The sequence below is a fragment of the Pseudomyrmex gracilis genome, unplaced genomic scaffold (assembly GCF_002006095.1).
Source record: "Pseudomyrmex gracilis isolate BER0280 unplaced genomic scaffold, ASM200609v1 scaffold_17, whole genome shotgun sequence".
NCBI classification, from domain to species: Eukaryota; Metazoa; Arthropoda; class Insecta; order Hymenoptera; family Formicidae; genus Pseudomyrmex; species Pseudomyrmex gracilis.
In genome coordinates, this window is record NW_018020601.1 from 1,245,631 (window position 1) to 1,316,144 (window position 70,514).

Genomic DNA, 70,514 nt, shown 5'->3' on the forward strand with positions numbered 1-70,514 from the left:
TGTTTGTCGGCCCTGACAAACGGGGTAGCGGGAGAAACTTCAGGCTGTAACGGCAGGTGCAACTTGCTGCTCGGCTCACAAGTGTAACTTGTTCTTGCTCGAACAGTGTATTATCGGACGTATGAGACGACGTAACACTCTCGTTAGTCTGATCTTTGCGCTGCATTGCCGCACGTTATTGTTTTCTCGTTTGTCTTCTCAGTTTGCCGAAAACACGTCGAATGTCTCCTGAGTTACGGATTTGAGATATTTCTTTGATTAGCAGGCCGCATTGAGAGATCCGCGACGAACAACACGTGAGATGTCGTCCGAGCGATTTCACAAGTGCGTTTTTTTTGTCAGGACCTTTTTTTGTGCGACGCATTTTGAGAGCGCTTTTTTTTTACTTTTACTCTTTTTATTCTTTTCTATTTGTTTTTCTTCTTTTTTTTTTGCACATGCTTCTTTACGAAAAAGAACTACTGGCAGTAATATATTGCGGCAGTAGTATGAAAAGAAAAAATTACTGACATTCTGTGTTATTGCAGTAATATTCTCAGTGATTCCTGTAATACCTAATATTCTTGTGTGATTGTCAGTAATATTTATATTGCTGACTTTTTTATTTATATGTAATCTGCAGTAGTTCTTTTTCATAAGGGCTTTGTTTAGAAAAAAGATCTGATTACACATTTTGTAGTGTTTCGTGAGAATCATATAAAAAAACGGAGAAATGTGAGTGCGAGATAAGGTACTCACCACTCAGTATTGAACAAATTTTCGACTCGATTGCACGCACCGAGATCGCAATTCGATATTCCGAGAATCGCATGTTCGAGAAAATTAATATTTTTAATACGCATTGCAGTTTTGTTTCCCATATATGTACTTCGTTTTACAAAGTAAAAATGTGAATGCAATGACACAACTTCCAAGCCGTAATTGATTATGTGAAAGTCTTTTTCTCTGTTATTGAGCATCATTCATAATTTTAACTTTTTAATCTTCTTATTTCGTAAAAGTACAAAAAATGAAAACTGAGCATGGCAAGAATGTGCATTCTACTAAAGAAATATGTCTTCCGAAAAATTGTATAAGAGATTTGTGCGTAGTCTCTATTACAGAAATGTATAAGTAATAATGTGTGTGTATAAGTACTTACCTATAAATAAATAGTCTAAATTTATTATAGTTCGAAGTTGAGAAACTGTACGTATATATACATTATTAATTACCTGAGAGATCACATTGCTTTCACTCAGCCCGAAGTTTTATAAGCAATTATTTGATCAAGCAATTGATTGATCATTGTACGATTGCTATTTTCAAACAGAAATTCAAAAGCGAGGATCATTCATCTAAATTGATTACTAGTAATTGCTTACAAAGCTGTTTTTTTGCTTGAAAGCAAAAACCGTTACAATAAAATGTGTCACAGAATACGATAATATACCTAGTAAACAAATTCGTTCGGAATTTGCCAGCAAATTGTCAACAATTTTGAGCAAAAATATTCAGCAAATTGGCATCAACTGTGTCCGCATTAGATTTTGTTGCCAAAATTTGTTGACAAAAAGTAACAATAAATTGCTGGCAAAAACCGAGCAAAGTTTGATAACATATTCTGAAATCAAGTTGACGTCAAATATGAAGCAAGATCTGCGCGACATGATATGATAGCAAAATGACATTTACAATAAAAAAAAAAATAATAATAATTTAGGTTTACAATAATTTGTGTTTTCGAGTAAGTTTTCTTGGTTATTCTCTACGTTGTCCTAGTATTACTTAGTAGAAAAAATTTATTGTCAGAAATCATCCCGACTGGACTCGAACCTGGAACTCTCTGATTACCACACAAGCGAGCACTCTATATCAATTCAGCCATTGAAACTTTCAAAATCAATTACTTTAAAACTAATATGTTAATGGCATTCAGTGATATTGTTACTGATTCTCAGTAAAACTATTTGTCACTAAATAAATCAGCAAAATTTTAACTGATTCCTAGTGAAACTAATTTGTCACTGACATCTAACTTTAAAAGACACATTTTTTCACTACGAATCAGTGATTTTTATCACTGATTCTCAGTAAACTTTTTTTTATTACTGAATCAATTCAATCAGTGAAATTTTTTAATTGATTCCACTTAAGAGAGTGCAGTTTGACTGTAATATTTAATCGCTTTTCATATTTGTTTAGGAAAAATCAATTATTTATCAATAAACGATAAATATCGTACGTGCATAAGTTAATTTTTTGATAATATAAAATATTGTAAAATCATTTAAATTAATTTATTGTAAAATTATTTAAAATTAAATATTATACAGACAATTGTAAAAAGTATAAATTCTAAGATATTTTACATAGATGTCATCTTAATATTTATATAATTATTGTCGATTAAATATTCAGATTTCAACAATATTATATATAAAGATTATATATATATATATATATGTATGTATGTATGTACATATGTATATAATTTGTAAAAATAAATTTAGAATATGTGTCAATGATTCTTTATAAATTTAGCTGAACTGCTGCAAGTCTTGCTTGGATTTTGCTCTCATTTTGCTGTCAGATTGTGTCGCACAGATTTTACTTTATATTTGACGTCAATGTGGTCTCAGGTTATATTATTAAACTTTGCTCGGCTTGTGTCAGCAATTTGCTGTTACTTTTTTGTCGACAATCTTGGATATATTTCTGCTAGCAATTTTGCGACATCGGCTTCATAAGCGGCACGTATTTGCATGAGCATTTCGATTTTTCTAATTAAAAGAAGAAAATGAATACGACGTGCTCTTGCACGCAGATATTACAACGCATTTGGCAGATCGAAGAAGATTAATAAGAACACACACGAACTTCTCTTTGTCAAAGGGCCGCGCGAGAAAACGGATTAGACGTTTTGAAGGAAGCCACGAGAAAAGACTGTAACGCGCGAGATGAAGGTGGAATGACCCCGACATTATGGGCAGCCTTCGAAGGCCACATAGATGCTCTGAAACTGCTGGTTGCTAAAGGGTACGCGCACATTTTTTACCTACTTAATATTTTATTAGATTCAGTTGTCACACACGACCAATAGTTTGTCTGCGTGCGATCGGAATGTTATATTTTATGGTTAAAGTTGTTGCGTATTGTGATGAACATGATGAACATAATATATAGATCATACTGTCGTTTGTTTTATAATCAGTATTTACACACAACATACACCAAAGAGGATATTTATATGTACCAGATTTTATACAAACGTGAAATGGTAAAACAATTTATATTAATGTTGAAGAAATTACAATATATAGGAAAATAAATAATACAATATATATATATATATATATATATATAAAATAACTATAATTAAAATAAGAGAGATTAAGATAAGAAGATAATTATTATACAGCCACCTAAATTATATATTTTATCAAAGTACGTTTCTTCTTTTTTGTATTAGTTATTTACACTAAATAATATCGACAAAAACAATATAAAATAAAAATGTATCAATTCGAACAAAATTGTTTCTGAAAATTTCATTTATTGAGCCCTTCGCTCTGCTTTTATGTATCATCATGTATAATCCACGAGCGGAAACGGAAGTATGCGTTGCAGAGATGTCCATCGACTGTATACACAAAATTCGCGGTCGAGCAAACAAGAAACAACAAAGCGCGCGACGACTAGAATTTGTTCATAGTTTTAAATCGAATCAAACTTAATTATATTTTTTATGTTTTTAAGTTCTTCTCTAAAATCTTAAAAAAAATTTTTATTTTGCAATTATCCAAATACATCTCGTACAATCTTTTATTGCAGAGGAGATCCGGACAAGACCGATTATTTCGGCAACACATGCTTGCACCTGGCAGCAGCAAGAGGTCACGAATTTTGCGTAAAATTCCTTGTGAAGTTTGGCTGCAATATTTGGTCACTGGACATTGATCGACATTCTGCCCGAGAGCTCGCAGCCATAAACGGTTGCGAGAAAATCCTGCAGTTTTTAGATCTCGTTCAAACCGATCAAGAGCTGAACAATCGCAAGAAGAGCCGATTACTCCGAGAAAAAGCAGAAAAGGATGCGGAGAAGAGGTGTAGTTGTGCAAACTAGCGGTTTTACTTACAAGACGAAAGAAAATAATATTCGTGGATTATTCAATTACATGTGTATCATCATTTGTTTTCATTATTTTAAATGTATAAAAGTATTGCTAAGAAGCAAAGCCAATAAGAAGTCTCAAGCCTCTTGCACAGCTGCATTCATAATAAACAGTCGTTTACTTTTTCAGATACATTAATCTTTCAGTCCACCTTCCTCATTCATTCTTACTTTCTGACTCAAATGCATTTCTCTGTTATTGTTTCAATTTATTAGTTAAATAAAGTTCTCAGTTGTTTTCTCTAAGAAACACAACAGTTTTTGGCGACGAGAATCATGGATGCAATACATGATGCATTCTTTGAGTTTTTTAATACTAATTATAAAAATATTTCTTTGTTAAGATTAAAGGATTACTTAAAGAAGCAAAAGATGGCTGAAGTCAGAGCGGAAAAAGAACAAAAGAAATTCATAAAGGATCGCACAAAGTCAAGCTTGGACACGATGAATAAATTGAACTCTCAACGATCCGGAATACTGACTTTTAAAAGTCGAATGAAACCTTTACCGACATTCAGCGATATCGTCGGCACTACCACGAAAACTGTGCATGGCAGTACAGTTTGTCGGAAAGCTTTGGCAAAAAAGACCGTCAATAATTTCAAGGTTGTAGAGGTATAAGCTCACATACATTAAGTAAAAAAGAACTAATTTTAAACGCAATCTTTTTATGCAAAAGTTTAAAAAATATAATAGTGATAAAAATCGTTTCCTTTATCATTATTAGTAAAATTAACATAATTTATTGTATATTAAGAAAAAGAAATATGCTCGTAAGAGTTAAAGTAATAAGAACAAAGGCCAATATACAAAGTATTGATGCATGCAGATCCCTTGTATGGGATCTTCATTAATGAAATCATTGAATTACAATAATTAAAATTAGAGTGTCAGTTTCTGACTACCGTGCCTTTTGATCGTATAATATTTATTGTATAATATTTGTTGTTGTCGCTCAGGTTGAGATGAATGGAGAGAAATTCTTTCGAAGTTTGGCTGGTGTCCGACGGGATTCTGAAATTATGTACATGGGCACGTATGACACTCATTCTCAGCATATAGGCAGAAGAAGAAAGATCTCCGACGTGTGGGGCACTTTGAGCAAGTCGCAGAGCACGCCCGATCTCTTAGCAGAAAGAATTTATGACGAGGAACAAGAGGATAAAGAAGAGAAAGATTTGAATGTTGCAAGAGACACTGTGTTCTTTCAGAAATCAGCCAGTATCTTCAACCGGCCGGGTTTCGGTTCCGTGGCTTTCAGAAGAACGGTTAGTCCGTTATTCTTAACTGTTCGAAATCGGTATACATTATTTTTCATTATTTGTTTTACTTAAGTCACATGACCTCAAAATAAAAGCAAAAAATTTGTTCTGCATTTTCCGTTGCGCATGAGAGATATTTATAATTTTCAGTTGAGATAGCTCGTGATAATGTTGAATGTAGGAAAATAGAAAGGCCAATGCGAGCCAATATACAAGATATTCGTGTATTTCAAAACAATTATTTGTGATAGATAAATCCAAACGTTTCAATCCTCACATTAGGATCTTTTTCAGTGGATAACTAGTAATATAAAACAAAATAAAAATAAAAAAAGAGAGGGGTGGGGAAATAAACCAGTACAGTAAAGGCGTATATAAAAAGAAAAAGAAAAACCGATGGTAGTAATAAATAATAATAATAATTTATAATTGTTGTATTCAGATAACATCCACATTGGACAACTTGCCGGTCACGGACACCCAAGTGCAAAGCTGTAATATTTCTGCCAAAAATTCCACAAACGGCTCCGTGAATAGTAACAAATTCAGCCCAAACGGTCACAACGAGGAGATTAGTATAGGAAGTGCCGGCAGTTTAGCGCGCAGGCAAAGCTTGTGGGATGAAGATTTACTTTCGGGTAAGTTAAATCTTTATTACGAACTAAAAAGTGCATATCTTTGCAATAATGTTTCATTTTGTAAACGAAACGGCAATCATTTCAAAACTAATAATATACTGTGTTAAATATATATATATATGTACAAAAAGAAGGCGACGAGACGGACGAAGAATGGACACCCTTGCAAAGATTCTTAGTCGCTAATAACCTCATCTCTGTGCAATCCGTCCTAGAGTCCGAGCAAATCGATCTGGAGGCTCTGATGTTGCTTACCGAAACTGACATAGCAGCTCTCAAGCTTCCGCTCGGTCCCAGACGGAAACTTATTAATGCGATCGCAAATCGAAAGAAAGCACTGAGCACGCCGGAAAGCGTCATAAAAGACAGCAAATTGTGAAAATGACATATATCGTATTAGTGATAGAAAAGTGTAATATCTATTACTGTCGAAATTATCCGTCAAAAACAAACATGACAATCTCTTACTTCCTATTAAACATGACAATATTATGTAATTTTACTCATAAATATACAGGTATGTGCGAATGTGCGCGTCGTGTGTGAAGAGAAAAAAATATGAATACCAAAAACAGCTAAGTAAGATAGTTTCTGCCATAACAAAAGAAACAAAAGAATTCTAATATAAAACTACGCGCTATAAAATTTAGAGGGAGAGTCGCCAACTCAGAGATGACCGACATTTTATAAAATCTAGACCAACAAAATGACAATTTTGCAGTTGATATTAACCCTATTATAGTTGAGCTAATGATGCGCTGCATTACTTAATGAAATGGTTACTGCATCTTCCAAAGTTAAATGATGATTACGACTATTTATGATTAAGAATATACATTTATAGTCACTTCCTAATTTCTGCACTGACCACGTTCTAATATATTATAACCTTGCTGTCGAGTCCAGTCATAGACGTAGAATATATAGACTGCACGTTTGGCTGAAAAGATGTCTTTACGGTTGACAGAGGCAACATACTTTGAACTGTAACTCTCTGTCTATCAATGTCTGTGAGGGCTTACTGTTTCATACCGCTTAACCTGCCATCACTCCTTAATCTCTTTCATTTTTCTTCATCCTCACTATTTTTCCACTACTATTCTATTCATTCCACATATCTATCCATATTCTATTCTACTAATCTTTCAATCAACGAAGACTTCTTTTTCCTCCACTACTTTGCTAGTTAAAGATGAGGCTACAGTTCACCAGCTGTCTCTCTCAACATTGAAGACATTTTCTTAACATGGCAAAGGTAGGGAACGCGCAATCTATATATTCTACGTCTTTGGGTTCAGTGGGCTTAAGATTGCCATCAAGCGTCCGGGAAAAAAGAAAACGGATAACTACCCTACCTCAAGGTAACGCGGGAGAAATAAAGCAAAATATTTAGAAGATTCTCTAAAACACCGGACGGTCATAATCACCGCGGACGTCTTGAGAAAATCGCGGTCCGGACGTCTCCGACACTCTACAAAAAAAAGATAGTATCCGGGGAAAAGAGGAATGGCAACGTTAAGTGGGCCGCTTTTTCCTCTATTCAATCAGAAGTGACCTGTGACGTCACGAGTTGGCGACTCTCCTTGGAGGCTGTCTAATCAAATCTAATCCTAATGATATATTCAATACAAGAATATTAAAGAGAAAGGAGAAACGCGTGATGTTATCTTCGTAATGTACTTATTTACATAATTCCTAAACTCTCATATACTTATTTTAATTATATAATAAAATTTTATATATAAGAGATACATATAATTTTTCTTATTACATCTAATATATTAATTATATTAAATCGTTTACAAAAGATGTACAAAGTAGAATACCATGAGTGCGTGAATGCGCACATATACACATAATTATAAACGGTTTCTGTTTACACAGAATCACTAAAAAATATTTTTTAATGTCTTGAGACAAATAAACAGAGTAAGACAAAAGAACACATCAGGTTTCTTTTCTTATTTATTTGTATATAATTATTTTACAAACAAGAGACGCAAAAATATACAAGCTTCTTATGTTCGCAAGAAAATAACAGCACCATTTCACACTTTGTCATGAACACGTCGTACAAAATCGAATCAAAACGTTTTGCTATTTGTACGAGTCTCATGTCACGATACATTCATTCTCACAAAAATACGCCAATGCAACTTGCAACAATGTGCATTAATGTAGTTACGAAAAGAAAGAGATATTCGTAAAATAAGTTTTTTTTTTTTCATGTTTAAGGTTTTCGTGCTTTTAAATGTTTTTTATGTTTAAGTTATTTTTCGTTTAAATATACACGGTTATACAATTTGTTTTGCATATTTGTACGAACATATGCTATAAAGAAATATAATTTCTCTCTGTGATTTCTCTTTGCCTTCAAAGTTTTAGTTTATAAATACACAATTAACAACGCACATCGCATCTACTTCTTGCTGATTCTCCGTATGTTCTCGAACACGTGCTTCACACTCTTATTTAGAGACGTCAGTTTATGAAGACGTCTGTTGAAATGATTTTTTACCATCTATACAAAGTGTCTAAAAAAGTTTGATACAGCCGAAGTGTGAAGATAAACTGGGTTAATCTGAATAGAAAAGTCATATACCATTTTGCAAAATTCGCAATAATTATTGAGTGATTAATTAATACATGTAAGCCAATGAGCGCATAAAAAGCGATAATAGTCCAGACTCTGTAAGCGTGTATGCTTTTTGTAAAGAAAAATGGCTTATTTCATACAATTTCCTAACAGTAAGAGACGCAGCAACCAACCGAGCAGCGTGTGATACAGCTTCTTGTGCAATCAGATTTTCACAACTGAAAATCGCACATCTAGAGTCCGGACCATCGCTTCCCAGGCGCTCATTGAATCACATGTATTAATTAATCACTCAATAACTATTGCAAATTTTGCAAAATGTTACTTTTTGGTTTAAATTAATCCAATATATTTTTACACTTTGGCTGTATCAAAATTTTTCAGACACCCTGTATATATATTTTTATTTATAAACATATTCATAAATACGTAAAAAGAATTCCAGCCATTTGATATTGTATTTTCATATAGAGATGTACACCACACATTTAACTGGCGAATCCTATACAATATATTACTTACACACAAAAAAACTGCTAAATTTTTATATTCCATTACATTATATATACATATACATTATATCAAATATATGTATATTAATTTGTTAACATAAATAAAAAAATTATATAACATAAATTTAAATTTTGTATCTTAATCAATAAAAGAAAACACTTTTAATTCCACATTTGTGGCTCGACGCACTGCATATTCTTCACAGTTCATGTATACGCACACATACGACCTTACAATGGCCTGCGTAAACTTTTCCGACGCGAACTCTTTCACGAGAGAAAAAAGAGCTTCGCGCATGTGTGGAAAAATTTTTGTCTATACTTCATTCCGCGTGTACAAATAATTGTTACACAATATTGGAAAATGCTAGATATACCGGCGTACGAACAACTTGCTTGCTCGAAAAAGAACATAGAATTGTTTCTCAGTATTCATTTGAGAGTAACTAATCGTGAGGAAAAAGAATAAAAAAATAAAAGAGTGTACAAGAAGCTCTGTCTTTATAGAATAACTCGATGGATGTTTCTCTCAAGTGAGCACTGTAGGTAGCAGTAAAGAAAGAATAGACATTTCCATTGTGCAATCAGGAGACGTATCACATGAAACAGAAATAAAATTTTATCAATCTCTGTAGAATCGTGCGCCTTCGATATACAAGGTTTCTGACAATTAAGTTTAACATCTCTCGTAGGCAAGTAGAACGAGTAAGGGTTGGCTTATAATAGCTGTAACAGTTAACTTATGCCAATGTCGTAAAAGTTGGAAAATAGGAAACTTGTACTCTCGTTCATAATTCAATTATAAACAGTAGTACGAATTTCTTCTTCATCGCACGTAAGACAGCTTGATGCATACGCAATATATATTCGCGAATCTTTGTTAATTAAGATATCTTAGTAATTATTGCGAATCTCGCAAAATGGTATATAAGACTTTTCAATTCAGTTTTACTCCTTCTATCTGCCTACGAGACATGTTAAACCACTTGTCGGACACTCTGTATGTATTATATGTAGTGTAAGTCTACAGATAAGCGCATCATATCGTGCGGCTCTAAGGGAAATATTTCTCGAAAATTTCTCCTCTAGCTGGTCTTACTACCGCGCGCCGTTCTCCTTCGGTCTCTGCCAGCGGACCGCAGTGGTAGGAGCAGCCGGAAGATAATATTCCGAGAAATATTCCCTTGGAACCATATGATATAGTGTACTCCTCTATACATACCTAAGTATATGGCATCTTCACACCCATGATATATCCCGCAGTAATGTGCGTTGTTTTTCTCTGTCTTAGTGACAGAAAGAACGAACATTTACATCGAGGATAGATATAGTTCGAAATGAACAGCAGAAAAGAAACGTGTTAACGATGCAAATGTACAAATTCTTCGAATAATAATTTTTGTTTTTACATCGTTAATGAGAATATCATTCATTTTTCTGACTGTTCGTTTCGCATGTACAGTTGACTTGTAAACGATCTGTTAGTGAAAAATAAATTCTCCACAGTTGTGTGTTCTGACTTGATACGAGACTTTGGGAAAAAAGGGTCGGACTCTAGCACCATCGATCTCGGTCAAAAGAGTGCAATTGATAAAGTAGTCCTTGCATTTTTATTACCTGTCAATCGCACGATAAATATCATTATTAAAGCTATCGTGTAGAAGTCAATACTAGTAGTGATAATATAATGTAAGCGATACTTTTTGTTTCTATATCTATCTATATCGTTATATTATTGTATGATATATTTACAACTGAACAACAGTTTTTCTCCTCTTACGAATGACGCTCGAATCGTCTATGAAGAACCAAATAGAAAAATGTTGAAGAGTTTCTACATGATTTTCAGGAGGAATGATCAAAGCAAGTATCGCAAACGAATAAACAGCGAGAATAAATCTTGCATTTGAATCTACCTTTAATACAAATTTGACAAGTGCAGGTTATAAGTTTTATTACTTGCGATCAAAACATATTTAAAAATTCCAGTAAAAGCAATGTGTCAGACATATTAAGTAGAAACAATGGTAATTATATACAAAGTGTTTCTCCTCACCGATTTCAATGAAATGTTAAGGACGTCATTCTGAACAACTTTTCTCTATACCTAGCAAACAATTTGATTGTGGGATGTCGCGATTTTGTCGCCAACCGCCAGCAACATTTCTAAATCAAATCCATATCTATCTGTACCCTTTAGGATATGGTTTGGTGACCATGTTGCGTCCTTTGTCTCTGTGTGCTAACAGCTTTGGCAGCACCAATGCATGTTTCCGTATTGTAGCGTTTCTGCAAACAGTTTCTGTTGTCAAGGTCTGCGCAGTCAGAAATTGTTTGCTGGGTACATGTTACCGCCGCTCGGCTGTAGTTTTTGAATTATTCACTAAAGAACTTTCATAAATAAAACTTTGTTTTCCAATACTGTGTCAATTTAAGAAGTAAATATTTTGATTGTATAACACGTGTAGGCTGGAAAGGCTTTGCCCCTCCCCCTGCACCCCCCTCCGAAAAAACCGAACTCACGAACGTACGATGCATAATGTACATTACTATGGGCTCACTGTTATGTATTTTAGAACGGTATTTGTGGCGCTACTAATATTGGCAATAAATATCGGAATGCATCCAGGCTGCGTTCGGGCAGCACGCTATCAGCGCTATTGCGTCATTCTATCTTTGTTTTACATCTAATGAGCAATAAAGATAGAATGATGCAACAGCGCTGATAACGCGCTCCCCGAACGCACCCTATATTGCCGAATTCTTGGAAAGGATTTATTTATGAAACTTCTTTTGTGTATAACGAAAAAACTAGAGCCGAGCGGCGGTAACATGTATAGGGAAAAGTTGTTCAGAATGACGTCCTTAACATATTTCAAGATTATTGAAATTGGTGTTCGCCGTCATTCTCCGAGAATGAATAGTTACATATTATCGTTAAGATTTTATCTATAAAATATTTTCTATTAAAAAAATTGTAATAGACATAAACACACGCACGTACACATTGACCACGCTCGGCCGGATGTGCAACTGCAGTGCAACCACATTTGTGATTTTTCTGCTGAACAGTACTATGCGCTCTAATCCACTTACTGTTAGAATCCAACAATTAACTTCCAATAGTCAAGAAACATCACAAGTTTCCAAACGCGGCCATTTCCATATGTGTATAAGACATTTTGTAATCATTGTCGCGAGTATTCTACATAAAAAAAAATAAAAATAAAAAACTCATGTTCTCTTTTTCATACCTAAACATCCAACGGTTTACACCATCAGTTAGAGAAATCTTACTGTATATGCAAAAGTACATAACATATATACGTATGTAAAAAAACATACATACGTACAGAGCACGAGATCGTACGTTCACAGAACAATCGTTTATCTGACAACGTCTACGTTTTACACAAGTTCAATAGATACATACGTGTCACGTCGTTCAGAACACTAGGTTCACAATTTCTCATTCCACAACGTTGACATAGACCTTATCCAAGATGGAGTTTGATACCTTTTTGTTTTGACAGTTTTTATTTACTTTTACTAGTCTATAATATACGAATGAACAAAGTATAAAGTTTATATTATCGTGCGTCATGCTTTTCTTCTGCCAAATACGATATCGAATTATGACTGCGTACATCCGACTGCGTTTTAGTCTGTTCTTCGTTCTGCGTTTCTCTTAATTAAAAAATTTTTTATATTAAACACTGCTTAATCATTTGTTAGTCAAGACTCGAAGCAAGAGATCTCTTTACGGACTATTCATTAGTTCATCATAATTTTTTTTCTTGTTAGCACGTTCTTTATATATACGTGTGGTAGTTTGTATATTTAAAACTTAAATGTTTAAACAAACATCATATTTTTGTATAAGTTTCCTCTTAAGACATCATTATCTTATAATTATAACCACTATAAATGATCTTATAGTGTATAACTTCTAGTGTAATTATAAATTTTTTCCTTTACACATTGTTTGTGAGACAGAAGAAAAAAAGGGAAAAGTAGATCGCACGTTATAATAAAACCACAACAATTTATACAACAATTATACGAATTAATTTCATGACAAAAAAATTTGATACAAAATAATATACAAATCTATAAGTAACGTAAACAATGAATTACACACCCACATACACACACACGTGTGCGTGTGCGTGCGTGTAATTATACATGTACACAAGATGTCTGATAATTGATTTCATCACATCTCTCGTAAGCAGGTAGAAGGAGTAAACTTGAATCGAAAAGTCCTATACCATTTTGCAAAATTCGCAATAGTTACCGAGATCTTAATTAACAAAGATCCCCAACACGTCTAACGCGCATAAGACAGCCCAATGTATGCTTATTCGCGGAGTTCTGTTAATTAAGATCTCGGTAACTATTGCGAATTTTGCAAAATGGTATAGGATTCTTAAACTCAGTTTTACTCTTTCTATCTGGTTATAAGAGATGTTAAACCAATTGACGGACACTCTATACATGTGTTATACAGAAAGATATATTTTTAGATATAAAAAATTTATATACTCAGAAATATTTCAACAAGGAAATTTGACAAATATTTTTTGACAATTAACATACACGAAAAAGTGTAGCTTAAAGTACAATAAAAATAAATTTTTTGCATCGTACTATTATTACTTCCACTTTTTCTTAACAAAATTGTATAAAATAATTTGAGACAATTAAGGAAAATCACACATTAAATCGGAACTTGTTTACACACAATCCCCAATAGAATAAAACCAATATGACATATTATGACAAGTAATAATTTAAATAAATTGTGTTATAAATATTTTACAATTTTTTAACTCTTTCTTCCTGTTTATCTAACATAACGTAATAAGTTATTTAAATTAAGAGGTTTTGAAATAAAAGTCTATCTGTTGTATCAAGAATTTCTCTCATTACGCTGCAACAAATCAAAAACTATCTGACAAGTATCACACACACAAATTATCTTATTAATCGATATACAGATTCGTGTATCGATGTTTTTATAAAAACTTAATAGTTTGAATAATGTTATACACAATCTAGCTAGATTTTATAACTTAGATGTATAACTTGACTTATACAAATCGACAAAACGACAGTCCTGTATACAAATATTTGCACATAAGACCGATCATCATGTGGGCACTTTAAACTGTATTAAAAACACGTTCGTGCGATCTTGCATTTTCTGTAATTTTTGCGTTAAATCTTATATACAAACAAATACAAATATGAGAACTTCTAAAGTATGTCATGTAAGAGCCACATACACAAAGTAGAGATTTTTTTCTAATCCAGATTTTTCAATTTTATGTAACAAAACTAAAACAATTCTAAACGGTATGTAAGTTGAAACTAGCAGTAACTCATAGAGATACACACGAACGTGTTTATTTGGCAGTATATTCCACTACTGTTTCTTGATACAAGTATATACGACTGGGAATTATATTGTAGAAGAGGTCAGCTAATCATTAACCGAGTCGATTAATTAACAGGGAGCAAGGGAGTAAAGCTACCTTACTCATCGCGCGCTGTTACAGTGTGGTGCGCATACGTTTGTGCGTGGGTGATCCCATATCCACGTCATGAGAAGCAGGTCGTTTATGATGTCGAGCCAATTCGTTACTAATAAAAGCCGACAGTTCGGCTTGCCTTCCTCCACGACGAGAAACTGGAGATCCTTAAATAAACGTTTGATTGTGGAAATATAATTAAATATAATTTTAGTCTACATTCAATATATATACGATAACATTGATCTCTTTAAGTAAAACGTGCGAGTTCAAGCAAAAGCATATATAATAAAAATTATTATGATAAATAGTAAATGTATAAGAATCAGTAAGATTTTAAATTTTATAGATAATATTAACCTAATCCTGTAAATCCTGGACATTTATGTCTGATGCAATTTCTTTATTGGTTAAAACGTTACAAAAATTCTGTGAAAATTCATGGGGTTTTATTCAACATTCTATACTAAGGAAATAACATTAGTTTTGATATATTTTGTAATTTTTTAGAAATTTTTCTATTAAGTAGTTAACAAGATTTTCTCATTTTCAAGAATCGCTTGGGTTAATAATTTATAGGAGTCAATATATAAGTACCGGATAATGCAATGGCTTCTCTAAATGTGTGTAACTCAGGATCTGGAGTGCTGCCTGCTGTTGGTGCTGGAGCAATAACCATACTTGGTGCTTGGCTTGGTGACGATGGAGAACCACATACCATCATACGTGGTTTAGGAGAACTTCTATAACATATTTTTTCGCAACATAAACATCCAAAACTTTGATCAAAACATTAAATAGTTCTAAGTGTTAAAATGGTTCAATTATTCAGTTTTTCTTTGCAACTTCAAATCTTATATTTACATTGACAATAATTCAAATTAATAATTAGATTTCTCATTATAAGAAACAAGGAAAAAAAGGACAAACCTATGCGAATGCGACCGAGATGGAGAAGGTTTTCCAGCGAGATACGCAAGAAGATCCTCTCTGCGAATCATACGCCTTTTTTTCCTAGCCCAATTCATAATTTCTTTACTACGTTTTTGTTTGCCCATTTCCACTCCCAGATCACTGCACCGTCTCATACAGTCTACTGAATCTAATTTAACACAAAAAAATTGCGCTATTGTGATTTACACTATTGAAATACTTATATCTTACAATAATTTATGACGCATATGTATACGTCACACTACGATACACTGCGATAATAAAACATGCGTCATATAACGAGTAACTTAACCTAACAAACTTTATATTTTTCTATAGGTTAAACGCATCAATTTTTCTTTTGATTCTTTTTTATCTTCATATACTTCTCTAGGATTTCTATATGTGATATTTTATATAATATTATAACAACATCAGTTTATAAGCTAGTTTGATTATCTTCAACTGAATTAATCAGCTGATTAAATGTCAACCGTGATTGGCCAATTCGACCGATTGACCAATGCGATTGAGCAATCCTAACGGAATAATTGGTTGATTATGCGTGATGGTAAACTTGGTCCTGTACTTTACAACAGCTGACAATCAGCTGATGTAATGACTTGTCAATTTTCTATAACATATTTAACTGATAACAACAGATCCTATAGAGTGACAGAACAACAATTCAGAGCTTAAACAAAATAAAACAGCTGATGGAAAATTAAAAGGAATTTCTATCTCTTTGTGCACTATTGATTAAGAGCTATATGTGTAAAATGAAAATTATAAATCAGTGGCATGTGTTGTGTGACACAAATGAAAAAAAGAAAATGAATAGAAAAAAACGACATATAAAACAACAGCAGAAGGTTTGCACAGAGACACCTGTTGACAATAAAGATCATAAAATAGAGGAATAAACACCTTTGTATAACGACGTGACAGTCCCAGCTGCAGTCTGAAAGGGAACCCATAATGAGGCTCCTAATGTGCGGTCTGTAAAAGATAAAAAAAGCTTAGATGTCGAGTGATCAATATTCCTAAAAAATAGCGATAAAACTATTACGAGTCACATTGTGTAAGGATTGTTCTTAGAATATATTACGACAAAATGGATGCTGCGGCTGATTGCGTATTAACGAAGACAGCTTAGATGTCATCGAAACAGATCGAAGACTGGGTTGTGCGTCGTAAGAAAAAAAACGAAAAAAAAAAAAAGAAAATTACGAACTTGTACATTTCGTCGCTTTAAATATAATCACCTTTGTATAGCTGGGCGATGGCCGACGCAGTGGTTTGGAAGCTCATCCACATCTGCTGCGAGTAGAGTTCTTTTTCATTGTGCAACTTACTCTCGTAATCGGGCTCGGATTCGAGCGCTTCGAAGCACTGCTGTTCCCAATTGCTGTACCAGAAGTCCATTATCGGATCCTCCTCGCTCCTGTCGTCGCTCATCGCTGCCAATCGCACGATTGACGCACCACTGCTCCACTGCTCGCCGTTCGAGCGCACACACGCTCTCTCACACTCACACGAGCTCGCGCAACACACACACACACACACACACAGACACACACACAAATATGACACTTCGCGTTTATATGAATAATCACAAATGATTCTCGCTGTGTGTAGCAACAAGAGCGAAGAGAACACGCCTTACCCATTCACGATATGCACGAATATATATGTATATGTATATATATGTATGTATGTATGTATGTATGTATATATATTTATATATGTATATATATGTTGTATGTATGTATGTAGGTATGTACGTATGTGGGTATGTATGTATGTGGGTATGTATGTTATATGTGTGTGTATGTCGGTATGCACGTATGTACAAGAATAGAGGCTCTATATTCCGTTTTCAAGCAGTTGAAAAGACTACGACGATGACAACATTAATAACAACAACAGTAACATTAATCGCGACTTATGTCAGAACTGTTCCTTTTACACTCGCTTCCGTCTTTATGTTGTTTTGCATAACTCGACGAGTGTTTCTCTTCTTTGCACATCAAGCCATTATCAGTGTTTTTGTTCCACTACACTCCTCGAGCTCGTTTTCCGAGCACGTCGTTATGATCAATTACTGCGAGGTTCCAATCAGTAATGTCGCAGAAATAATATGGAACAATAAATTTTTCTACGCTACTTCATAAAAGACTGCTCCAGATCGCTCTTAACTACTCCCTATGAGCGCCACTAAGGGGCGCTTATTGTTAGATGCAAGTAGAGTCCCTGTAATATGAGTCTGGTCACAGTTGTCTTCTACCTTATTGGTCGTGACAAAATATGGCGAAACCAATAAGATAACTCAAATTTATACTTCGCGCGCAGTACTATTCAATATAAGAATAGAATATTCAATATAAAGCCTCTTGCACAATGCGAGGGAATAGTGATAGCGATAAGCAATAGAATATAAGACAACATAAGAAGATAAATTTGTTTTTAAGTTTTATTTTATATACAAATACAATATAAAACTACAATATAAAAAATACAATATAAAATACAAATATATAATGTAATATATGCAATCATGGTGTAAGTATACAGGTGTGCTCTTGCACATAGTTTCTCAACAGCCAATAAGAAAGTTTCCCTAACATCGTCCATATTGGAGCGATAAAACGAATCGAATGTTTTATAAGCAGTCATAAACTGCATTTATTTTGCAAATAACGAGTAAGAAATAATATTTTATATGTTTTATATGTTTTGTCCAACATTTATTATTTATTACCAAATTTAATAACCGAAATACGTTAACAAAATTAATAACCAAAATACATTAACAAAATTGATAATCAAAATACAAAATTAATTACCGAATATATATATAAGAATTGTGACACACGTGCGGATAAATGATTAGAAGTTATAAATCTTAGACTAATGTATAACGATTATATCGATATTGTATCGATTATCATGTATCGATATATTCAAAAATGGAGGCGCTTGGGAACTGCGCAGAACCGGACGAATTTGTGCTCGAGAACGAGCACATCTGTATACTTACATCATGATATGCAATATAAAAATAGAAATAATATTTATTAAAGGCCGTATTCATAGTGGAAGCTCAAGGTAATGCTTAAGACTGTCTCGGTGAAGATGGTCTTATTTAATTAAAACCATCTCAAGAACGATATAATTCAGTCGGAAGATGTGCTTAAGACAATGCTTATTTATGATTCGGTTATTTCCGTAATATTTTCGTTGGATCCGCCAATAGAATTATTGGTTCACTTTTGTAAAGTAGTTATACTATCTAGTTTAATATTATTAGTCGTGACTAATATTGAACGATCTTGGCTGCGTTCCAATATTCACTGTATGTACTTCCGATACTCACTATACTCACAACCAGAGATCTATAGTAAGCAGAAACACTAACTTCATAGGTTCACTTTTTTTTAGAAAACGAATGCCAGAGTTTTATTTATTATTAAATAAAATAGATCAAACTAGCTTTTTATCCACTGATAGTAATTAAAATAAAAATCAGCTTTATTCTTGGAACATTTCGCGAACGTTGTTTATTAATTTCCGATCATCATCAGCCACTAAATTAGCAAAGAATTAATTACCAGTATAAAACAAGTAAAACTTAAGTTAACACAGTAGGATAGGATAAAAATCAAAAGTTTATACGCACTTTCAAAACAATTGCACGCTTACGCATTGACGTGTCTGGATGTATCCTGTGTGCAACCTGTGCAACAGACTATAAAAACTATTATAAATAAATGTTATGAAATAAGTGTTGTGTATCACAAAAAAGAAGTAATAGTGTACCGTCACCACTTTTTGAACTAAACTCTCCCTCCTGTTTCTTTTTACTCAATGCGAATACTATATACAATATGTAGTTCTTTATGTTTGAATAGATGGCGTTAAAATGTCTTTCATTAAATAGAGGGTTTGATTTGTAGATATTTTTATGTCGTCACATTTTACTTTTGCTTTTTTTTATTGCTTTCTTCAGTTGTGTGAAAAAGAACATATCTCTCTCATCAAAATGGAAATTTACAAACTTAGTAAAAAAAGGTTTAGTTTTTTCAGTCATAACTAAGAGAATACAGACTGCAAAAAAATAGTCGTTATATACTCTTACGGAAAAAACGTTTAACTATTGACCGTAACGTACGAAATCATTTTCAACTTAACTCTAAAAGCTCAAAATTGAACGTATAACGCCGAATATTGAAAGTTTACGGTCAAGTTTAACGTGATTTCGTACGTTATGGTCAATAGTTGAACGTTTTTTCTGTAAGAGTATGTAATAAATAACAATTAAATTAGTCTACATGATATATATATATATAATATTTTTTAAATCAAACATATATATATATAATTAATAATAAATAATAGAATTTACATTTCTCTTTCATTATATTTTTTTTTATATATTGCTTCTTTATTATATATTTATTTTTTTAGAAATATATAAAAAAAATAACACGTGTAATTATGTATTACACTTTTTTAAAACTAAAACTATATTTACAAGAAATATTATATATGCAAGCATTGTATTGCTGGAGCAATCTCAAGGTTAAATTTTGGTTTATTCGCTTTACCTCTTTCTTTCGTTTCAGCTCTCTTTCTCTCTTTCATTATCTCGTCTCTCTCTCTCTCTCTATATATATATATACATACATCTCCTCTCTCCTCATTTTCTCTTTCTCTACAGTAGACCGAACCCGTTTTTCTCCTTCCCTCCTTTCGCCGCGCGCGTGCGTGCGTGTGTGGGTGCGTGTGGATCGGCAGCGAATTGGTGAATGCACCAACTCGTACTCATCGTTCTTCTTCAGTGCGTGCCTTATGCGGACACCATAAAACACGTCTTTCTCGTAGAGCGGTTACGTGACATGTGCTCGGTGCAAACAAAATCCAGAAAGAGATAAAGAAACTTAACACATATGTAAAAAAAAGAGTTACTTAAAATAAGAAAGAAAAACTGCCAGGAAGAGAAAGATAAAACAAATTGATAGAAGAACAAATGGGAAAAAAGAGACAAACAGCATGAGGTAGAAAAAGAGAGTGAAAGAGAGAAGAAAAGGAAACAAGACGATCGTGTTCTAAGCAAATTGTCCGCAAAGGGAGCGAGTATTTTACGTACACGTCTCGCGCGAGTGCGTAGCGTTTCGAATTTTGTGTTGCAGTTTAATTATTCATAAGAAGAATAAAAAAGTTAATTGTGGTTATTGTTTCTGCAAGAAAATTATCTTTGAATCGTCTCATTTCACTTGGACTAGCTTGACTCTGTCATTGTTAACTCGAGGCTTAATTTCACTTAACTCAAAGTCATTATCGATTCTGATATCGATCAGTGTCTCCTCTTTTTGACTTGCGCAGCTGATATGTACAATACACATAGTACATACAGCATCTCATAAAACAACTTGAAGAAATAACATCCTAGAGATTCACGAGCATACATGTAGCAAAACCTTGATTGACGCCGTTTGTCCGGTTGAGTCACGCCATTGCAACTCGTCGGTTATGTTACTGAAGTGAACATAGCCGAAGTAAACGTTGAACGCGCGTGTCAAAAATCAAAAGCAAGATGCGAACAAGAATGCCTATCCTGCGGAATCAATGAGCGCGCATCGATCGTGTGTCGCATTTTCGTTAATCATCAACACAAATTTGTCAGTAAACTCAATGGTGTGTCAGAAATACCGCGCGGGATTCGACAAGAACGCGTATCAAAGCTAATTGTTTAAAAGTCGCCGCGAGACTTCAAACGTGAAAACTCGAATCGCCTGAACTAGTTCTCGAAAGAAGCTTCGCTGCCGCGGACTGTGTCTCGCCGGTTGTAATATTTTTAGACGTATACGTGCGCGTCGAATGGCGCGCCACACTGGTTGGTGTGTGACACTCATCGAGAAGAGAGAAATTTGATTTATAAGAAGAAAACAAATTCCTGACGTTTGAATAGGAATTTTTTTCCGATAAGATAACAAACAAGATAAAAAAGAAGAAAAGGACATTGATAACGTGTCTTTTGTTTCCGAGTCGGAAATTTCAATTATTTCAATTATTCAAAAGTAAAATGTTAGAAGGAATTAAGCGAAGGCACAGTGTATAATTAGTGTTACGGTGGACATACTCGTCGGGGTGCTTTTATGCATATGTATATATAATACTTTATCGCTGTACTTTTTGCATGGCGCCTGAACAAGGTCGCAAGCTGTAAAACGACTGTGAGATTGAATAAATTCTTGTGTATTGGTGGCTCTCGTGTGAGTGCCTGTTTTGGAAAGAGAAAAACACGGAAGATGAGACGTTGTTCTTTTTTGCAAATATCAGACATACTACCTGCTGGCCTTTCAGAAACCTTTCTTCAGTAGCGTTGCTACGCCGATTGACTGAGTTTTTCTGAACGGAATGTCTTTGGCGTTACGTTAAAGTGACAAAAGTGAGTATAAAAGTATGTGTGTGTATATGTGTGTATGAGTGTATATAATAAATTATTATACATGTTAATTCTTTTTATGTAAATTTCTTCATTTTAAAATATTACTAGACACATATATATAATTTACGCGAATCTTACAAAAAACAGAGTCAATCCAATTTGTATAATTAATTTAATTTTAAATTACTCTGTATCTTTCATTGAAGACTTACATTTGGATCTCAATATCATTGTAACAACTAAAATACTATTATTTCAGATGACAAGACAATTTATACTGTACAAAAGTATATGCAGAAATATAGAAAAAATTCTTTTGCTGTAGATTTATAGTTCAACTACACTTTATTTTGAAAAGAATTGTATCTATATAAAACAATCTACTTATATACATTCTTACTTTTGAACGTGTTTGTAAACATATAAAACTTTGTAAGTTGTTTATATGTTGTAAAATAGAAACTATTCTAAATCAATAGAAAGTTTAAAATATTGTATGACCACTGCACTTTTTATATAAAGCACTCATTGATGTAAGAAATGACTTCGCTTTGCGTGGAAAATCTTAAACTATGTCGAATCATACATATAGATTTCGATTTGTGTGAAATGTCAAAAACTCATGTGGAATGTTTCAAAATAAAAACTATTTAATGTAAAAAAACTTAGCGCGACTGCACCGAAAACTAAAGACAGAGTGACACAACATAACAAAACAAATTAAAAACTGATCATAGTTAGCAGAATTACTGTCTGCTACTACATACGCACGTCGGTGCATAGTAAGACTCGTTTAGCATCACGCCGTTAATCGCCGCCAACAATTACGAACGATTATGATATGAAGTATCACGTTCTTCCTGTTCAATCGCGTTTTAGTCACTCTTGATGCGAGGTTCGTAAACAATATCTCACGCATAGATACTGTAAATGTGACGCGCAAAGTTTCAGCGACATGGCAAACATATTATTGCACGGTCTTCTACAATACGTACGAAAAGGTGAGCTATCAGGAAGACAAAATCTTTTATTACAAATTTAACCGAGACGATTGTAGAATAGCTCGGGAAGGGCACGCGCACGCGCTAGCCGACAATTTCTGAGATTTCTTATCTTGAGATGAGTTAAGAGAATCTGTGACAAATACATATGGTTCAACAAAAATCTCTTGACATGCTTTATCTAGTCACATAATCTGATCATGTTAGAGGAAGCTAGTAAATTACAATAATACAATTACTAGCTGCATGCGGTCATTTTCCGCTTCATATCGTATTGCGTGATTATTACATTGGTAAAATTTATCAATAAAAATTATCGCAAAATTAAATTTTTATTATATTATATTTGTTTTAATGTTATTAAATATAGACTGAATAATATAAAGTTTTTCTTTTTTTTCTCTTATTTTGCGCAGTAAATTAGCTAATTTGTTTAATCGCGAATTAAGAGTTTTATTATCACCGTAGGTATAAATCGGCGCAAAATGGCGTCCAATGAGGATGGTGATTTGATCGATCTAAGAAACGATGCGTGCGTGCCTCGTGTTATTATTGGCGACTCGACATCCGAAGAACAGGAACATCTGCTCGATGTGTGTCCGCCAAAACTCGAACAAACGCTCTCGTTAACCAGGCGACAAGAGCAAGTGTCGAACAGCAACGACAAAGGTAACATTCTGGTGACACTGGGTCATGATCAAGTGATGCCAATTCGCAAGCGAATTGACGTTGTTTCGTCTGACACGATCAAACGCGTTCGCGACATTACTCGAAATCTAGAGCCGGTGATACCCTATTCGGATATCAACGAGGAAACGCAGCAAAACACGGTAGATCACGCGACTGCCTCAAGCTGTGAATTAACTCAGAGGAAGAATGGAAACGAAAACGAAACGTACGAGGCGCAGGAGATAAGCAATGCCTTCAATTTTCTTGCCGAGCACGACGACGAGGACCAGATGAACACGGGTTTTGATCACGCGAGAAATAACAACATTGATTCGATATCTTTTGTGCGTTCCTCCATCGAGGAGAACGAGAAGGAAGACATGGCCAATTACTTATCCGAGTCGTCCAAGTCTTTGAACGGGGAAACGATCGACAGAAACGACGAGGAAAAGAAGAACAACTTGAATGTTATATCCAATGACGTATATTTGGACAATCCGGCTTTCGAGTTCTCGCCGAACTCATTCTGCGAGGACAGCCCGATAACAAGCAGATCCATTTCCGTCGACTTGGAGTCGCACGCGAGAATTGTGTTTAAGAGAAGCGGTCGGAGTAACGTCGCCTTCGAACGCAAAAACAAAAGACGTTCCCTCCAACATTCTGATTGTAAATCATGGACGGAAAGAACGAGCTTAAACTTGAATCTCAAAGACGGACTTCCTGGTATCGATAGATACAGTAGTCTCATGGAATATCGCGGTACATCATCCACTTCCGACGTCAAATGCGGAGCAGTTAGTTTTCTTATGAGGTACAATTTCCTTTATTCTATTTTTCTGTCAAATTTGTTCATATATTAAAATTAAGAGAGACGAACTCAGCGCTAGGCTCCCAGTTGTTACGCTGGTCGTAAAGTAACGCCCTCTAATCATCTCAGAGAGAGAAAAACCAACGTCTATATGTCTCCTTGTCTTGTTTGTCCGTCTTCTTTTTAGAGTGGTAAGCTAATCATTGTTTCTCGAGCTCATCCGTCTCTTGTTGTATGAGACGGCTGAATATTATAAGAATACTATCTCATGGCACATATTTCTCGCGTAACGCGTAAAACCTATGATTACTTTTAATTATATATATATATATATATATATATGAGCTTGTTCACGAATTTTCGGTAAATCCGTGCGGACGATGTCGTCCATTTTGCTCGCCAATTTTTTCCTTCAAAGTAACCGATAAATGAAGATGTTTTCCAAAGTTTCAGCCCTTAAGATAATAACTCTAGATCGTGACAATTTTTTTAAAGTCAAAATTTTGACAGTTTTTGCTCATTTTAAAAACTATATATCTCGATCCTATTAGTAACGTTTAGAGCGTACAAGATCTCATTTTTTTTGTTTTCGATCAAAGTTTTTGGAGACATTTTTTTTTATTAGGTTCCTTAGAGCCAAAGGATAGTCTCCGATACACACAAAAAGTACGTGAAAAATGATCTATTTTCAAACACGTGCTAAATCGCTCCGTTCCCATCAGAAATAGTTTAGTCTCGGTTATGCTAGTAGACACAATCGGTAGACACAATTCGGAAATTATTGGAGAGAAAAGAACAGCCTGAGTGAGTCTGGATGGAGTTCAAAAATCAATTATAAAAGTCGCAAAAAAACTTCCAAGGGCTTTGTTTACAAGATTGAAATTGGATTTTTAGAAAAAAAATCGGTGATTTCGACAAAAATCACGATTTCTGACAAAAGATGAAAAAAATCTGACTTTATGATCGAATTGTACAGGAAAAATACATGTAAACCTGTTCTAAAAATTGCAAAAATCGCTGCTAATGATACGCGCCAGTAAGCAAATTATCGCTAATATAATAACCAAAATAAGCAATATTGAAAAATCCACAGAGCAGACTAGAAACAATAACAAAGAAAAACCTTTTGTGGAGCGATAAAACATAAGTAGATCTATAATTGCCCAAAGTTTCAGCCATTGGGGGATCTGGAGATCCCAGAGTCGACTTTTGGCCGAGGTGTTTTTTCGCAATATTTTAAAACTAGTTAAGGAGATATACGGAGTTCGCTTATATACGTGATGCAAATATAGCATCCTACATGAATTTAAGAATTGAAATTTCAATTCAAAACTCACCTGTAAAATTTACACGTAAATGTAATAAATTACATATATATGTATATATATATATATTTCCGCAACAAACCTCCAGCGTACGGCTCTTATTACCGTTTATATATTTTGCGTTTAAAATTTCAGAGCCTAAGATTTTTTACTAAAAAATACATTTAAATTATTGTATCATTCATTATTGTATCATTATATTGGCATACAAGAGAAAAAAGAATCATTTTAACAACATTCTGTTAATGGGTTTGCGATTGTCTCACGGAAGCTGACGGAGATTAAACCCGCATATTTGCTTTGCAGGCAGCCGGCGGAAACGGATCAGGCAACGTCGGGCAACATCGAGGACGGTTGCTCCGAAAGTTCTGAAGTGGATTGGTCGTGGGTCGAGGAAGTGGAGTGTCCGCGAGCCTCGGAGTCACTCGTAGCCAACGGCGGTGAACGTGCGGAACGCGAAGAAGAAAGGAGTGCTTCCCCCACTGATGAGAACACGGGGCGCAAGCGCGACTGCGAACATCGCGAAACAGTGGTGAGCCGCAGTGTCGCGATGTCCGTCACTGCGACGGCAAAGTCTCTAGTTGATGTTTCGCTGTGTTCACCTCTCGGCAACGCGCTTCTCGACAATCAAAACTACAGCAACAGTTGCCGTCAACATCGCCGACTACGTAATGATAACAGCAACAATAACGATGACAACGATGACGAGGAAACCATCACGCGCTGCAACGCCACCAACGAGACCGTCGATCGCGAAAATCGCGATCACGGTACGGCGGTCACGACGACAACAGCTACAATTATCACCAGTTCTGTTACGGCAAATTCGTGGATGCGCGCGTCTATGCGGCGTCTACGTCACTTGCGGCTACCTGATGGCACGCAACGCGATGGCAGTAACGACACAACGAATAATAATCGACGAACCGCGCCCGTCTCGGCACCGAATTCCCTGCCAGACATCGCATTAATTGCACCCGAGGTTCTTGCAGCGCAGACCAACAGCAGCGGCACTTCCGGGCCACTGCTGCGACCTTCAAGCGCACCCGCCAGGAACACGGTTATTACCATTAGTGCGGGTACAACGACGCCGCGTCGAACCGGCCGGCAGCTGGCCGGTAGGTTAAGAGGCGCGCGAAATCAAGAAGCATCTTCAAGGCAAGGCAGTCTCGGCTCCACGACTACAGTGAGTGATATCACTGCGTCCGGCACTACCACCTGCTCCAGCTCGTTTGACGGTGGTTCAATTAGTCCAACATTCAGCACGACGATCAGTCCGCGACGTGCTGCATCGAGGAGGTAAGTACAAAATATATATAAACACTTTATAGAGAATTAATTAATTATTTAATTTATTATTAGTATTTCGATTATTATTATTATTGTTGTTGTTGTTGTTGTTATTAGCATTATTTATTATCTATTCTATTATATTTGATTTTATATACATGCAATATATTTCATAAATATAAATTTATTTATTTATTATGAATGAGAGTAAATCTCTTTATAAGCAATCAAAGCAAGAGATTATAAGTAATAATGATAAAATAAATGCTACAATAATTAACCCTGCTCTTAAAATCAAATTAAACGAAAAGAGGAAACTTTAAATGGAACAATTAATTTCTGAAAAGACAAAGTTTTCTTATTTTTGAAGAAAGTGTAAAAATAAACATGCGGCAATGAGAATAAATAAGGAAACAAAGTTTTTTCCATTAAAAAAACGTACATTCTTTGTACATCATTTTATCGTAGTAAAATAAAAAGTGTTAAAGATTAGAGTTTACACTTTAATTTTGTTTGTGAACAAGTTTTCCACGATAAATTGTTTCTGAATTACAAATTTTACAAGAAAAAGTTGCTTATTTTTTTTAAACGGTATAACTTCGTTTAAAAAAATCGTAGAAAAATGTTTCAAATACGGATTTGTTTGGAAAGAAATGAGTTTCACAACTCATACAATTTTGTACCAGGCAATCGATTCCTCTGACCAATGCAACAGTTTAAAGTTGAAACAATGATGATATTTCGAAACCTATAACAGTTGACAATTGGGCACAACAATGCAGTTTTAATACAGATAAAATAACAGTGACTATCAGTAGACGTCGACGATGTGCGATGATCGGTTGCGTCTCTATGACGTTCGTGCAGTAAAATTAGTCTAAAGTAAGTTTTCATAATATTTTTTGGAATGTAGTATCTGTAGTTTGTTTATATATGTTATCTAGTTTGACTTTGATATTTTTGTAGTTTAATAATTTAAATTTTTGTTAAATTAGTTTTTTTTCAAATTTATTAATTTTGTAGGGAGTATTTGTGAGAAATTTTTCAAAGATTAAATTTATATGATCAAGGTAGATTGACACTTCTTGTTTCAACTCACGTCGATTTTAGGTTATTGTCATGCTTCAATTTGTTATGATATAATTTGCATGGAAATTATTTATTATTGTTACACAGAGAGAACGGTTTCTTTAGATTTAACAAATTTTGTTAACTCCAAACAAATTATTTTATAGGAATAGTCCAAACAATCTTGATTTTGAACTAAACAATTCCGATTGTTTGAATTTCAAACAAAGTATCTTGTTAAGTTAAATAAATCTAAAACTTCAATACAACAAACTTTTTCGCGGCTTGCGCCCTCACACAACTTTGAGATTTTACTCGAAGTAATCTTTGGAGGCCTCGATTATTAGCTTACCAATCAACCGATAAACTCCATTGAAAGAGACTGGATCTGAAAAAATCCTAAGGTGATAGCGAGATTCGAACTCGAGACGTATTTCGCAGTCTCTGCACTCAGTCCGCAAGACTACTTGTTCCTTACTAAAAAATGTGATTATTTTTATCTACTTATTTCCAAGCTATCCTATACGCATTTCATTTATTATTTCTTTAAATTATTATTTTATTAAAAATATTGCAGTGCAATGTATCTGCAACAATGGATAAAAATATTTCTTTTATTATTATTAAGTATTTATTATTCTTATAATTTAAAGTACATCTTTACAACGCGAAATTTTTTGTCTCAAACAATGCTATATTTAAATCAAATATATTTTANGTTATATTTATGTTACAAAATGATTTTTTTCATTAAATAATGCTTATTAAAACCAAATAAAATATTATTTTGTTGGAATANATTACTTCAAACATTTGTATTGTTTCCGTCAAATAAGTTGATTTATTTTAACATAACAATATAATTTTCATTCAACAAAATTGTTGTTTGGTATAAAATTATGTTGTTTGAATGCAACAAATATGAGTCAAACAAATCGGATTATTAAATTTAAAGAAACCGTTCTCTCTGTAGTTATGATAGAAAATGTAAAAATTGTTTCAATCCAACTCAGTCTTCCCTATTCGCAATACGACTGTGTTCTGGTACTGTGTTCCAAGACAACAGTTATATTATGCGGGAGAGGTCGATGCACTTAATTCTTTATGCATATATACTTGTTTTTCCCACGCCATCTCTTTACGGCTAGTAGTCCTATTGATCATGACGGCAAACTTGGCTTTTTGCCGCGCGTATAAGCTCATAAATTCAAATTCATCTTAATCTGTGTATAGCAGGTTGCTGATTTTGATTTATATGCGCGCATAAATTTGTGTATATCTCAAAATGTAGATTATATATACATATATTTCTTTTAGTGCGTTCAACTGTCGCATTTAATCGGCTTAAAAATTGAGGTGTAATTAAAATGAGAAGGAGATCTTTCCGAAAACTCTCCGCGAGCTCGTTGATGCGGAAAATAACGTTTTATCGGAGAACTTCAATGATGCTAGTCACATACGTATTCTGACGATCAAAGAAAAGGATGAAATTATCCTCGGGAGAATATCATTAATCCGAGAGAAGATAAAAAATCACATCTCCTTTTTTGTGCGGAGAATCTTCTTATCGTGCGGAAGACGAGAAAAGCGATCTCTACTTCCGCGCTGACATCTTTCGCTTTTTGTTGTTTATGTGCACGGAACGTAAATCTTTTGCTGCCTTTGCACAATCCAATTCAGCCATTTTCGCGTCCTTTGTTTTTCGAAGAGCACCGTGTGTTATATTCGCGTTTTCACACTGTTATATCGACGATCATAAATTTTGGTTGCTTTACCGTGTCAAAAATGCCGACATTATTATTATTATGTCGTTTTTATTCGGCAAAGCTCAGTGCAACTAACGACTTCTAAATGCCCATTGATGACTTCAAAGTGCACGTTTTTCATTCGGATGTCCGAAATGAGTGAAATTCTCTTTCTTTTGTTAATTAATTGGAAGTTTCTTGGAAATTATTTAGATTAGGGGCTTCCTCATCGATTTTAATGAGCTTGAAATATGTTGTTATAAGGACGTTATTCTGAACAACTTTTCCCTACACATGTTACCGCCGCTCGGCTCTAGTTTTCGAGTTTTTTCCAAAAAAAGTTTCACAAATTAATTCTTCGTTTTTTAACATCGTGTCGATTTCTGAAGTAAATATGTTGTTTGTATAACACGTGTAGGCAGGAGGAGAGGCTCCACTCCTCCCGCTGCTCCCTTCTCGAGGAAAAATAGAAAACGACTTCCGATTGCATGTTGCTTCATGTCGATAGTATGTACGTGGTTTTTAGCGTATACGATAAGTTTAATTACGTATTAGATAAAGTTTAATGTTAACAAATATATATATTTATTCTATTAATATTCTAAAACCTTTTTATTACTGTTAGATGTCATATTAATAATTTATACAAATATGTAATGTACATATTTTATTAGTATGAATAAATATCATGTCTTGTTACAAAATTACATGGCTGCATTTCGATATTCACTGCCAGTACTAAAAATCTACTTCACGTCACATGTGCTATAGATTTCCAGTACGGGCAGTAAATATCGAAACGCTGCCTAACATCGAAAAGCGTTGCCATACGTAACAAGCGCGTTACGTACGTTGCCTCGTAGCCGACTTAGTGGAAAGGAGACGGAACATATTATGTCTGCACTCTTCCATGAGCTGAGCGTGACGTCACGCACACGGACGCGGCTCTCGCTTGTATGCGTACGAGAGCATCGAGAGAGTGAGCTTCCACCAGCCCCCACTACTTTGATGCTCTCGTTGCTGTCCTGCACGATCTGGCATCTGACCAGTGATCAAAGATCGAGCCGGCTAGCACCGAGAGCACCGAGAGCACCGAGGTAGTGGGAACCACTGGGAACACGCACACAAGCGAGAACGCCGCTGTGTGCGTGACGTCACGCGGTAGAGAAGGTAATTTACTATTGGTGGGAGGAGTACGACGCGAGTCGTACTTCTCTACTTCTTTATATAGAACAAAAATAGTAATATTGTTCCGAAACTTTGAATTGCCATATCTCCTAAACCAAGGCCGCCCTCGCGAAATTTTTTTAGATAATTACTCAGTATGACTTGCCCTACATACTTAAAACACATCGAAATCGGTGATGCGTGACCTAATGCATATTTATCGTATTTTATTTCTACCTTTGATTCAAAGATTTCTACGTTAATTCTAACCTTAATACGTTTTAATAGTTTAAAAGTCCCACTTTTTAGTCATCGTCGCGGGGCCTAAGTTGCATATATGTTGGATACAGTTTTCTATCAGCGTGAAGGTAGCTACTAGCAATCCATACTTATATAATCAAAGATATATAATATGTATGGAGAGTTAAAAATCATAGTGATTGTAAGTCACAATGTAGCTATTATGAGTAAACTGATATTTTGCGTCTGTTGTTTAAAAAACTTCTAGAGACATATATAAAGTTTCAAAAACATATCTACTCATCAAACAATTTCTGACTACGCAGACCTTGGCAACAGAAACTATGTGCAGAATCGCTACAATACGGAAACATGCTTTCGTGCTGCCAAAACTGTTAGCACATAGAGACAAAAAACGCAACAACTCTATTGGCAAATACATGAGAGTATTGCGGCCAAAACGCTTCCATATATGTTAGTGAAATTGACAACAAATAGATAGTCGATAGTGTTGTGCAGCAATTTTAAGATAGAATTAAGTAGTAAGGCCATTGAGCAATGTGATGAGACATCACTGTCATTGCTCAATGACCTGGTTAGGTTGCGGGGCAACAGCAGTTCTAGGAAGAACTGCTGGTTGCCACAGGGTGCGACACATCGCCGCATTGTCCGAAATGCAACTAATTTAAAAAAAATTTTTTTTAAATTATTATTACGGATCCTTCATATATGGGATGCAAAATTAGCATCCTATATAATTTAAAGAATTGTAATTTCAATTCTAAGAACTCACGTGAAAAAAATATTACACGTGAATACATATACATATATATGCATTCACATATATATATACTCACATTTCCGCACAACACCCTGCGAACGGCTCTGCATGAGCTCTTATATTCATATATTAGTTTAAAAACTATAGAGCCCGAGAGTAATCTCTATTAATCACTATTGTTAAATTTTACTCTAACAATCTAGTAATAATTTCCGAACACTTAAAGATAAAAGATACAGTACAAAACGTTTCCTCTTCTGTCTTACAAACATTTATATTTTAGTCCCCGTATGCTCTAAATTTAGCTTAGAATAAAATAAATAACATAATCTTCTGATACAAGATTTGAAGATTAAATCCAGAGTAGTCATTTGCTAATAAAATTTCAATGGCAGTTTTTAAATTATCTTAGTGAAAGTTTAGATGAGATAATAAGATTGCTCTGTCTACAATACTATAAATAATCTTTACTGATAAATCATCAAAGTTTTTTAAATCGATAAAATATTAATAAACTTTTCTCGTATAATTTTCTTTGTAATGAATTACAGAATATTTTATATCTCTCGCGCGTAAAAGTTTTAAAATTTAGTTTACAATTTAATCCTTCGTGGACTGACATAGTCTCTCAGACTTATTCAAAAATTGCGCATCGGTGTCTCTAGTAAAAATTAGTTTTTTTTCAATTTGGTTTTTTTATCGACTCAGAATTGTTTAAACTTTCAATTTAAAAACAAAAACCTAGTAGACATTTTTGAAAGTCAGTTTACGAAAGGTTAATGTGTCAAATATAGATAATTGCTGTGAAATCTATAAAACTGATTTTTCATAATTGCGCATCTTTTCTCTGTGTTCCAAGAACATGCGAAAGGCAAAGAGACGTTGGTAGGCACAACAACAGGAACGAGGATGACGACGAGGACGATAATCCTCTGGGAAAGTGGCCGCACGCTCTCAGCTCGAGCTTCGCGTGTCTCGGGTGTACCCTGGGACTCTTCAACATCAGTAGATTTGCTATTCTTAGTATACAGTTTGGAGGTAAGCTCGTCGACCGTGAAAGCAGTCGTGAAAATAAAACCGTCCAAGTTCAAGTAAAGTTTTTCCTTTGTGCCTCGCTCAGCGAGAAAAGTTTATTAATATTTTGTCGAATATAAAGCAAAAGATCAAGAAAACTTCGACGCGCATACATACATCAGATCTTGCATCCGTAATTCTCTCGAAACAGGAGGCTGAAAACAGCCTCTTCTTTCAGCGGGATCAGATTTTAGTGTGTTTTCAGCACGCAAGAGCACGACCTTTTGCTGTACGACTGACAAAGTTTTATCCATATCTGATATTCGAAAGTGCAAAGCCAATTCGACGAGGGAATTTCATTTTCACATAATTGCAGATTTCTCTTGCCGTAATAAAACACAAAGAAATAAATTTTGTTGCAGTAGGCCGATATAATGATTTATGCTTGTTGATGATAATGACATCGAAATACCGCTATGTGCACATTTTACAAGAAGCCAATAATTATATAGTTTAACGTTATTTCTGAGAGACAATAATTAATTTCTGTCGGAGAAATGTCTGATTAGTCACGTTCGACGAGATGATGACGTTCTTACAATCACAAACAATCCCGAGCACTTTCTTTGTCTTATACCGCGAGTTACTTTATTTAATGCGTGTTTGTTTTTTTTTTTTACAGCAAATTTTATCGTACAGTTTCTGATGTTGTCTGTCATACTGGGCATCCCGTTATTAACGTTGCAAGTATGCCTTGGACAAAGACTAGCCGCGGGCTCTGTAGATATGTGGAGAATATCGCCTCTCTTTCAAGGTGTCGGGATAACTCTACTCACCGCACAGGCTTTCATCGGCATCTATAGTATAGTCGGTGTTTCGTGGATGTTTGTATATTTCAGGTACACTATTCAATGTTGTCTCTCTAAAAATAATGGATATATTTATACGTTTATTTAAATCTAAGGAAATGATTTACACAGAAAAACTGATAGTTGTGATTGGCTGTAGAAAATCGCTTAACTGATGACAACAGTTTTTATTGCAAATATTTTTAAACAAACTGAGTTTTATTAAAAAATTAGAACATTGAAAATTGTTCGTATTAATAGATTTAATTTATTCTTTTTCTGCACTAAGACAAAAAAGTTGAATATCTGTCTCGAATAATTTAGAGGAAAAATTATATTATAATTTATATTTTTAGTGGTGATGATAGTGGTATGTGTGTGTGTGTGTGTGTGTGTCTTGACTCGTTCCATCATACATAACGGAATAACGTCATACCATGTTGATCAAGTGGAACAAAACGCGTGGTATCGTTGATTGCAGAGATTCATTCATAACGAAGCAGGATAAGTATCGATGGGCGGAGCCATTTCTTCTATATCGAGACGACAATCGTCCCACGCACAACTCTACCACTTTTTACAAATTGCACGAAACTGTTCCGGATTACTTCAACGGTGCTGTACTACAAAGACATCATTTAAACGAGACCGATCCGAGTGTTATTACGTTGAAGTTTCAAGTGGCCTTCAATCTAGCCGTTGTCTGGATGATCGTCTTTGTTTCACTTAGTAAAGGTAAATTTTTCAAGAAGAGAGATATATTATACCCAGCAAACATTTTGGTTACAAAACCATATCTGTCTGTGTCCTCAGTAGGATACGGTTTGTTAACCATGTCTGTCAACATGTGAAATGTCAAAATGCGACCAAAATGATAACAGAGTCTGCCACAAGCAAAGCGAAGCCAAATTATCGCCAAAGTAAAGCTAAAATCCGGAATAGGTTTGGTCATTGTCTGTTGGCGCCAAATTGCAAACAGTCCGCACGTATATACGAACAGACCTGCTTGGCGTTTGGTGGCAATCTGTCGTCAACGCGTTTAACAGATCGACCCGACTTTTATTGGAAACAGATTTCTGGTTCACAATTTTGCGAACTGTTTGGTCACAGTATTGCTAAAAGCAGATCTGCTTGCAATCGACCATCTATTTGTTATTAATTTCACTGACATATATGGAATCGTTTTGGCTGCAATACTCTCATGTATTTATCAACAGAGTTGTTGCGTTTTTTCTTTCCGTATGCTAACAATTTTGGCAGTGTTTCCGTATTGTAACATTTCTGCAAACAGTTTCTGTTACCAAGGTCTGCGCCGAAATTGTCAAAAACAGAAATTGTTTGCTGGGTATATGTATACACAGGGTGTCTAACAACGAACTATAAAGCCGGCGTGTGTAGGTAAATCGAGTTATTCTGAACAGAAAAGTTATTTACCGTTTTGCAAACTTTGCAGTAGTTATTAAAATATGAATTAATAAATGTGAGCCAATGAGAGCGCGGGAAGTGATGATCGGACTCTATAGGCGTGCACAATTATCAGCTCTACTCCTCGCTCGCCGCTGCTCGCTGCGTACTGCCGAATAGCGTCCGATCGCAAGAAACTGAATCGTGCCGTGCTTGTTTGTTTACTCCGCCTCTCGTTACTAAGACTTTACATGAGAGAAGCCATTTTTCTTTTCATTTGATAATCCTGCACGCCTATAGAGTCCGATCATCGCTCTCTCATTGGCTCACATTTATTAATTCATATTTCAATAACTATTGCGATTTTTTCAAAATGGTAAATAACTTTTCTGTTCAGAATAACTCGATCTACCTACACACGTTGGCTTTATAGTTCGTTGTTAGACACCTTGTGTATACATATATACCCAGCAAACAATTGTTTATTTCTTCTTATAATTTCTTCGAGCCGTTGCTATAATATTGACTTAATTTAATTAATTTTATTTGTTAATTTATTGTTTTTTTAACAAACTTGTCAGTCTTTTGTAAATACTTCACCATATTTGTTGATGTAATAGAATTTAACTGAAGAGGACTTGAATTACAAGTCGAAACGTTTTGATAAAAACACACGTAGTTTAATTATTGCCAAATACCCTGTCATTGATTCCAATCAGCCGTCAATATACGATATTAAATTTGGAGATATATAGTTTTACATGATAATTAATAATTATTTAATTTTTTTGTACTCATAAAAAATTTACTTTTCAAATTTATTGTTTTTTTTGTTAGAGTTTATATCAAAACCTTTAACTTCTATTGTTGTTGTTTGTTTACACCAAGGGCTAAGATCTTATGGAAAGGTTGTGTACGTTTTTACATTGGTGCCTGTATTCGGCATGTTAGTCCTCTGTACAAAACTGCTCTGGCTCACCCCGTCGGATTCGATAAACCAACTTTTCCCCGCCACTGTCTGGGGCGAATTCTTCATAAACGGGAATTCATGGGTAGCCGCCTCAAATGAAGTGTTCCTCACATGGGGCTTGCTCGGTGCGGCCGTTATGCAGGTATTTTTTATTAACAAGATAATAAAGTAACAATTGTTGTTTTATGACGATATGATTCATTTAGCAGAATAGTCGTAATGATAATATAATTAGCGTATATTTTAATATTGTTTTGTTGAGTTTAGTAACATTGAAATAACATTAAAATACGTAGCGACTTATTAAAGTATGGCCATTTTCAGATAGCGGCTCATAACAAGCACAAACATCTTCTGCAACGAGACACTTGTCTCGTGGTGATTCTAACATTCGTGGTTCTCGTTCTCGCAGCCTTCTTAGCGAACACTTGCGTACAGATCCTCAGGCATCATGGTTACATCTACACTATTAGTTCGTTCGGTAAAATATAGTTTTATATATCATCTCGAGCGCAAAACAGATGAGTAACAATATTGTATCCGCGTACATGATCATGTTTTTTTGGAACGCAGAGAGAATATCAGGATATACATTCATGAGACTTGCCAACCAACCAGTACCGGGCAGCTATAGTACACCGGAGAGATTCATGTCCCACGCGTCGTTCCTCCTCGGCGAGCGTGTAACTCGACCAGGCGTGGACACGAGCACTGAGTCCGGATACCAGGTGTTACGGCTAGCCACTGAATTGGTCCCCGCGACGCTGGCATTGTTGGGTACCGAACAGGTGTCTCCGTTTTGGGCAGTCCTGTTTTATTTCATTCTCATCTTATTTGGGATTGCGCAGCAGGTATACAGGTTTCTTGCTATCTAGCAAATGAAAAACTATGAATGGTTGTTTGATATACAGAATGTCCGACAATTACTTTAACATCTCTCGTAGGCAGATAGGAGTAAAACTGAATTGAAAAGTCCCATTTTGCGAGATTCGCAATAATTACTGAGATCTTAATTAACAAAGATCAGCGAATAAGCATGCATCGGGCTGTCTTACGCGCGTAAGATAGCCCAGCGCGCTTCGCGCGGTTATCCTTTATTATGTATATGTTATAGTATACGGTGTTATATTAGCTCTTCCCATACGTTGCTACGGGTAACACCGTAAGCGCGCGAAGCGGGCTGTCTTACGCGCGTAAGAAGCGACAGTTCAAAGCATGCTTAAATCTTTGTTAATTAAGATCTCGGTAACTATTGCAAATCTTGTAAAATAATATAGGACTTTTTGACTCAGTTTTACTCCTACTTGCCTACGAGAGATGTTAAAGTAATTGTCGGACACCCTGTATAAATATACTCAAAAAAAGTAAAACAAAGTATTAATTACAAGTCAAAATGTTTGAAGAAAAACACTGTAATCACGGATTATGTTTGTTTACAGTTTACTTTATAACTCTAATTAGCGTCTTTTTTTTAATTGAAGAAGAATATTTATATGTTCGAGTTTCGATGTGGTTCCAGTTGGCGATCTGGCATTGTGTTATAACCGGTATAATGGCGATCAATACGAAGATGATGAAACTCTGGGAAACTACTATCACGTTTTTTAGCTGTGCTTGTGCCTACATATTCGGACTGCCGATGGCTACAGAAGTATGTACTGAATTCTTTGTGTTTTAAATAAAAAACAACGATATGCATGATAAATAATGTTTAATAATATTTATATTGTTAATTATGTATACGCAATGAGAGATTACCGCGTCTTAATATTTTTTTCGCATTTTACTACTACATATTATTATTAAGTAATGTGGATACATATCTGTCCTGTTGTCTCTGCCATTGTGTATTAGTCTCTAATCGTTCTTATCAGATAGAGACCTCGTTCTTGTTTATCGAGAACCGTCATCGCGTTATCAGCGTGAGTATTAGTTTGCGCTGTTTTACACAAAGTTACACAGTATCACAAGTGCAGTTGTATCATAAAAGAAGATGAGTAACGTTCACGCGATAGTACGTCGTAGCGTGCCCTGTTATTTTTGCAATGAATTTTTGGAGGAAAAGTATTTAACAGATCACGTGACGCATTGCGCAGCAGTGCTGGAGGAATGTCCCAACAAATGCGGGGTTTACGTGCCCCGTGGAAATTTGAACGGACATCAGAAATCGTGCGACAACACAACGTCGTCAAAGAGAAACGATCAGCTGAGGAATATCCAAGATTCGGTGTGGAAAGAAAAAGTGTTTTCGGTTTTAACGTTGTTGCGCTTAGCGATTGATCAGGCGGATAAAGATCGGATTCGCTTGCAGGACGATCTGTCCAGAAACTTAAGTTTGTTACACTCTCAGCAAGAATCGCTCGTTGCGTTGCGAGCGAGCTTCGCGGAAGCGATCGAGGAATCGCGCAGTAAAAACGTGGCGCTGAGTCAGAGATTGACCGACGTGGAGATGATAACTGACAACATACAGCATTGCACCACTTTGAGTCTTCAGCAGATCTCTGAACAGCTGAAGTTGCTCGAGACGGAAATGGCTGACGAACAAAGCGACTACAAACATGAACCGGGCGACTGGTACAAGGAGTTGAAAGATTTGAAAACCTTTGTCGCTAAGGAGAGCGTACGTGCGAGCGATATATGGCAAGAACACACGCAGCGTATCAATGATTTGAAATTAGAGTTAGAGATGAGATGCAAGAATTCGAAGGAAGTGACGTTGAAGCACGACACACTGTCGGAAAAGGTGGACAGTTTGTCAGAAGAGATTCGCAAGCATTCCAAAAACTTGACTAGACAGAAATCGGACATAAAAGGTCTAAAATTCCAAATAAAAGAGAATCTGAAGTATATCGAGGAATTAATCGCAGAGAATTACAAATCGGAACCCTTATCCAATTTGTACTCTCACGAAAGCGCGGAAATCGTCTCGACGAACGGTCGCATTATATGGCGAATCGACCGTTACCGGGAAAAAATGAGCGACGCGAAAGAAAACAATTGCGTGCTTTACGGTCCGGTATTTTGCAACAAGGAATACGGTTACACTTTGAGAATGGAGTTGTTTCTGAACGGCAAGGGCCAGTGGAAAAACCGCCACGTTATCGGGTGCTTGCGCGTGGAAAACGGCAAATGGGACCCTCTGTTGGACTGGCCGTGCGTGCTCCAAGCCGCTGTGATTCTTCGAGATCAAGACAATCCTGCAAACGACATTAGAAAATTCGTAAAGACCATAAGACGAGACAAGAATAATTCAAACGAACCTGATAAGGAATCTGGCTTATATATGTTTATTCCTCATACTACACTGACCAGATACTCTGGTTATACGAAAAATAACATTATATTTTTGGATATACAAGTGAGGGACGTGAGAACGAGCGCCTCGACGGCGTCATTAGTAGCTTGATGAACGATCGCATTTTTGATGTTAACGACAAATTCGATGACAATAACAAATAGTAATAATTTTATTACCAAAAATAATATTAGTAATATAATCATTTGTTTATGATGCTAATATGTTGCGAAAACTTCTCCATTTTTTTAAACGTAATTATTGTATAGTAATTAATTTAATGATTCTAATGCGAATATTGATATTTCTAATAATACTCGCTATTCTTAAGTGTGACACAATAGTTTTTTTAATATAAAAATATAAGTTATTATATTTTAAAAATATGAGTTATTATATTTTAATTTTTGCTGTGCTTTCAGTTAGGAATTTATGTTGTATACTATTTGGACTACACTATTGGAGGTGTATGGTGGATAATCGTCCTGTATCTCGTGCAAATTGGCGCTGTGTTTGCGGTCCGCGGACGTCCGCACACCGGTGAAGCGGTCGTCGCCGAATTGTTCCCACCGACCGGTCGGTATCTCAGATACTGGGCTGCTCCTCTGTTATCATTCATTTGGAACGTCGTTCTCCCAGTCACTTTATTTGTAAGCGAAAATTATTTACAACTTAGACGCTATGAGTTCTCGCAACGAATTACACCGCCACGCGGAGCATACGTCATCGTTAATGCATGTTCCGTAGGTTCTCAGTATCATAATATTCAAGGGCAGTGGCTTTCGAGAGCTATATTCTTATCGTCGCACAAGCAAAGATTATTGGGCTGTGTGGGCGAGGCAACTTGGAGCGGCGATTCAGCTGATACCGATTCTTATGATACCGGCAGTGGCTATCGTACAGACATGTCGATACTTGAACAACGGACCGCCCGATATATTCGACGTAAGTGTTGTTCGTTTATCAAAAACTGAACTTTCCTCTCTTTAAAGCATTTTAAAAATGAACTGCAATAACAAACTTGGGCGCGTAAATAAAATCAACCACAAAAATATCTAATCTAAAACTAACTTGTCAAATGATAATGAGATAACTCTAGATTGTTATTTTTAATCATTACATACTTTCTGTATATCTCTTTATTGACACAATCCTACGTGGCACAGATTACTTTGTAAGTTCTTGTAACACACGTTATTAATCACTAAATAAATTCATTTTTTACACTTTCTGTTCTTGCTGACAACAGAATGAACAGATGGAAGTAACAGTTAATCACTGCGAACAGTGTAACGGCGTAAGTTTCCATAAATCATTAATTAATTAGCGACACTATACACTGCGTCAAAAACGACAAGCTCGAGTGTGTATATACTGTATGTGTGTGTGAGTGTGTGTGTTTGCCTAATTTCCACTGTGGAAATAATAATAGGTATATGGTAATAATAATACGTAAGGATAATATGCCATATGGTATTCGTAACAATCTGTTTTTTTGCAGAGAATTCAGTTGCTTTATCGGCCTCCGCTAGAGCCGGATGATTCTCGGGATGCGCAGACTCAAATCGGTAACGACATCAACGCCAGCTTGCACGGCAACGGAATCCTTCCCACCGCGACTACGGAAATACCGTTCGAAGATCCGCCGCCGAAGTACACTCCACCACCGAGCTATACCACGGCAACCGGTGTGAGAATTGCGAAGATGTTGCGGCAGAGCTTCCGACGTAGTGTGCGGAGGATCGCGAACGTGTTGGGAGAGAGTAGCGCGCCACGACCGAGACCGGCGTTACAGCCGCCGCCGCCAGATTACGCAACAGTGCTAGTAGAGATGAACCAAAGTGGCGGTGTGTCGCGCGATCATGTCGCTATTCACGTGTCGCCGGCCGAGTCGCGGCCGGACGTGACAAACACCGGTAGCAATAGACAGAGATCAGCGGACATATCGGCCGAGCGTCGACATCATCGTCCAAATACTATTGATCGCACTAGCAGGATCGGCATTGAGGAAAGATCGCGCGCAATCGAGCGCACATACTCGACCCTCGATCGTAGTCGTCGATTGTACGCAAACACTGCGAATCTGACGGCCGCTGACGTGGCGAATTTGCTTCGCAGCAGTATACGCAGAGGCACTGTGAGAACACAGCAATCTCTGTGCCAGAGCTTCTGCCACGAGGAATCGACCACAGCGGCGTCCGTCGAGAATCTAGTCGAAGCCGCTGCGCCCATCGGCGAAGACTCCCTGATCCTGTCGAAGGACGCGTCTCTAGTCTCCGGCAAACAGGTCAACGACCGTCACCCTTTTGACGGCGACGACGACAAGAACGGCGATGAGAAGAAGACTGCAAGCGAAATGGAGAGTTCCGTTTCTGTGATATAGATTGCATATACCTGGCATTTTGCGGTCATCAGCTACAACTTCGGTCTAATGATTTTGCTATTCTAAACTTATGTAATTTTAATTATTAGATTATGTTTTCGAGAAAACAATTTTTGCTCCCGAAAAAAGTTTTTGTTGCCCGGAGTTGCACCTAATTGCGATGTCATTGCAATTTGCTCAACAATGCTCCAAAACGCTTGGATCTTTTCAACATTGGGACATTAATTGGTTCTACTATGAGCCTGAGTAATTGCGCTTATTACTATATTAGTACACTTGTGTTCTTTCGCGTGGTTTTAATATTTATTTTTTACAATATATATTCCCGAGAAAAAATTGATTAGATCTAATTTAAATCTAACGAGATAAAAAAATGGAAAAATAGATCTAATTAGATCTCAATTAAATCTAAATAGATGTAAAGTAGATCTAAATAAATAAAAAATAAATCTAAATAGATATAAGTAAATCTATGGAAATTTACACTTTTATTTATTATTAGATCTACTCTTGATCTACTCAGATCTATTCAGATCTGCTCAAATCTAAGTAAATCTGAGTAGTTTTAATATAGTATAGATCTGAGTAGATCTAAAGTAGATTTAATAATATATAAAAGTGTAAATTTAATAGATCTACTTATATTTAATTTGGATCTAATTAGATCTATTTTTCCATTTTTTTATCTCGTTAAATTTAAGTTAGATCTAATCCATTTTTTCCCGGGTTTCTGCTTACAATAGAGAAAATGAATTTTTTTCATTTTAAAGTAAAGTTTCTTTTTGCATGTAGTCTAATGCATTTTGATGAAAATATTTTTAATCTTCGAACATATAAATATTACTTTCGGGACTATCATAAGTTTTATTTTTTTGAATCCCAACGCGATATTTTTTTTTAATAAACAAATAAACTTACAGGGTCGTAAACGAACGACATGTGCAGTTGATATCGAAAGTACACATGAAATTGCATCAATAAATCTTAAACAATTGGCCGCGTTTGGCAAAATTCAGCGCATTCAGTGCTTAGTGTCTGTGAATTGGTCTATTCTTCTGTTGCAAGTATATGCCAACGATAAGTAATAATCACAAATCGCTTATCAATAAGGATGCGTTTGATTTGAGCGTTTTCTCGCTTTAAGCGCTTAAAAGCAGTGCTCTTATCTTTCTAACTTTAGCGTTATAGGGCGCTTTCCAGCTATGTACACAGGCGACACTATGTAACACAGTGTCCATTAGAGTGTGAGAAAGAGCGTATCAGTGTGTCTCACTCACACTAGTGGACATGGTGTTACATAGGCTATGTTTCAAATAATCTACTGCCATCGCTGGCAGCACTTGCAAACATCGTTCTAAAATGTGTAATAGCACGCTATGGCAGTGCTGCAAAAGCATAATGACGTCATTAATATTTTCGTCACTTCCTGCTGCGACTACAGAGGTGAAGCAGCTAAAGCATTAAAGATGGCGACTACCATGGAACAATTGACGCTAATTGATGTGGAAAATAATATCAAATACAATTTAGCCATATTAGCAGAAGACGCTGAGAAAGAGTCACATCCCAGCAAACACAAAGTAACAGTTACGTAACATTAATGTTATAATTTCTCACTCAACAATGTAACTGCTACGTACAAGGCATGTTACATTGCAGTTACATCATTGAGTGGGAAATTATAACATTAATGTTACGTTACTGTTACTTTGTGTTTGCTAGGATATTTCTTTAATGTGATTTTCAAATTCATTCTTTTCTTTTATTCATCCTTTTGCATATTGTTTTCCATATTTTTGGGTTAGATTATATCTATTTTGTGTTTACTTTCTCTGCTACTGGCATTGAAACTCACTAAAATATCGTTCCAATTTGAAACCTATATTTGTGCTGATAGCGTGCTTAGCAAAATTGAAACGATGTTGGTTAGCTTGCTTTCATGACGATATACTTGCAGCGCTTGCAATAAATTTGGAACACAGCCATAGTGTACGTAGCTTGTGTACGTAGCTGGAAAGCACCCATAATCGCTCATGAAGAGCAAACTGACGTCATCAATTACGTCATACTTCTCGCTTATAATCGCTTATTCTATCGAGATAAAGCAATTAAAGCGTCAGCGCTTTGTTTAAAAAAAAAAATACTCTTAGTTATCACCACGGAGAAGCGGTTAATCAATTGTTCTCACATCTGCTCACATTCACATCGCCAAAACAAACGATTTATGTAAGCGCTAGTGAGCGTTCAAATGTCAAAGAAAATAAGTGCACAAAGCGCTCATAAGCGTCAGCGCTTAAAGCGAGAAAGCGCCCAAATCGAACGCATCCTAAGCGCTCGGTTCTGGTGAACGCGATCAATAAAAAAAGCATTGTCTGCAATTTCATGAGCTAAGATACTTACAGTATACTGATTGTATCTAAGTGCACACAGATTAAATAGTCCACAAATATAATAATTTAAATACGGACTAAATATATTTGTGTCTTTTTCATTAATATTTAAGAAGAACAAATATTATTATAATTAATAAAACAAACATTTATAATAATCATGAATTGCAGAAAACATATCAATCTCGTTTTCTAAAACTTTACACGGAAAAAGTAAGCACAGGATTAATTAATTAATTAAAGAAACAAAAAAGCAATAGACAGGCGAAATATATCGTAAAGGTCTTGTGTGTTTTTGTTTGTGAAAGTTTAAATCTAGTTTTCTAAAATTCAAAGAGCGTTTATTCATATGTTTGTAAATCATTTACATCGATTGCAACATTATATATTCTCACTATATATTCGAGTATTGTGCAGCAATATTCACGTATAATATTTGTGTACAAATAATTGTGTACACAACTTGTTCATATTGTGATTAGTTTATCTTGTAAATATGTGTAGCGTTTTAACAAAGTTTAAAAGTACGTTAAACATATGAATCAATTTTTAACTCGCTAAATATTTCTTTTTTATCGATATTATAGTTAATATGAAATTCATTGTGTAGCATAACACCAGTCAAGCATAAGTGTGTATAGTCCGTCCATTGTTCGATATTGTTTTGTATACTTTTTCTCTTAATAGCTTCCGTGAAAACTTACCGTAATTGTCGCGATAAAATAGATCGATATTCGTTTTGTGTATCTTACGTTCAATTCAAAGCGTGCATTCCATTCAGATAATAGGTATGAGACAGAAAAAAATATATATACATATGATACTTGTAAACATAATTTTGCGTATTAGTGTAAACATTCTAGACGTATTGATCCTTCGCATAATATGTAACGGCTATACCTGATATTATGGACCATAATAAACTTTTTATGTTCTTTTTATAGGTCACATTATTTAATACTGTTATTTCTCACTCTTTGTGCTAAGAAACCGAAGAACTCGCAATGTTTGAGTGAATTTTATACATTTTTTTTTTTTTTGACATTATTTTATTATTTTGTAAGAATAACTGCATATTATATTATAATGCATGAGAATCACGAGTATTAATGTAAAAACAAACACACTTCCGTTGAAATTGTTATTGATACGGAAATTATATACATAATTATTATAAAACTTAAGAGGCATGCCTTTATATAAGCGAAATTCGAGTATTTAAAAAGAGAGAAGATTTTCATGGAACAAAATGTCACTACCAACTGAACCGATTATTTTCAGAATAAAACATTAAAAAAAAATATTGCGTTCTTTTCGTTTTTGTCTTCTAATCGGAAATATTTGATAAAGTTTTGACAGTGAGAAATTCACGTTTTCAGAAACGTCATAATCGTCGTTAGACCAAAATTTGTGCATGTTTGTATGCTCGCTAACAGATGGCATACATGTCCAGACGCGTTGAAAGAAGAAAAAGATAGAAAGACAGAAAGTGTGAGTTGGAGAGAGAAAGAAAGAATCAAGAGACACGGGTAGTGCTTCCCGTCAAGTTTATGAGCAACAAAGGGTGATTTCCAGCTACGTACACAGGCGACACTGTATAACATACTTATACAGCACAAAAAGATTGCAAACATATTGCAATATTGTAATGTTGCACAGTAATTGTGCAATGTAGATGCAATATGAATGCAATGTCAAAGTAACATAAAAATGTCCGTCTTTAGCAAGATTGCACTGCAGCGCAATATACTTTCAACAATAACTACAAATTTTTTTCTTCTTATTATTAAGTATAACCCCGATAGCCAAATGATAGCAGTATGCCAGCAGTATGCACGCAGATTTAATCAGCACTTTACAGCAGATTCCACTCAGCTGTGTCATTATAGTGAATGAACTATGTAGGCACAATATGTAAAGAAAACAACACAGCAAAAATAGAGAAATAAATGAAGAATGAAATGTGACAATAGCACGTTATGCTTCAAATTTGCTACATTTTTTGAGCAAGTTCTGCTTGATTGATGCAATAATATTTCCATCACGGCATGACACATTTATATTCTCTTTTTTTTATGTTTTTCTGTTGACACTAATTGAAATAAGACAGATTGTGTTTGAATGCTGGCTACATTGTAGTCGGCATTGCCAAAGCGCTTCATACGCATTGACAAAACGGAACGATTTTAAAGCGCCGCACAGCAGTAATGCACTCTATGCATTTCATGCGTAACTTGGAACGCACTCTAAGCCATCTTTTTTTACAGCTGACAAGCGTATACGCCTACAGAGTTCGGACTATCTCTTCTCGCGCGCTCATTGGGTCACATTTATTAATTAACTACTCAATAACTATTACAAACTTTGCAAAATGTATACAACTTTTCTATTCAGCTTGACGTAATCTATCTTCATTAGTCAATCTACTTCGACTTGGTCAAAATGTTTGGGACATCTTGTATACTGCATTACGGAATAATTAAACGCGAATCTCGGGCTCGTGTTATAGACTAGTTAGTCAAACTGCAATGTGTGGCAAAGTGCCACTTGAAAAATATGAAATATTTAAATTCGATTTTGTAATTAAACTCGGCAAAGAAGCATGCAACATGAATACAAATAATGTTTTACACAACCTTTGGATTTACGCATAAGACCGATTTAATTTTATCTACTCACGCTTTAAAAAAACATGCATTTTAACAAGTAACCGAATAGATCTAAAAAAGAATTTTCTCTTTCAGTGTTCTCGGCTAACAAATGGAAAGTATACTCGACAATAGTTTCTCGATTTGATATCTTATCTTCCTCCTCTCCACATTTCGACTCTCGGACTTGGCCTTACTCACTTTAGTGTTTTTCGTGAACATTAAAAGAAGTTATTAAAAAGTGAAGTTCTTATCTCCTTGTCCGCTATCGTGGAATGGGCATGAACTGAAATACATAAAATAAAACGAGGCTAGTTGGGCCACTTTTTATTCAAACAATTTAATAAACATCTAATAATTTTACAAACTACCGCTTGTGTTCACTCGTTGACGGTTGGACTACGCAGACGACGTATGCAGCGTAGTAGTCTCCGCGCTTTCTTATGCAAGCATCAACATGTCTTTATACATTTTAATTATTAAAATATTTGCAACTCCCAACTTGTCTCTTGACCCCACTTGCCCTTACTACACTTGAAAACCGTCAAATAGCTTCACAAGAAAAAAGAAATATAATAATATAAATAAAATATAATAATCTGTAATAAATGTAATGACTCCAATAAAATATGTAGAAAATTTTGAATACATATGTGTAGAAATTGTAGAGATGACCATGATAACACTCGATCAAAAAATCTAATCTTGGAAGATAAAATTCGCTATAACACATTGCAACCGTTTTTAACAAAACCAAATTCAGATTATATCATAACAAAACATATTTGTTATACAATATTTTCATTTGCAAAAAATATATTGTACTTGATTATTGGAATTGCGTCAATGCGCTGCGCTCGAGCTACCTAGTACTCGTTATGTTTCAATTGTGACTTATTATTGTCCTGTGATATTTTCCATTTAGTAACCACGTTTGTGACTCGTGCGCGTTTTCCACTCTTTTTATTACTTCACATCCTAAACAATACACATCTGGCTACCTTTATCAATCTTCTCCGTTCGTAGCGTGGACCAACGACGGATTAATCTCTTGCGGTGATTCGTTCTTCGACTTCTTGGCCTTGCGTTCGACGTAACAAAAAGTCCCCGTACCCAGGAATATAGTTATAAGCAGCACAAGTAGTTGCACGTGCAGTCCGACTTTGGTACTGTACGAGAAGCTGACGGCAGCGGCGACTGATTGGCAGAACTTGAAGAGAGCGAAAGCTGGCGCGCTCTCCTTGACGAACAGCACGCCCAGTAAGGAATAGACCTGTGTATTAAAGCAGGCGTCGCCCAAACCGAGAGCGAGACTGCCTGCCATTGCGAGGATCGGCGAAGGAGGGTTAATGTAGCTTATGGTGTCTGTATCCCCGAACAATGCCAGATTCGGCAGATTCAGAAAGATGCTGATAAAGGCGAACAGATGTACGTGCAGACCGGTGATCACTACCGCCCAGCTGCCGCAATTGCCAAATATCTTGGGCATGAAGATACCGAAGATCGCACCACCAACGACCTCACCGATTCCAATAAAAATACCGGATAATCCCACAAGCCTCTTCCTGTTGTCGCCTATTTTCTCAGTAAAGCCAACACTGCTCGAGTACACGCCGGAATAGAAGGTAAGCTCGAGACCAGTATAAATAAACGTCAAAGAGAGCAGCAGCATGTCTGGCGTGAGGAAGAGTTTGATCGCATCTACAAAGGCGCACCAGGCAGCCTGCAGAGGTTTCTGGCGCGTCGGTTCCGGCATACGCAGCTCTTTGTCTGCGCTGGAGACGCCTTCGGCCTCACCGAGCGTCAGCCTCTGCGGCGATTTTTTCAGCGTTAACAGCACGCCGATGCCGATCACAGCTACACCAGTCAGCACGCTGAAAACGATCATTCGTTGTTGGCTGTCGATATTGGACTTCGTGAACATAAAGAAGACGAACAGGTTGCCGGCGAACTGCGACATCTGGAAGATCGCCCAGAATACACCAGCGTTACGCGACATAGTCTCGTCCTCGCTGTTCTCCGTCAGGTATTGGCCGTGTCCGGTCCAGATGAAGGCGGCGCCGACTCCAACCACGGCTGACATGACATACAGCAGAACGTCGTGCGGATAGAAGAACGAAGCAATGAACAGAACGTAGCTTAAGGCGCCAGTAAGAATCGCTACGCGTGGACCCAGTACCGAGATGTACGACGGCGCCAGCCAATTAAAGCTTGCGAATAGGCCGTAAATTATTGCCAAACTAAAATAAGCGTCACCGGTGAAACTCTTGTCCTCCTCATGGATGCTGCTTAGGACAGTTTTCTGCGGACAAACAGGATTTATGCGAGAAAATAAATCAACATTTGTTCAACTCGTTTCATTATACCGTCACAAACTCAATTTTAGATCGGTTGTTAAAAAAGTATTATAGTAAGATTTAGACCAAGAATTGCTGGATAGGTTTGTAGTTTTCTAAGTTTTTTTTATAGAACGTAGGTCTCAAATGTGTTATAAATATTTACGAAAGAAATCTCATTTACAAAATAGATTACAGAGCAAACGAAAAAATTGTAAAAAAAAGAAAAGAAAAAAAACCATTAGTGCATTAGCAACGAAATTAATAATTAGTAACTTCCAATTAATTTTTTTTCTTTGTGAGATTTTTCCCCTTAAATATTTTCTTTGTGAGATTTCCCCCGTAAATATTTATAACACAGAGACTCACGGAACGAGGAACGAAAAAATTTTGAGGCACTATTGTATGTCGATAACTTTTGTTAAGATCCTAAATATATATTTATGTCGATAACTTTTGATAAAATCCAAAATATATATTTCTGTTGATAACGTATGATAAGATCCGAGCTTTGCAATATCGTAAAAGATTAGAAATAATTCTTTACACCGGCCTCAAAATAATCTTGTGCACACACGCAGAGATATTCGAAAAGATATTATCGATCGACAAGAAAGAAATGTGAAACAATAATCGTTTGTATTTTTTGCCAGAAACTTTGAATTGCTTGTATGAAGCGAAAATCTTGAATACGAAGCATGAAAAGTGAGTAAAAAAATTGACAGAACTTGTAACGTTTAATTAATAAGAATTTCTATATAACGGTTTTTTTTATTGCTCGCAAGCTGTTTTTTGTTACAGAATTCTGATTCTTTGGTTATTTATAGTTGCAACTATGTGGCGAAGTGCAAAACATACGAAATACATTTAGCGGTATCCAGTTGCCCGGTGTTGATTTAGACAAGTTTTAACAGATACAATTATCGTCAACGTCTAAGATGCTTCATTTCACACGAACTTTCTCCTTCGTATTTTCTCCTGCACCATTCTTTCGCCGGACATCGCGAATTATAAGTCGAACGGAACCCAATTAGAATAACTCGCCGACACCGCGTCATTGCTCCAATTTCTTTATCTCAATAATGACCTGATTGCGATCTGACAGAGGGCACGTTACGTATAATTATACGAGAGCACTAGTATAATTAACGTTTCTAATTAATGCAACAAAATGTAATTTAAAAAAATGTAATTAAATAAAATTAAATGTAATTAAATAAAAGTGTAAGAAATCTCTTTTTTTCTGGAAAAAAGAACATCGTCGAGGATTTAAAAAAAAACAGACAACTATATAAGTACAATGTAAGAAAGAAAACTCTGGAACGTTAATGAATCGAGTCATTAGCATCCGAGACGCTAATGACGCGACAGAAAATAATTCAAATATTCTACAATCTGCGATATCTTCAGCCAGCAAATCAAAACGCGCGAATGTAAGCGCCCATGAATTCTCGTGCGAGCAAGAATTACGGTCAATTTTATTTGTCGTGTGTTAGTTAAAAAAAGAACAAATAATAAATCGCGTTTAAGAATATCGAAAGATATTATATATCTTACAGATATATATATATATATATATATATATATATATATATATATATTATTTATATTTATATTATATATCTTACAGATAACAGCGGTTGTTGGAATGGAGGGCACTTGAATCTCTTTCGTAAATCATTCTCATGATAGCCGGCATATAAATGTTATGTAAGTCTCTTTAAAAATAAGCAACAGTGTGATGTAAAACAAACGACGCCCGAAATATTATTTACATACAAGATGTGATCGAATGAAAAAGATTCGCACCTTAATGGCAGGAGATAAAAATTGAAATTAAGATATAATAAAATAATAAATAATGAAAATCGGGCAATATTAGAAAAGAATGCAAAACGAGACAATTTGTTTTTATTATACCAAAGTATTATTACAAACAAAAAGATTAGATTTTGTAATACGTCACATATAAATGATTATTGCACGCCCATATCATGTGTTTTATAAATCGATTGTTTTGCATTGCCGAAAGCGATGTCGATAACGATATCGTGTGTAATTTAGAGGCGTTTCACTTCCGGTCTCCAAGTATTAGCGAACATTTATTGTTCTTTGGGTCAACTTTCTAAATCGCAATACTTAAACGCGTTTGATCGCTTGTTTCCAAAAATTATATAAGTAAAGTGTTTTGTTACAGGTGTAAAACTTATAGAATTAGAGAATTATATAAATAAAATTATAGAATTAAATATTGTAGCTTCAAAATCTCTCTTAGCAAATTGTATTTTTGTTTACTTATTCGAGAGTATTTTATGTTTATATGCTTCTTTAAACATTTATTTTCAAAATATCAGATAATGTGTGATCAGTTTGTGTGTATATGAAAAAGAAAGTACATACTAAGCCTAATCTAAGCAGACCGTGTGCTTTATAACTGGAAGATGAAATAGAACTTTCAATGTTATGTACTTTTATAAAAACGCTAAAAAGAGAATTGCCTTACATTATCCGCTCAGACTTTAAAACGACGGTGCTTGAGCACAAACAAGAAAGTTATAAATATTAACCCTCAAACTGCAAACCAAGATCATTCTTGTCCTCGCAAAATCTACTTGCGTTTACAACTTACAGACGAGGGAAGAGAGAGAAATCCGACCCCGTCTTAAAAAGAGATTTATAAGAGGGAAGCGTAACGGCCAAATTTCAGATCTCCAGTACAACTTCGATAGCCACAATGACAAAACAAAATTTAAAAAAACAAAAAACAAAAAATCCAAATATTTAATAAAATAAATTAGCACAATTTTTTATGAAAGCTGTAACCTTCAATTATCTTCAATTGAGTACTTTTTTTAAATTCAGTCAATTTCTTGGAAAGTTACGATTTTTTAAACAACACTACATTTCGTGTTACTACACTCGAGTATAACTTCATTTATACTAAAACATTATTTAAACAAATTAATTTTTTAAATTATTTTACAGATCAATTAAACTGTTTTAATTGATTTGTAAAGTAGAAGGTTTAAAGATAATACATAAATTTTTTCAGAATTTTTCTATAAATTTAATATAGAGGAAGATACGGTAAGACATAAACGATCCTAGTTTGCGGATAGAAGATGCCAAGAAAAAACAGTTTGCAGTTTAAGGATTAATCTTTCTACACACGAACTATATGCGTCTTATTAATTATGACACATACACACACTTTATATTATTTTATACTTTAGTATATACTGTAGGGAGTACCATATTGTGCGGCTCAGGGGAAGTATTTCCCGGAAATTTCTTCTCTAGCTGCTTTTAGTACTGCGCGCTGTTTTTCAATCTCGGGCCGCTGGCGGAGACCAAAGAAGAACGACGCGCGATAGCAGAAGCATCCAAAGGAGAAATTCCCGAAAAATACTTCCCCTGAAGCACAATATGGTGCTCGCTACTGTACTTAATATTAATTTCGTGACGTTTTTAAGGATATCGTTGTGCAACTCTGCGTTTCACATACATCTCGACTAAGCAAATACAATTTGTATGTCAAATAATGCGGAAGAGACAAGATAATAGAGAAAGATAGAAAAATAGTGATAAAAACGGTTATATCGCGAACGACAATGATGATAGCAATAATCACAGAAATGTGCGTACGACATTCTCAAGTAGTCACTTGTCATGCTCATATTTGTCACACACTCACCTCTATGTTGCTCATTGTTTGAAACGCTGTAAAAACAAACATAAATCCCAGGCTGAGAGTCAGCACATTGATGAAGCCTCGATTTACCGTCATAATTGCAGAGCGATTTCGCGTACTCGTTTACATGTACGTAAAAACAGAAAGACCGTGTCATATGGTTCGCGTTTCCGCGTGAGTTTTCCGTGCGTAGCTGTTGCGATCAACTTCGCGTTGACAGACGGTTGTCGTGTGAGCAAATAAAAAAATGCACCACACTGCATTGTGGTGGAACATCAAGTGAACGTCAGCACATGATGTAAAGACAAGGGTATGGGCAGAGAGAAGCCTGAGAGCGGCCACGGCCATAAGAGTTTCTGTCATAGCTTTTCTCTGGACATGATTCTATTCCGTGCTGAGTTTGTGGACATGGTTCTATTCCGTGCTATGAAAACACCGACGTGGTGGGGATACGCACACAAGCGAGAACCGTCGTCATACATCAACATAATATGTCTGCACACTTCCACGAGCGCACACGGACAACGGTCTCGCTTGTGCGCGTATCCCCACCACGTCGGTGTTCTCATAGCACGGAATAGAACCATGTCCACAAACTTAGCACGGAATAGAACCATATCCACGAAAAGCTATGACAGAAACTCTTAAGCCTATGTCACACTACGGATTAGGATTGAGATTGGATTGCAATTTGGCCAATCAGAGAGAAGATCACTAAACTTAGGATTGGTTTTCTTTTTTCTAATTGGTCAAATTTAAATCTAATCTCAATCCCAATCCGTAGTGTGACATAGGCTTTATGGCCGTGGCCGCTCTCAGGCTTCTCTCTGGTATGGGCTATCGCACACAAAAGGTTTGTTGCCCCAACATGCTCCTACTCGCCTCAACGCGCTCTAAAGCCCGTTCTACATTGATCGCAAGCGCAAACGCAAGGTATAGATCTCGTAGAATTGACCAATCACGCTGGTCAATTGGCTGATTTGATCAATATGATTAAGGTACCTTTTCATAAAGCAGCACGCTGCGGCAGCAAAACATCACGTGACTCGAATTTTCTAGGACTGCTTCCGGTAGGTATATTTGCTGCTCTTTATTTACCTAACTTTCACTCGATGTCATTGGGTGCGTTCAGACAACTCTACAGTTGCACAACAGTTGAGAGATAATCACTTCTGATTGGATCATACTTTTGGAACCGCAGCAGATTTTGAAGAATAGTCCTATTATAAGTGATGATCTCTTCACCGTTGAGTTGTCTGAACGCACCCATTCTTTGCAAAGTTTAAACGAATAAAAAGCAGCAAAACCGAGAAAATTTTATTGTTGATACTTATGCAATAACTATATAATTTCATCAACACAAAGAATGGCATCGAATAAGGGTTAGGTAAGAGCAGTAAATATACCTAGCGGAAGCAGTCCTAGAAAATATAAGTCACGTGACGTTTTGCTGCCGCAGCGTGCTGCTGTATGAAAAGATACCTTTAGTCAATTCTACCGGACCTGTTCCTTGCGTTTGCGCTTGCGATCAATGTAGAACAGGCTATACATCCGTCTAAGATTTATAACCTTCTAATCATTTATCCGCATGTGTGTCACAATTCTTATATATATACTCGGTTATTAATTTTGTTAATGTATTTCGATTATTAATTGTGTTAATGTATTTTGATTATTAATTATTCGTTTTACCGCTCCAATATGGACGATGTTGGAGGGACAACTTTCCTATTGGCTGTTGAGAAACAATGCGTAAATGCACACCTGTATACTTACACCATGGTCGCCCCTTTATCGCTTGGTGCTCCTCTATCGCCCTCACTACGCTAGTTTTCATTCCTACTACTTTTCTTGTCCGCCAATCACCGCGTCACTAAACAAGGATAGAGACACGAGTGAAAGCATTTATCTTTGTCTGAGGTTGGACCATTCTTTCTCCACAGAGAAGATAGGGAACGCGCAGTCTATTTCTTATATGTCTATGCTTAAAAAGCTCGAGCGGATTTTTATTGTGTGACGTAAGAGTGTCACGACTTGCACTACGGTTTCTATGTTGGCCGGCTTTAGTTTCAGTTGAGAGCTGATGTTAGTGTTTGTTCTAAAGTAAAACAGGGAGAAAAGAAGTGCGAGAGAGAAAAAGAAAAAAAGAGGAGACGACAAGGTGCAAAAAATTGGATTCACTTAACCCAAATCTTTCAATACAACCGGACGAAAGATTGCTTGACCGAATATCATTGTTAACCTTTATCAATGCGAGAACTTTATCGGTGTGCGAGAATAGATTGACCGCAAACATTTTGATCACCAGCGCCGGCTGTGAGATCATCGTACAAACATGAATTATGACAGACGCTCACTCTTGCCGTAACACGAAGGATTTTCTAGTTCCATTCGTTTTTTCGGGTTATCGCACGCACGAGCTGTTGAGAATGCACGGGCGTGAACGTGCAACAACAAAAAGTGTCGATGTGTAAAAACAGTTGTGGACCATCGTCGATTAGGACGATTTTGCCGGAGTGTCAACAGTTCAGTTAACCATGAAGAAACAGTTTTTCCGAGTAAAGCAGCTCGCCGATCAGACCTTCTCTAGGTAGTTAATTTAGCATAAATTATCAGCTATGTAATAATTCTTTCTGCCTTCTATCACAAACAGCGATATTAGTATTGTCTGCTATAGCAAGTGTCTTCGACTATTTTGTTTTTCTGTCTAACTATATATTCATATACATTTGATTAAATATTTCTATACAGCAATAATTTCGGTGAAAAAAAAAAGACGTAACTTCTCACTTGATTTTATTTTGCATTAATATTGTGTATTATACCTTATATAAGAAAAATTATTCACAGTAGATGTGTCTTTTCTTATCAAATGTCTTATCAAATGTTTTCTTTCATGTTGAATATCAGATTTTATTGTGTGTACTTGTAACATATATTATATATAATAGTAAATCTGATTCTCCATCTAAAAACTTGGTCAAAGTCTTTCAAACTGAATTGGTTTTGTACAGCTGTTACATTGAATAGATTAGAAGTGATAAAACAGGATATACCAAAGATAAAAGATAAGATTTTCTTGCAATCTAGTATATAGTGTATATTGGTGTAAAATTTTGTTCCTCTTTGGTTTTAGAGCTGGAAAAACTGAGGTATTAACAGATGATTTGGTAGCTGCAGACAAACATGTAGAACAGATCAGAGCAGCTCTCACTGGTCTCAGCAAAAGATTTGGAAATATACAGAACCAAGCTAATACACAGGATCACGCCATTAAGGAAAAACGTTTGGTAAATAGACAAGTTCATATACTTAAAGACTCAGATAGTTATTACTAAGCTTAAACATTGGAATACTCATGTATTACAATCTTTTTTATTTAGAAAAAATGCCCTGAATATGTGCTTGGACAAACTATGATGGAAAATGCTGGCGAAGAGGGTCTTATGAGTTTTGCATTGGTGGAATGTGGACGAGTACAAATGTCATTGGCTAATGAAACTGTAGAGCATGAAGCAAAAGTTGAGCAGTATGTTGCTGCTCCATTACAACATATTTTAGATACCGATGTGCCGAGTATAGTGAAACATAAGAGAAATCTGGCGCGTCTTATTTTGGACATGGATAGTGCTAGAACAAGATATTTTCAGGCACTTAAGCACAGTACTGGTAATTATTTAGCAATATTTCTAATTCTTTAAAATTTGGGAAAGTTTTCAACAATTTATTTAAGTATCATTATTATATAAACATTTGTTTTCTTAATAAAGTTTAATATTTTACATAGGTGCGGGTGCAACAAAAATAGACAATCTAAAGGAAGAATTGGAAGATGCCGAGACAAAAGTTGAGCAGTGCAGAGATCAACTGGCTGCAGAAATGTTTCAGCTTATGTCACGGGAAACTGAATTAGCTCAAACAATTATTCAATATGTAAAACTTCAGCGAGCATATCACGAAAGCGCATTGCATTGTCTCGAAGATCTAATACCTGGACTAGAGAGTTATATTAGTAAGTTTATTTTTTAAAATAAATAATGTACTACAGAAATGCTTCGGGTATGAAAAAACTTGATTATAATTAGTAATAAGTTGATAAATCAATTGTCAGCAAGATAACAATTAAAACTAAGACACTAATGCTATATAATAAATTTATAGATGATAACGAGATGAAGCCGGTCTATGGATATCCTCTTGAGGAACATCTTAGAGTAACAAATAGAAAAATCGCACTACCTATACAACTATGTGTGTCTGCGCTTTTACGTCTGGGTATAGAAGAAGAGGGTCTTTTCAGAATAGCCGGCGCTGCTTCGAAGTCGCGACGAATTAAGTTGAGCTTAGATGCTTGTTGCCTCACTTTAGGAACTGCTCTCGAGTATAAAGATCCTCATGTTATTGCTGGCGCGTTAAAATCATATTTGCGAGAATTACCAGAGCCTCTGTTAACATACAAGTATTGATTTTTTTTTATTCACGACACAATTGATAGATATTGTAACTATACACACATGACATTGTTTGTGATTTAGACTGTATCCCGAATGGATGGCTGCGGCAAAAATTTCCAATAGTGATACCAGATTGCGAGCTCTCTGGGAAGTATTGTACAAGTTACCACCGGCAAATTTGGAAAATTTGCGATTTTTAATTAAATTTTTAGCTGTACTCACGAAGAATCAAGATATAAATAAAATGACGCCGCAAAACATTGCCATAGTCATCGCGCCAAATCTGATTTGGAGTCCGCAAGAGAATTCAAATACGATAGTGTAAGCATATTTTTTATATATTTCTCTTTGTTGTATACACATTATATTTCAATACAAGAATAATGTTTCTATTTAAATACTTGTGTTTCTGTAATTACAGAATGAACATGAGTACTGCAAATAACTCTAGTCTTATAGTAGATCAGTTAATTACATACGCGGATTGGTTCTTCCCCGGCGAAATAGATTTCGATCGCGATCTAGACATCATGAACGACACGGAGAATCAGACTGTAGATATGCGACGTTGCATATCTAACAGCAGTCTCAGTGATTACGAGAGTCCGACGCAAGGCAGTCCGAAACCAGCAGCTCGTCGGAAGAATAAACCGGCGCCAACGCCGCCGAGTGGAACGACTCCGGATAGACAAGACAAAAAGGAAGACAAACTGCCTCCGACACCAGATAAACCACCGAGAGCTTTAACGTCCACTCTAAATCGGTCGACGTATAAAACTCAGAAACACGAAGCAAACACGGACTTGATACGACATGAGAGCAACGTGAAGAAGCACGAGAAGCCGTCGGAGTCAGATAAAAGGTCTCAATTGACCTCGGAATTGATTTTGTTTGATGCTAATCCTATCAATAATCCAGAAGAGTTTGGCGCTCACCAAGGTGGTGTCTTCATTTTGACGGAAGCGGAGAAAGATACCCAAGATCTGCAAAGATACGACACCAAGACAAACGTACTAAGTGCGAAAGAAAAATCAAATGGAGACTCGTCCGACAACATTACTAAAACAATCGCGGACATCGAGCATAGTGATAATGCAGCTCAAAAGCCAAAACCAATACCTACGGAGAAACCGTCTACGTTAGAAAGAAGAAGACCAGTCGCAGCACCAAGAAATATAACAAATATCGCACATACCACAGGTGAACTATTCTTTACATCTTAGTCTCTCATACTATTGTAGTATATATATTTATACAGATTATCCCACCTAACTTGAGCATTTTAAATATTTACTCGTTTATTTTCTATGATACGAAAAAATATCAGAAAAAAACATTATTCGGTTCGAAGAGGCAAATATTCTGATAAGCAAAAACTTTTTCTCAAGGTCATATTTTTCGAGATTTCAAGGTTACCGAAATTTTTTAAAATAGGATTACATATTTTTATCGTAGCCACGTTATAACTGTGGTCAAGATGAATCAAACGACCTATAATACTATGATCTTTACGTGACTTTGAATACGAAAAATTCATAAAAGTTGGACAGTTGAGACGATCAAATAATATGAAAAGATTAATGAAGAGGAAAATTGAAGATAAAGTTAGAGACTTCCTGTATAGTAACTTACTATTATATATTTGTATATTAATTTACTATTATTATATATTTATACATTAACTTTCATTTTATCTTAATATTAATATAAATATGTGTGTAATGTTTAATTCTCTCACAGAAGAAGGAGTTGAATTACGTAAAAAGTCAGATAACAATATCACAAACGTGCATGTATCTCCGAATGAGAGAAGTGGTAAACCGGCAATTCCTGAACGTCCACCTGGTTTGGTTCGTCCGTCGAGTCTCATCAGGCAACAACCGCGTCCCACTAACGAGAATCCAGAAGCCGATTCAGGAGTGAGTAAAGAAAACGCAAGAAAGATTTCTTTCGGATGTATATGAAATACGATAATCGTGACACTTATTCTTACTTTGAAATCTGAACGTCTCAAGAGTCATTTATATTTATTTATTTGTAATAAGTTTAGTTCGAAGTGGACGACACAAATAACACTTCGCCTGGATTTCACATTTTAAAATAACGTAAGGCCTTATGTAAACTAAAAGTTCTATACGCAAAGTTTACTCACGCTTGCATATTTGTTCTTGATTAGTCAATTTTTTTATTATTCTAACGTACCGTAATAATATACGAAACTAAGTGTTCCTGTTAAATCGTCTACAGCTTTTAACACTTGAACGGGCTCACGTGTATTCCGTGGACAAACAGCAGGTCAGTATAATACAAGTGCGTGGAGGTAACAACGCCAACCCCGGCGAAAGCATTGGCAACACGGCAACTTCGAACTTGCAGAGAAGCCCAAGCGTAGGTAGCAGACCATCTTCGATATCGTTGTATGGTGCCGAACGTCTGGAGATGTCGGAAAGGCCGGACGAGACGTCGTCGCACGAGCAGGCAAAGGCGCACGCGCGAACAAGATCGGAAGGTAACATCGTTGACGTACAGACGCAGACCAACACGATAGTGACGATTCTCAAGTCGCCGCAGCAGAAACCAGCCTCACCGAGAGTCCTTCAGCGACCGCCAAGGCCGCAACCGCCGCCACCACCGCCGCCTATTGCACGACCTAAGTCAGAACAAGAGAGCACCAATCTCTAACGAAAGTTAATACGAAAAAAGTGTGAAAGACAAAACATCGTGACTTCCAGAACATTCTTAAACATTCGCCCTTATATCTTTATTGTTGAAGATGCCGTTTTATGCATGACAATACGTGTGATTAAGTAGAGTCTACATATTATGCAAGAGTAATGATTACTTACAAAATTGTTGAAAAATCTGTAAAACCGCGACCGCGGTTGTATTTACATGGAAGAACATCGACAATCAGTTCGTCGAGAAGAGAAGTGCGTATATGTAGATTTTATAATATTCGGACATAGTTATTTCTCTATTTTTTCTTTATTTTTTTCATGATCTCTATACACGGCTTTTTATATAGAACTTATCGTGTTTGAGCGAATAGTTGAAAAGAACGTTTCAAATTGCCATTGTGCGGAAATATAGAGAGGGAGGAGAGGTTTGAGTGTCCATTCGGATGTTAAGTTTCCTCTATTCGGCAGTACGCCGTGTGTTATTTCCAAATTGTCTTAGGTATACATATGTACATTATATTTGCATTGATAAACGATTATTATTAATATTAATATCGACTTTTATACCTTTATCGGTGAAATCATATTATACTGAAATGCTCAAAATGGCCGCAATTGAGAAAAGGCTACAGGTTTATGTATGCTTTTGTCTTTCCCTTTTTAGTGAATTTTGATTCGCCACTTTCTCTGGCGTGTTTTTTTAATTTTTCAAATAAAAACTAGATAAAAATTTAGAGATACAGACAGCTCTTTTGCTGTCTTACTCTCCTAACTCTGACAGTTCGATTGAAGTAAACAGTCCAGTAGTATAGCATACGGTTCACTGATTTTTACTATCGCAAAAGGAAAAATACAAGCTCAAAATATTGACAAGCTAATATTATTCTGAAAGTATGTATCTACTGAAAGTAAGCTTTAATTGAACTTTTTCATTGTGAGACATTAAAGCGTACAAAACTCTACGTGCTTGATATGCGGTGAATTAAAAGAATCGACTCTATCTCGTAAGACATAACGTCATCTGCATTTGAAATTGATTTTTATTTGTATGATATATATCCAGAAAGCAGAAAAAAATTAGAATTGACGTTTGAAAACAAATTGCAGGATCTCTATATTGGAATTGATTCAACGGGTGATATTCGTTAATGCGAAGAGAGATCATTTATTAATATTATTATATAAAATACCAAAAAACACGTATCAGCGATTTTAGTGAGACACTAAAAATATAATATTTAATATTATTTAAAAAACTGACAACACACATTAAACAGTTTTAGTTATACGCTTAAATAATGATTAAAGCGCGTGATGACGAAATTTAATTGAACGCTTATATCGCACTCGGAACGAATTTCTCGAGCGCTATAAGCATCAATAGCAATGAAAAGAGAGTTAACATACATAATTGAACACATATTTTTACAAAGTTAAAATTTTTAATCGCGGAATATCTAACAATAAACTCGTGATTCTGTAATTGAATTATCAAATTAAGATAATCACACTGAAAAGTTGAACATATATATATATATATTCATTGTACATATGTTATATGCATATCTCTCTCTATATACGCATCTACAAAAGAATGTTATCAATTATATAATATGATTATAACTTAGTGCAATTATATAAATTTTGTTATTAACTTTGTTACTTTTCAGAAAACTATAATTATTTTATATTTTATCATGTAAATATACACGAAACGAATATTATGTAATTTTTTTTTAATCGATTGTCTGTTAGAGTTTTCCGCAGGTTAGTTTTAAGCAAAGTTTTATAGTGTGTCACGCAAAAAATAAGATCTTGAGTTTGTTGTACTATCGAGAATGCTAGATTTGTAACGTTAAAAACTTTAAAGCATTTCGAGGAATTATGTATCACTTACAATTTAGATGTGTAGCTTGATGTTAAAATTTATCTACTATCTACAATTGGCTGTATATTCTAATAATGTTGAATTTAAAAAAATATTTCGAGATACAAAATTATTTTGATCGACATTGAAATGTTATATGTGCAATAAAAGCAATCTGGCATAAAAAGACGCGTTATTTGAATTAAAAATTTTACTGGACATCCACTCAGTTTTTGCGGATAGATACGATATGTTACGTCACATGGTCGTAAGAAAGTGTAAAACATTTATCTCAGAGTAAATCGCACATTACTGCATGAATGTATATTGACTAAACAAATCTCAAATTGTACACACATGTTAAAAAGATGCCGATACTGTTTTTTCTCGTTATTTCTAAGATTTTATACTACCAATAATTAACAAACCTTGCATTCTCCGCGAATTTTCTGTGCACTTGGTGTATGGAAAAAACTATCATTATGTAATAATTGGTATCATTCGTAAGATTAATTAAGCAGTGTATGAATGACAAAAATTTAGCCAATGAAAAATGTTGCATTTATCCAAGGTGTGCTTAGGCTGTGAATGTAATGAACTATTAGAAGAGTTATTTATATATATAAATAAAGATTTACTCTATTAGAGATGAATGGATTAAATCGTGATTTCCACACATAAATCGTCGAACACAGTTTTATTCATATTTATTAATGTTTACGTTATAACAATTGTAGTAATAGAACATGCGTGCGCATGTGTGCACGCCGAGTGTACATCGTTTTTGTTAAAATAGAGCTACCAGTTGCTCGTCGGCAATATCTTTGGGTGTCATACCATCGTTATCCGCAATAGACTGAGCTCCGATCGAAAGCAAATACTCGACCGCTTTTGCATGACCGCAACTTGCTGCGTAGTGAAGAGGTGTTTGACCGTCCCGATCTTGAGAATTTACGTTCGCGCCATTGCCGATCAAGTATTCCATTATTCCGACGTGACCCCGATCCGCTGCCCAATGCAGGGGTAACAAGCCATCTTCGTCCAACGTGTTGACAAGTGTGAGATCGTTGTTCAACAATTCTCGCACCTTCTCCTCGTTACCCTCCTTGATCCAGTCCAGAAATGTCTTGTCCGCATCCGTCAGTTCTTCATCTGTTTTTGGTAACTTGCTAACAGATGTCCATCCCGGAGTTTCGGTTTTTGCTTCTTCCTCCCAAGATGGATTAAGCTTGGTGATGGCTTGCACGTAGTTTGTCATTGCGATTTTTCGGCTCATGTCTCCGAGATTCTTCCATGCCTCCCACTTATGCTTGGCTTGCACTTGATACCAGTTGGGTCGAGGAATGTCACATGGACCTACGGTGGCTTGTTTATACAGAGCGTAATATCCAAGCAGTTGCTTCGTATCTAATTCGAACGCCACTGTTTGCAGATACTTGGCTGCTAGGTCAAACATTTCTTCAAGATCCGTGTCAGTCATATCGTTCTCAGCCATTGTATAGTAAAAGTTATAATGTCTTCAGTTAATCTTGCTCGAATTTTCTTGCTCGAACGGATACGCTTAATTTTTTTCCCTCAAGAGTGTGTTTTTGGCTCAGTACTTTAGATACATGATTCGTCTTTAAAAAAGTTATATTTCCGTAACGCTGATGGATACCTGTTTGTTTATCAAATGATACAAAAGAATCTTGCACATGACCGAATCGAGAAAAATACAGGGCGAGTTCGTGACGACTCACTGTCCAGGGAATATTCGTGACTTGGAGTATGTGTTTTGCGTAAACAGCACCAGCCATGACAGTTAAAGATTGACCAGCTTTTATTCTATCCGTTGTATATCGAGTAGATGTATCGTGTGATCCTGCATCAAGTCATAAACATCAATATTGGAACTCGCATCTAGATCGTTCAATGCTATATGTATGCACGAAAGTCCCCACTTATTCAATAAGTGCTCTATAGACCAATCTGCACTACGCTCTTGATACGTACACAAGAACTTTGCACGTGGATTTCTCTCTAATAGAAAGGCTACAATAACCACTATATCCTCAAATATCTCGGGCTCGTAGAAACAATCTGAGCCAATGATCAAGTCCAATTGCCCAAGCGTGAATAAACTGGACAAAAAGAATCCCCAGGTAATGCCAACAACACGAACGCGATCTGTGACTCCGTTCAATTCGCAACACCGTTTTATATGCTGTAGAGTTTTCGGTTGACTCGCTGAATCACTTAGAGTTACAACAGCCCCGCATTTACTGGCGAGAATCCCAGGTAGCGAAGTGCCAGCGCCAATTTCCAAAATCCGTTTGCCGGCTAGATTCTCTCTCTGCTCCCAAAGATACCAGGCGAGCACAGGTGCACAAGGCCAGGTATAAAAACTATAATTAGCCTCCAGTAACTGCAATTAATAATATGAAATTTTGCTTCTCTCCAATTTTGAGTTAAGCTCTGTGCACAACAGACAAAATATTAGAAATAAGAATAAATATTAAATATTAGAAATAAGAAAATAAAATCATTTCTTTACAAAACAAGAAAATAAAATAAATTAATGCATCATAAATTAAAAAATAAGAATAAAAATTTAAAACAATGTGGAATAATTAATCTATTCAGTTCTTTTGTTTAATGTGTAACATTATTTCAAAATCTTTCATCCAGTATTTAATATTTACTCCTATTCCTATAATATTTTCTCTATTGTGCGCAGGCCTTTATATAATAACAATAACAATAATAGCTGTTTGCACAATTACATATAACTTATATGATATTGACATTGACTATATAAGATATGGACTGCTAGTAGCCAACTTCACTCTGGTACAAAACTATATCAAATATATGTGCAACTTGGGCTCCGCACCAGAGATGCCAAATCGTGCAGGATAGCATCGAGAGTATCGAAGCGAGGTATCCCTACCTCCTCGAAGTTCTCGTACGCATACAAGCGAGAACAGCACACAAATTAATTTAAAATATTGCGAAAAATACTCCTCAGCCAGGAGTCGAACCTGGAATCTCCGGCTTTCCGGGCCGTCGCCTTCCCTGTTAGGCTACCGAGGCACTTGAAGTTTGTCTCGCAATATTCTGTACATCTATTAAAGATGTTCCGATACTGCAATACCACCCTTTCGACAGCGTGAATTTAACAATATTCATTGATTAGTTTAAAGACTTAGAGCCCGAGATGGTTATCGGTTTGTTGCTACTTTTTTATGTTCTTTTTATTTGTGTTATAAGCGTGTGGGTAAAGCTTCGCCTCTCCTCTTGCACTCCTCTCCACTTCCGAAAAAACCACGTATACACTTTCGACATAAAGCAACATTTAATCGACATGTAATGAAGAAATAAGAAAAAAAATAAAGAAACGACTTCCGATTAAATGTCGTTTCATCTCGAAAGTGGTTGTTTCAAGGGAAATACAGGAGGGTAAAGTCTCCCATGATTACACGCTTACATACCAACATAAAAAACATAAACTAGTCTTTGTGAGAAACTTTAAATTGCCATAATATAATATCTCCTAAATCATAGCCATCCTTCACCAAATTTTTGTACACAAAAAATAGACTTTTATAAAAATGTATTTATCTGTGAAAAAAAATGTACTTATTATATATTATAAATAATTTCTCTCTCCCTGTCAGTACGACTTGTCCTACAACATATCTAAAGCGCAATGAAATCGGTGAAGTGTGACCTAAAATGCATATTAACCGAAAAACAAAACAAAACTGTGCAGCGCGCAAAAAAACTTACTAATTGTTGCAGGACTTATCGCTTTGTGACGACATTTGTCGAACAAGAAGCGACCTAACCTTAAACAGCACGTAACACCGGTAGCTTGCATTTGATAAAAATTGCTCGATCATCGAGTATGTGTCTTCATGTTTTCTTGCAACTTCTTTTCTCACCTCAGGAATGAGGATTTCCAAACGTTCCTTGTTATCGTCTTTTGTGTCGTCTGGTGCTCTCTGTGACGTGAAAATAAATTTTTTCACTTTCTCGTTCACAGTACGATCTCCATCGGACATTAGGGCGCGTCTAGATGGTACACTCGTGTCGTGCGTAATTCTTTCTTCTAGACCAGGCATCACTGACTCATCATCCGCTATTCGCACCTAGACCGCGGTCCAGTAGTCTCGCAGTCTGAGTGTAAGGAGACTGCGAGCATGGAGGTCCTGAGTTCCAATCCGCTCAACACCTTAAGATTTTTTCAGGCCGATTTTTTTCAATCCAATTGATCGATTAAAAAGGTAAACTGAATTAAGCCTCTCCAACAATTATGTCGAGTGTAATCTCAAATTCATTTTCCTCCCAAAAACGGTCTCAGTCACGTCATTTGAGCACGAGCCCGACACAGATGAAGACGCCCACTGTGAAAGACGGCCGTATACCGAATAGTAATAATAAAAAAAAAACTCAGAGAGAAGACTAAGGGCCGGGGTTGTGTTCCACCTTCCGATAAATCTCAGCTTATTCGACAAGTTATTGTCTATAGAAGAGGAACTTAACTAGCAAATCTCCCACTGTTTTTTCTATTTCTACATACTTATCTGTTAGATACAACTTACGGTACCGAGAGTGCTATAGGTCTGTTCTTTTTACCTGAACTTGCTACACTAGTTCAGAGTTTATCTTTTTTCTTCCAATGGGGAGTGAAAAAGATGAACTTTGAACTAGTGCGATCAGTTCAGGTAAAAAGAACAGACCTTATGTAGGCTGTATTTCAAAATTCACTGCCAGCGCTAAATATCTATAGTTTGCGTCACATATATTATACAATTTTAGCACTGGCAGCGTGCTAGCAGCAATTCTGGAACACAGCTGTAATTTATCTTTTGGTTTCTGATCATTTAACAGGACTGCGTTCACTAACATTACCCTAGTTGAAATTTCATGGAACTAGAGTGGAGATGTAGGCTGGAGAAATATTAGATTAATTTGTTTATTTGCAATTGATTTATTTTCATAAATCTTCTAATCAGAGTTATTTATTATAAATTTTCTATTCTGATTTTTCGATCTGCATCACCATTATTATCCATTACTTTCTGGCTACAGTAAAACAGTGCACAATCATATCACTTCGTAAAATCGACATTCTCTTATTTTCTAACGTTTACTATAAAGTTATAAAATAGTATAAAAATATTAAGAACATTTTACAAGTTATTAAAATCTTTTTACATACATACATATATATACATGCGTACAAACATACGACATATATGTAATATATATCATTTTTTAACAGTATATACACTATTTGTTATATACATGCTAATTCTAATTTAAAAAATTAAGAATATATTAGAATATTTACAAACAAATGTTTATGTCGCAGTTGTTGGGACAAAAACGTTATTTTATTACTTATAATTCAGAATTTCTTGTAAAAAATTAGAATTATTAAAATTCCAAAATTGTGATATTATTAACTAAAACAAGGTATGTATAACTAACTTTGACACTGATAAAAGTGCGCAGAAGTTTTAACGCATATATCACCTTAAAAATACAAAAACGTACAATTATTTATTTTTTAATGTACGCTAAAGCCATTTATATACGCAGTTATAATTACAAATACGGGCATACACACGAGTATATATGCCTGTTGTTATTAAAATACAGGATTGTTTTTTAGCAAAAGAAAGTTTCAGGAAATATACACAGTAATATATATATATATATATCGGGGAAAGAGAGAGAGTATATATAGTTTCAACTACAACTTACATATTTTTTGTGCGTAGCCAAACAAAAAGTGCAAACTTGTGGCCTTGTTGTACAAACATTACCGTTCTCTAGAAGACGCGAACAAGGTTGATCCGCAACACCTGCGATAAGTATAGCATCCAAATGACTAATGTAACTGCTGGCTAACTTCAAGGTCTCTATTTTTGACAGCTTCCGGTTAGCCGGCTCGGTTGGAATAAGGGTTCTCAGTGTGCTAAAAGCTGTATTCACGCTGCGGAATGAAAAATAAATTTCTTTAGTTATGCATCTTCATTTCGAACACTACTGTATGTCATATATATTTCTTCAGTTATTTTATTTCTGTTAAAAAAAATAAAATTATTTTGCAAATAAACTGTCCAAAAAAGTGTTATATGCATAAAAATGCGCACTAATTTAAATTATTTTTTCACGTAACGTAAAATTGATATTTTGTATCCTTAAGTAAAGACGATTTTTGTATCATGCACAATCGTATTTCTACGCGTCTTTTTTTAGATAACTTAATGAAAATGTAAAACTGCAAACGCAATTAGCTCTTCACCTATGAGTGCGATCCCTTTCCCGAGCATTTGCTTGATATCTCTGTCTTATCGGCTGTTCCTTGTCGTGCGCTGCCATCCTATAAACTTTGGAATAGGCACTTTGCCAGCCGTTCACAACGATGACGTCTTCATCAATGAGCAGTTGACTCGCAACAGTCTTTTCCCGTTCCCTCGAAATATGAAATTTCTTCATCTCTGGTCTGATGTCACGCGTCTTTCCTTGCTTGCTCACCGCCCTTCTCCCTCTTTTCATTGGCCAAGTCTGACACACATGTGACCCGCACATGTGAGGGATCAAGAACGAACGAAAATCACATCTTTTCCCTTTCCCATTTTTCTTCAGCTTTTTTTCTTGTCAATCTTATTGTGATATACTAAAATGTAACAAACAAAACGGAGAAAATCACAGATGTAAATTATTATTATAACTATAAAATAAAATACTTTAAACAAAAATATATTCGCCTCTTAAACGGGATAGCAAAATAAATTATATAATCGAGTCATTTTAATTAAATATTGTTATCGAGTCATTTTCAATATTTTTCGAATTTTAGAATTAAAAATTTATGCTGCTTATAATTTGCACTTTAATATTATAATGTATATATGTACTTATATTAATTACTATAATTTGTACTTTTATAACGTATGTATGTACTTATAATAGTTGATCTGGAATTAACGCCCACAACATGACTCAGTTTTCTTTTTTATTAGAATAGTAAGTGCATGCGCATAATACACACATATAAAGATATATCTCACGTAAAGTAGTTGGCAGCTGCGTTTCGCATTAAGCTTAATAAAAACGTCAATGGCGGTAGTGACAAAGTGAAAGAATAGGACAGAGGAAACAAATTTCATCTGTAAAACTAATTAACATCTCGTTTTTGTACAGGATATTTCTATTCGCCTGCGCGCGGACAAAAGTTTATGATTTTACTTGTTTTTATCAAAATTATGCTAAAATATACTATAACAAGAGGATGGCAAAAACTGTGAAATTGAGCCATAGTTCATTCGAAGGTAGAGGTAGAGGGTGCAAAAAATATAAAAAGGTTTAAATGCATAGGCCTTAGTTTCTAAGAAATTTACACGCAAAGTTAGACATTCGACCACCTGTACGATTAAGTACTATAAATAGATTGTAAGTTTTGTCATCTGTGGCGGAAGCGAGGCTTCATAGTATCAACTTTTCTGTTTTTAATAATAATAACGACTATATTTATCACCTTAATTACTTTTTATTATTCTTTGTTTTTTGTAATAAAATAATAATTATATAATAAATTATATATAATAAAAAAAATAACGAGAATTTGTATACTTATTTATGTTTATTTATGTTTTTATTTATTATAAAGTTCGGACCACGAAGTAAGAATAAGGAGACTTAACTGCACAGATTGAAAGTGGCTATGAAAAATGTTCCTCATAGAGAGCCAGGTAAATGCTAAAAAGAGAATAACTTGGAACATTTCATCGCCATCTGGAAATTGTAAATGACAGATGATGAGAAAAGATTGTAAAGGAAACATGAAAGAGAAAAACATGAAATGTATAAAATTAAAATAAATAAACCGTCGTCACGGACGACGATTCTTGCTTGTGTGCGTGCTCTACCGCTTCGATACTCTCTTCGATATATTTTTCTGTTTCAATTGTGGGCACTTCTTATAGAAGAGAATAACAGAGAACACGGAGTGGGGGAGCCACAGTTGAGAAAGAATATGGCTGCGTTCGGAGAGCACGCTATCAACGTCATTCTATCTTTGTTTTACATCTAATGAGCAATAAAGATAAAATGATGCAACAGCGCTGATAGCGCGCTCCCCGAACGCAGCCATAGTGAAATTACAAAAGTGAGCGAATTTACTAAAATATCTATGATCTTATTGGTCAACAACTAGTAAATTTGCTCACTTTTGTAATTTTCACTACATTGCATGGATACACAATCGACTCCCTGAGCCGCGGGATTCTTGTATATGCGATATCCAGTTGTGTATAGAAATCAGTGAACATATTTTGCGTGAAATAGAAATTGCAGTGCACACGACTGTG

At 35.5% G+C, this 70,514-nt stretch overlaps 9 protein-coding genes across 20 annotated transcripts in view; 4 read left to right on the forward strand and 5 right to left on the reverse strand.

Annotated features, from left to right (window-relative positions):
• The window catches only part of LOC109864066 (Usher syndrome type-1G protein homolog), an 8,893-nt gene extending 897 nt beyond the window's left edge, over nt 1-7,996 (forward strand). The window contains exons 1-7 of one of the 4 annotated variants that reach the window (XM_020444909.1): nt 21-324; nt 2,875-3,018; nt 3,814-4,086; nt 4,498-4,768; nt 5,113-5,421; nt 5,858-6,053; nt 6,188-7,996. In XM_020444909.1, coding sequence (XP_020300498.1) covers nt 302-324; nt 2,875-3,018; nt 3,814-4,086; nt 4,498-4,768; nt 5,113-5,421; nt 5,858-6,053; nt 6,188-6,432 — 1,461 coding nt within the window. In that variant the 5' untranslated portion in view covers nt 21-301 and the 3' untranslated portion in view covers nt 6,433-7,996. Of the gene's footprint in view, nt 1-20; nt 325-2,874; nt 3,019-3,813; nt 4,087-4,497; nt 4,769-5,112; nt 5,422-5,857; nt 6,054-6,184 lie in introns of those variants that run through there. The other 3 variants (XM_020444910.1, XM_020444907.1, XM_020444911.1) reach the window with 3 other exon arrangements.
• A 3,543-nt stretch (nt 7,997-11,539) lies between these two features.
• Nucleotides 11,540-17,370, reverse strand: LOC109864155 (UPF0472 protein C16orf72 homolog). 3 transcript variants are annotated; one of them, XM_020445105.1, is made up of 5 exons: nt 16,894-17,370; nt 16,556-16,627; nt 15,626-15,797; nt 15,293-15,435; nt 11,540-14,862 (listed from the first exon to the last, which is right to left on the reverse strand). In XM_020445105.1, the coding sequence occupies exons 1-5, from the start codon at nt 17,084-17,086 to the stop codon at nt 14,717-14,719; spliced, it is 726 nt and encodes a 241-aa protein (XP_020300694.1). In that variant the 5' UTR covers nt 17,087-17,370; the 3' UTR covers nt 11,540-14,716. The 3 variants fall into 3 exon arrangements, with proteins under 3 accessions (XP_020300694.1, XP_020300693.1, XP_020300695.1); XM_020445104.1 differs by having other exon boundaries at nt 15,293-15,438; XM_020445106.1 differs by lacking the exon at nt 16,894-17,370 and adding an exon at nt 16,737-16,857 and having other exon boundaries at nt 15,293-15,438.
• Nucleotides 17,371-20,651: 3,281 nt separating this feature from the next.
• On the forward strand, nt 20,652-42,455 carry LOC109864096. 3 transcript variants are annotated; one of them, XM_020444993.1, is made up of 15 exons: nt 20,652-22,079; nt 23,549-23,749; nt 23,861-24,560; nt 26,189-27,181; nt 33,033-33,211; nt 33,870-34,086; nt 34,517-34,770; nt 36,328-36,551; nt 36,734-36,890; nt 36,983-37,260; nt 37,929-38,060; nt 40,127-40,354; nt 40,452-40,649; nt 40,954-41,001; nt 41,206-42,455. In XM_020444993.1, the coding sequence occupies exons 2-15, from the start codon at nt 23,566-23,568 to the stop codon at nt 42,085-42,087; spliced, it is 4,674 nt and encodes a 1,557-aa protein (XP_020300582.1). In that variant the 5' UTR covers nt 20,652-22,079; nt 23,549-23,565; the 3' UTR covers nt 42,088-42,455. The 3 variants fall into 3 exon arrangements, with proteins under 3 accessions (XP_020300582.1, XP_020300580.1, XP_020300581.1); XM_020444991.1 differs by having other exon boundaries at nt 23,549-24,560; XM_020444992.1 differs by lacking the exon at nt 40,954-41,001 and having other exon boundaries at nt 23,549-24,560.
• Nucleotides 42,456-47,426: 4,971 nt separating this feature from the next.
• LOC109864144 (UNC93-like protein MFSD11) lies at nt 47,427-53,481 on the reverse strand. Its single transcript, XM_020445084.1, has 2 exons — nt 53,156-53,481; nt 47,427-49,427 (listed from the first exon to the last, which is right to left on the reverse strand). The coding sequence occupies exons 1-2, from the start codon at nt 53,246-53,248 to the stop codon at nt 48,132-48,134; spliced, it is 1,389 nt and encodes a 462-aa protein (XP_020300673.1). The 5' UTR covers nt 53,249-53,481; the 3' UTR covers nt 47,427-48,131.
• Nucleotides 53,482-55,056: 1,575 nt separating this feature from the next.
• On the forward strand, nt 55,057-61,959 carry LOC109864079 (rho GTPase-activating protein 44-like). 2 transcript variants are annotated; one of them, XM_020444943.1, is made up of 10 exons: nt 55,057-55,742; nt 56,289-56,442; nt 56,536-56,821; nt 56,940-57,164; nt 57,314-57,611; nt 57,688-57,927; nt 58,028-58,806; nt 59,347-59,525; nt 59,854-59,901; nt 59,983-61,959. In XM_020444943.1, exons 1-10 carry the CDS (start codon nt 55,690-55,692, stop codon nt 60,286-60,288), a joined length of 2,568 nt encoding a protein of 855 aa, XP_020300532.1. In that variant the 5' UTR covers nt 55,057-55,689; the 3' UTR covers nt 60,289-61,959. The 2 variants fall into 2 exon arrangements, with proteins under 2 accessions (XP_020300532.1, XP_020300531.1); XM_020444942.1 differs by having other exon boundaries at nt 55,058-55,742; nt 59,854-61,959.
• An 870-nt stretch (nt 61,960-62,829) lies between these two features.
• On the reverse strand, nt 62,830-63,742 carry LOC109864082 (acyl-CoA-binding domain-containing protein 6). The gene has a single exon (XM_020444946.1). It carries the CDS (start codon nt 63,644-63,646, stop codon nt 62,939-62,941), a length of 708 nt encoding a protein of 235 aa, XP_020300535.1. The 5' UTR covers nt 63,647-63,742; the 3' UTR covers nt 62,830-62,938.
• Nucleotides 63,743-63,923: 181 nt separating this feature from the next.
• Nucleotides 63,924-66,730, reverse strand: LOC109864081 (methyltransferase-like protein 23). Of its 3 annotated transcripts, none has more exons than XM_020444944.1 (2): nt 65,979-66,730; nt 63,924-64,555 (listed from the first exon to the last, which is right to left on the reverse strand). In XM_020444944.1, exons 1-2 carry the CDS (start codon nt 66,252-66,254, stop codon nt 63,971-63,973), a joined length of 861 nt encoding a protein of 286 aa, XP_020300533.1. In that variant the 5' UTR covers nt 66,255-66,730; the 3' UTR covers nt 63,924-63,970. The 3 variants fall into 3 exon arrangements, 2 of the variants coding, with proteins under 2 accessions (XP_020300533.1, XP_020300534.1); XM_020444945.1 differs by having other exon boundaries at nt 66,075-66,725; XR_002251404.1 differs by having other exon boundaries at nt 64,466-64,555; nt 65,920-66,166.
• A 688-nt stretch (nt 66,731-67,418) lies between these two features.
• On the reverse strand, nt 67,419-68,801 carry LOC109864151 (basic helix-loop-helix transcription factor scleraxis-like). The gene is made up of 2 exons (XM_020445093.1): nt 68,447-68,801; nt 67,419-68,134 (listed from the first exon to the last, which is right to left on the reverse strand). The coding sequence occupies exons 1-2, from the start codon at nt 68,731-68,733 to the stop codon at nt 67,888-67,890; spliced, it is 534 nt and encodes a 177-aa protein (XP_020300682.1). The 5' UTR covers nt 68,734-68,801; the 3' UTR covers nt 67,419-67,887.
• Nucleotides 68,802-70,191: 1,390 nt separating this feature from the next.
• LOC109864141 (glycerol kinase-like) overlaps nt 70,192-70,514 on the forward strand; it is a 3,328-nt gene continuing 3,005 nt past the window's right edge. For both annotated transcript variants that reach the window (XM_020445071.1, XM_020445072.1), the window contains exon 1: nt 70,192-70,514. This exon is cut by the window's right edge and continues 116 nt beyond it. The gene's annotated coding sequence lies outside the window, so the exon portion shown is untranslated.

What these genes read in the sequence shown, in the direction of transcription:
- LOC109864155 (XM_020445104.1), bottom strand. Translation starts at nt 17,086, where the DNA reads ATGAGCGACGACAGGAGCGAGGAGGATCCGATAATGGACTTCTGGTAC. An exon ending in CATCGCCCAGCTATACAAAG is followed by an intron (nt 16,628 to 16,893) that starts GTGATTATATTT and finishes TATCTTTTACAG; the next exon opens with ACCGCACATTAGGAGCCTCA. An exon ending in TGTCACGTCGTTATACAAAG is followed by an intron (nt 15,798 to 16,555) that starts GTGTTTATTCCT and finishes GTGTTAAATTAG; the next exon opens with ATTCAGTAGACTGTATGAGA.
- LOC109864096 (XM_020444991.1), top strand. Translation starts at nt 23,566, where the DNA reads ATGGCGTCCAATGAGGATGGTGATTTGATCGATCTAAGAAACGATGCG. An exon ending in TCTTAGTATACAGTTTGGAG is followed by an intron (nt 33,212 to 33,869) that starts GTAAGCTCGTCG and finishes TTTTTTTTACAG; the next exon opens with CAAATTTTATCGTACAGTTT. An exon ending in TATTTGGGATTGCGCAGCAG is followed by an intron (nt 37,261 to 37,928) that starts GTATACAGGTTT and finishes ATGTGGTTCCAG; the next exon opens with TTGGCGATCTGGCATTGTGT.
- LOC109864144 (XM_020445084.1), bottom strand. Translation starts at nt 53,248, where the DNA reads ATGACGGTAAATCGAGGCTTCATCAATGTGCTGACTCTCAGCCTGGGA. An exon ending in AAACAATGAGCAACATAGAG is followed by an intron (nt 49,428 to 53,155) that starts GTGAGTGTGTGA and finishes GTTTGTCCGCAG; the next exon opens with AAAACTGTCCTAAGCAGCAT.
- LOC109864079 (XM_020444942.1), top strand. Translation starts at nt 55,690, where the DNA reads ATGAAGAAACAGTTTTTCCGAGTAAAGCAGCTCGCCGATCAGACCTTC. An exon ending in GAGAATTCAAATACGATAGT is followed by an intron (nt 57,928 to 58,027) that starts GTAAGCATATTT and finishes CTGTAATTACAG; the next exon opens with AATGAACATGAGTACTGCAA. An exon ending in AAATATCGCACATACCACAG is followed by an intron (nt 58,807 to 59,346) that starts GTGAACTATTCT and finishes ATTCTCTCACAG; the next exon opens with AAGAAGGAGTTGAATTACGT.
- LOC109864082 (XM_020444946.1), bottom strand. Translation starts at nt 63,646, where the DNA reads ATGGCTGAGAACGATATGACTGACACGGATCTTGAAGAAATGTTTGAC.
- LOC109864081 (XM_020444944.1), bottom strand. Translation starts at nt 66,254, where the DNA reads ATGCCTGGTCTAGAAGAAAGAATTACGCACGACACGAGTGTACCATCT. An exon ending in GGTGTTACGTGCTGTTTAAG is followed by an intron (nt 64,556 to 65,978) that starts GTTAGGTCGCTT and finishes TATTAATTGCAG; the next exon opens with TTACTGGAGGCTAATTATAG.
- LOC109864151 (XM_020445093.1), bottom strand. Translation starts at nt 68,733, where the DNA reads ATGTGCGGGTCACATGTGTGTCAGACTTGGCCAATGAAAAGAGGGAGA. An exon ending in GAAAGGGATCGCACTCATAG is followed by an intron (nt 68,135 to 68,446) that starts GTGAAGAGCTAA and finishes TTCATTCCGCAG; the next exon opens with CGTGAATACAGCTTTTAGCA.